A 60,948-nucleotide genomic window follows, 5' to 3' on the forward strand; every position below is an offset into this window, starting at 1 on the left:
CATTGCCAGTTCTCAGTATAGATGTGATCCGGGATTTAACAAAGACTTCCATGGAGACTTCCAATGCCTGATGGGCCAAAGTTTCTCCTTGTATAATACGGAAAACCAAACTGTTTTCCCTTCTATACTCACATCATTCTCAGTGCTTCACTTCTGACACCAGCTGTGTGGGTTTTTTCCTACACCAAGCAATTCTCATACTCTAGGTGGGTGTCCTGTAATTCAATTTAATTATGACACTAACTATGTGGAGTTAGTTCAGATCCCACAGGTTAAAGGCTTAGTCTCACAAGACTGCCTCTCACTTTAGACACCAATCACAAGAGGTGGGCCCTTGGGTTACCCACGACTTCTGCCTGACTTGGCCGCAAATCATTGCTTCCCACTACCCCATCGTCATGCTCAATCACTTGCTAGAATGGCTCACAGAACTCAGGAAAACACTTACCTTTACTGGTTTATTATAAAGGGTATTACAAATAATGCAGACACACAGCCAGAAGAAAAGGTACATAAGGTAAGGGGTGCAGAGGTTGTAAGCCATTTTCCCCAGTTCAGTAAGCCAGAAGCTCTCTGAACCCTGTAACTCGGAGATTTTTATGGAGGCTTCATGACATAGGCATGATCTGTTATTATATTAACTCAATATCCAACCCCTCTCTCCTTCCCAGAAATTAGGGAGTGGGGCTGAAAGTTTCAAGCTTTTAATCATGGTCTGGCCTTTCTGATGACCAGTCCCCATCCAGGAGCCCACCAAGAATTGCCTTGTTAGAACAGAAGATACTCTCATCACCTAGGAAATTCCAAGGGATTAGGAGTTCTGTGTCAGGAACTGAGCTCAGAGACCAAATACAGAACAAAAGATGCACCTAGAGCCCTTACTGCCCAGGAAATTACAAGAGATTTACAAGTTCTATGGACCCAGTGTAATGGCTCATGCCTATAATTCCAGCATTTTGGGAAGCCAAGGCAGAAGGCTAGCTTTAGCCCAGGAGTTCAAGACTAGCCTGAGCAACATGGGGAGACCTCATTGCTACAAATAATAATAATAAATAATGTAAATAGTGGGGCATGGTGGCGCACCTGTAGTCCTAGCTACTGGGAGGGCTAAAGAGGGAGGTTCACTTGAACCCAGGCATTTGAGCTTGCAGTGAACTATGATTGCACCACTGCACTCCAGCCTAGGCAACAGAGTGAGACCCTGTCTCAAATAAATAAATAAAAGAGTTCTGTGTGCGGAACCAGGGGCAGGGACCAGATATATATATATCTTTATATATACCAGATAGATAAAGTATTTTTTTTATGTGTGTGTGTGTGTGTGTGTGTGTGTGTGTGTGTGTGTGTGTATATATATATAAAATAAGTTCTAAGGCACATGTGCACAACGTGCAGGTTCATTACATATGTATACATGTGCCATGTTGGTGTGCTGCACCCATTAACTTGTCATTAGGTATATCTCCTGTCATTAGGTATATACCTAACTTTACATTAGGTATATCTCCTAATGTTATCCCTCCCCTAGCCCCTCACCCCACGACAGGCCCCGGTGTGTGATGTTCCCCTTCCTGTGTCCAAGTGTTCTCATTGTTCAATTCCCACCTATGAGTGAGAAAATGTGGTGTTTGGTTTTCTGTTCTTGTGATAGTTTGCTCAGAATGATGGTTTCCAGCTGCATCCATGTCCCTAAATGACATGAACTCATCCTTTTTATGGCTGCATAGTATTCCATGGTGTATATGTGCCACATTTTCTTAATCCAGTGTGTCATTGATGTACATTTGTGTTGATTCCAAGTCTTTGCTATTGTGAATAGTGCCGCAATAAACATACATGTGCATATGTCTTTATAGCAGCATGATTTATAATTCTTTGGGTATATACCTAGTAATGGGATGGCTGGGTCAAATGGTATTTCTAGTTTTAGATCCTTGAGGAATCACCACACTGTCTTCCACAATGGTTGAACTAGTTTACAGTCCCACCAGCAGTGTAAAAGTGTTCCTGTTTCTCCACATCCTCTCCAGCACCTGTTGTTTCCTGACTTTTTAATGATCGCCATTCTAACTGGTGTGAGATGATATCTCATTGTGGTTTTGATTTGCATTTCTCTGATGGCGAGTGATAATGAGCATTTTTTCATGTGTCTGTTGGCTGTATGACTGTCTTCTTTTGAGAAGTGTCTGTTCATATCCTTTGCCCATTTTGGATGGGGTTGTTTGTTTTTTTCTTATAAATTTGTTTGAGTTCTTTGTAGGTTCTGGATATTAGCCCTTTGTCAGATAAATATATTGCAAAAATTTTCTCCCATTCTGTAGGTTGCCTGTTCACTCTGATGGTAGTTTCTTTTGCTGTGCAGAAGCTTTTTAGTTTAATGAGATCCCATTTGTCAATTTTGGTTTTTGTTGCCATTGCTTTTGGTGTTTTAGACATGAAGTCCTTGTCATGCCTATGTCCTGAATGGTATTGCCTAGGTTTTCTTCTAGGGTTTTTATGGTTTTAGGTCTAACATTTAAGTCTCTAACTCATCTTGAATTAATTTTTATATAAGGAGTAAGGAAGGGATCCAGTTTCAGCTTTCTATTTATGGCTAGTCAACTTTCCCAGCACCATTTATTAAATAGGGAATCCTTTCCCCATTTTTTATTTTTGTTAGGTTTGTCAAAGATCAGATGGTTGTAGATGTGTGGTACTATTTCTGAGGGCTCTGTTCTGTTCCATTGGTCTATATCTCTGTTTTGGTACCAGTACCATGCTGTTTTGGTTACTGTAGCCTTGTAGTATAGTTTGAAGTCAGGTAGCGTGATGCCTCCAGCTTTGTTCTTTTGGCTTAGGATTGTCTTGGCAATGCGGGCTCTTTTTTGGTTCCATATGAACTTTAAAGTGGTTTTTTCCAATTCTGTGAAGAGAGTCATTGGTAGCTTAATGGGGATGACATTGAATCTATAAATTACCTTGGGTAGTATGACCATTTTCACGATATTGATTCTTCCTATCCATGAGCATGGAATGTTCTTCCATTTCTTTGTGTCCTCTTTTATTTCACGGAACAGTGGTTTGTAGTTCTCCTTGAAGAGTTCCTTCACATCCCTTATAAGTTGGATTCCTGGGTATTTTATTCTATTTGAAGCAATTGTGAATGAGAGTTCACTCATGATTTGGCTCTCTGTCTGTTATTGGTGTATAAGAATGCTTGTGATTTGTGCACATTGATTTTGTATCCTGAGACTTTGCTGAAGTTGCTTATCAGCTTAAGGAGATTTGGGGCTGAAACGATGGGGTTTTCTAAATATACAATCATGTCATCTGCAAAGAGGGACAATTTGACTTCCTCTTTTCCTAATTGAATACCCTTTATTTCTTTCTTCTGACTGATTGCCCTGGCCAGAACTTCCAACACTATGTTGAATAGGAGTGGTGAGAGAGGGCATCCCTGTCTTGTGCCAGTTTTCAAAGGGAATTTTTCCAGTTTTTGCCCATTCAGTATGATATTGGCTGTGGGTTTGTCATAAATAGCTCTTATCATTTTGAGATACGTTCCATCAATACCAAATTTATTGAGAGTTTTTAGCATGAAGGGCTATTGAATTTTGTCAAAGGCCTTTTCTGCATCTATTGAGATAATCATGTGGTTTTTGTCTTTGGTTCAGATATATATTTTTATGATGTCACACTCGCCTGTGAACTACTTTCCCAAATATTACTGTCACCTTCCTCACTCAGGCCTACCCAGCTTTGTTCCCCTGAATTTTAAACATGACAACTTTGGCTCATGTTTGGGAGTCTTAAGAAGTATTAACTTCCGTTTTGGAAAAAAAAATATGTACAAACTATGCATCCAACAAAGAACTAATATCCAGGATTTATAAGTGACTTAAACAAAACAACAAGAAAAAAACAAAACCCCATTTAAAAGTGGGCAAAGGACATAGACACTTCTCAAAACACATACAAGCAGCCAAAAAACATTTTTAAAATGCTGAACATCACCACTATCAGAGAGAGGCAAATCAAAACCACAATAAGATACCCTCTCATACCAGTCCAAATGGCTATGATTAAAAAGCCAAAAAACAACAGACGCTGGCAAGGCTGCAGAAAAAAGGGAATGCTTATACACTGCTGGTGGGAATGTAAATAAGTTAAGCCAGTGTGGAAAGCAGTTTGGAGATTTCTCAAAGAACTAAAAGCAGAACTACCAATCGACCCAGAAATTTCATTACTGGGTGTATACCCAAAGGAAGATAAATCATTCTACTAAAAGGGCACATGCACTCACACATTTATCACAGCACTATTCACAATAGCAAAGATATGGAATCAGTGCTGGATTGGTGGATTAGATAAAGAAAATATGCTACATATACAGCATGGAATATGGAATACTGTGTAGCCATTTAAAAAAGAATGAATTAATGTCCTTTATAGCAATGTAGATGCAGCTGCAGGCCATTATACTAAGTTAATTAACACAAACAGAAAAACACATACCATATGTTATCACTTATGAGTGGGGGCTAAACATTGGGACAAATGGACATAAAGATGACAACAATAGACACTGGGGACTACTAGGGGGCGGAGGGAAGTAAGGGGGAAATAGTTGATCAATAAAAGCCCAAACCACAACATCATACAATATGTCCATGTAACAAACCTGCACATCTACCCGCAAATCTAAAATAAAATAATTTCTAAATAGAAGTGTAACTCCCATTTTGAGAATTCATTTTATGATGACTTACTTTAACCAAATAGGTTTTTGTTGTTGTTGTTTATTTGTTAGCACTCTACAAGCTGTTTTTGAGTACACGTTTAAGCAGCAAACTGCCCCTTGCCCCTAGGAAAAGTTTACATGGAATTCCAATCTATGATAAAGATCAAAGCCCCCTAACCCCGGGAAAAACCTCATGTGGAATTCCGATATATGAAATCGATCAAAGCTACTTTGGTTGAAACCAGGCAGGGATTTTTTTCCCCTAAAACTTTACTCATCCCTATTCCCAAGCCAAGTGACCCTCAAGTCTTTTCAGAGAACCCCTAAGCTTAAAAGTCATAGGTCTATACCAAACCAGAATCCAGTTTGCTGAAAAGGGAACTGGGAACAATCATCAAAGTATCCAAGTGTGTAGTGAAGCACTCCCAGGCAACTTAACTTTAAAAAAAAAAAAAAAAAAAAAGTCTTTAAAAGTTCAATTTGGCCGGGTGCAGTGACTCATGCCTTTAATCCCAGCTCTTCGGGAGGCCAAGGCAGACAGATTTCTTGAGCTCAGGAGTTCGAGACCAGCCTGGCCAACATGGTGCAACCCCATCTCTACTAAAAATACAAAAATTAGCCAGCTGTGGTGACGCATGCCTGCGGTCCCAGCTACTCAGGAGGCTTAGGTGGGAGGATGGCTTGAGCCCAGTAGGTGCAGGCTGTAGCGAACCAAGATCATGCCACTGCACTCCAGCTCGGGTGACAGAATGAGACCCCCATCTCAAAAAAAAAAAAAAAAAAAGAAAGAAAAAGTTCAGTTTGTTCCATTTTTATAGTTGAAGCTCAAGATGAAGCCAACAGCATGGTTATGTTGCAACAGACTCATTTCATCAAGCACTTTCTATGTGCCAATTAGCAGGGCTTATCTTGTTCTATGTGTCTGATAATAATTCTGCTCATGTTCCATTGGCATGAGTCAGTCAGTCTATCACAGCTTTACTTGGAATACAGGGAAATGGTGAAATAAACGTATTTATTTTAAATAAATCTTTAAGTTGTGGTGGGCCAGAATTCAGACAGACATAGATTATACTGAAAGATAACACATTATTTACCAAGTGCTCAATGGCTTATAGGGTCACCTACATTGTTCTATACTTCTAGAAAAAAATGCAGCAAGTTCTCCCAGGCCTGGAATCATTCATTCCTGTTCATTAATATTGTCCTAACCACGCAGTGATTTTCAGGCATCATACTGTGATACATTATGCTCTTGTGTTTGTCAAGTTATTTGTATAGTTTGTATAGTTATTAACATAGAATATGCATTATAAGTCAATTCAATTATACTTTAGAACTTAGAGCCAAACCACAAAATATGGAAGCACAGTTTAATATACAAACTAAGATTAGACTATAATGCTCTGGGATTTTTCCTTGGGTGTTAGGATAGAAAGTCACTGTTTAATTTGCATGGTGTTTCTGATTATGCCAGAGAATTCTGAAGCCATCATCTCCTAATTCTTAGATATCCTGAATGTGCATATGAGAAATGAAGACTATAGAAGCCCTCGAGTCTATGCAATTCAAACCTATGCTGTCTTAGACAGCAGACATATAGCTGTCACAACAGGATGAAAGATTCATTAACAGAGTAATTTCAGCAGATCCAGTGAGCATGTGAAGTATTTTTTTAGCTTTTAAGTTCTGGAGTACATGTGCAGGTTTGTTACACAGGTAAATGTGTGTTATGGGGGCTTGCTGTACAGATTATTTCATCACCCAGGTACTAAACCTAGCACTCATTAGTTATGTTTCCTGATCCTCTTCCTCCTCCCACCTTCCATCCTCCAATAGGCCCCAGTGTGTGTTGTTCCCCTCTATGTGTCCGTGTGTTCTCATCGTTTAGCTCCCACTTATGTGTGAGAGCATGTGGTATTTGGTTTTCTGTTTCTGCAATCGTTTGCTAAAGATAATGGTCTCCAGCTCCATCCATGTCCCTGTAAAGGACATAATCTTGTAAAGTATTTCTAATGGCAAAACATACAAAAATGTGTCATTACACATTGCAGGAGACAAGGTAGCCTGCTCCCAAATAAAGGCACAGATTCCCAGATTCCCACAGGGTAATCACCAGCACTGAGTGAGGATTCTACCAGACATGAAAGGTTTCCCTTGCCTTTCTTATAGAAGGTTCTGCAAGACCCTGCTGACCCCCAACTCCTAACACACTTTTCGACCTACTTCCAGCTGGTCTGAACACTACCTGCTCACCAGGTGCGAGGAACTGATACAAAACAACCCTAGCACATTGCTGAATGTTTACTGTGAAACAAAGGAAATGGGAGGCCAGTTTGCCAGGCACGACATCCCCTGGCAGGCCCACTTGCAGTCCAGTCTGGCAACATGATCATGCAGACAGAGTGAAAGGGCTTAAAGTCAAGAAATGGTACCAGGCAGTGTAGAAGACAAGGATAGTGAAACTTCTTGTCCTGTAGTTTCTGTAAGTTAAGGCCTAGCCAGCTGGCTTAGGCATGGTTCATCATTCATTCATTCACTCATCTATGAATGACATACTTTTTAGCCCTTTCTGCAGTATATAATGAACAGCAGAACCAAGTTCACATAGCCTGCCCTGTGCTTGTTTCGGGATGTCTGTATAAAAGCAAGACTTCATTAGGACTGCATAAATGGGAGAAGGATCATTTGAAGTTTTAAATAATTGTATATAATTTACCTTTAACCAGATATTTAAAGGCAAGATTGGAAACTAAGAAAAAAAATCACATTATTTCTTAGATTTAAAGGACAAATTTTAAAACTATATATTTTTTAAATTTAGTATGGACTATGGTGAGACTCAGTATTAATTAGCAGGCAGAAATCGAATGTGGCACACAAAAGCACCATACGGGAAGACTTGTTAGAAGGCAGTGTCAGGTAAAGGCAAACCTCAAATAAACAGGTCCCTAGAACACTCTGTAACACATAAGTATTTGCTTCTTTGCCCAGCTGGTTCTTGTATTACCAAAATCCTGTGCTGCTCTGAACATGCACTGGGCAGCATATAGAGATTAATGGTTTCTAACTTTTTTGGAGACAGCAAAGTCTGCATCTAACCAGATTTTCCTGGAATCCACTTCATTTGTGGGATGTTGACAACCTCAAGATGATTCAAATCAAAACTTTCATAGTAACAAATAATTCTAGCAATATAACATTTTCTCTCCTTACTCTTCTTCCCTGAGCAAATGAAGTGTGTTTGTATTTCAGGTCTCCAAATACTATTCACAAAATTTAATTTATTTCTGTACTCTCTGACTCACATTGTTTTCAGTTAATGTCATCTGTTCTTCTGTTTTATTTTTATTATTATCTAGTTCAATTTTTTTCTTTTTTTGAGACAGGGTCTCATTGCGTCATCCAGGCTGGAGTGCAGTGGTGTAATCATAGCTCACTGCAGCCTTGACCTATTGGACTCAAGTGATCCTTATGCCACCATGCCTGGCTATTTATAAAATTTTTTGTAAAGATGGATGTGGGGGCTGGGAGTCTGGCCATGTTGCCCAGGCTGGTCTCAAACTCCTGGCCTCAAGCAATGCTCCTGCCTCAGCCTCCCAAAGCACTGGGATTACAGGCATGAGCCAACATGCCTCGCCTAATTCAATTTTCAAAAATTAGTTCTCAGTTATTAGCATAGTAAACGTCAGTGATTGCTTTTGGCTGAAGTAAGGGCAGCATCTGTGGGAAATCTACAAAGACGATGAAATTATCCTGCCACCCGGCAAAAACAGGAGAGCAATAAGATCTCCAGAGAAAAACTAGCAGTATTTTATGCCAGAAAAAAAAATGGCACATTCCAGGATGTCTGGCATTTCTACTGCATTTATCTACTGCTTCAGTCCTATCGTAAGGGCCACCCAGAACACTGTAATTCCATTTTTGTTCCCCCTAAATCTCAAGTGTATGGGTAACTTGAGAAAACAAAACTCTGGAAAGTGAACCCCTTCCGATCAAAGATCACTTCATAGAGGAAAATTTAAAACACCTGATGGGATAACACTCTAGAAAAATGGGGAGTCCGTGAATTCTCTAATGTGGCGTACTCTACACATAACCAAAGGAAGTTCACAAACCCCAAATGTGGCCAGAAAATATCACTTATTTTAAAAAGACAGAATGAAATTGACATAGAATAATTATCCTTGTCATTCTTCCAGCATAGCAGAGTCCTTTCATCTACCGTGTCACTGACTGGAGGATGCAGTTTATGCTGGGTGAGCTTCCCAGAAGGAGGAAAAGAAACAACTCATTTTTGTGCACATAGCCTCAGACAATTGATTCTTTTTGGATGGAAAATTAATCCTAGCTTTATATCACTAGTAGGAAGCTTTCTGTAACATAAAATGCAGGCACAAAGAAAAAGAGTATTTTTATTCTATAGTTCCTGCTCTCCCTTTTTTTTAAACAAAATACTGCATGCCAACTTGCAAGTGAAGCTGTGCAAGCCCTAATTTTCCTCTTTGAAGCCTCGCTTGCCACGGGTGGCATTGGCAAGGATAGATTCTATTTTGCATACATGCCCAGTCAAGCTTTCTCTCAATCTTAGTAACATCTGGTGTCCCTCTAGCCTATCTGAGATCCATAATTACTTCTTAACTATGTTAATGACTGTAAATATCTCTTCCCCACTACCGTGCTTCTTTCAGACTTTTCTCTTTACTGTTGACACATCATTGTAAGAAAAATAAGACAATTTCTAATTCCCTGGTTGAGATCTTTGCCTCACAAAATGATAACCATCACCAGGAAGAATCGTTCATAAGTAATGGTCTGAACCAAGTGATTCTAATACCATATGTAAGATCATAGCTCTTCTCAGAAACCGTCAATCCATTGTTCTGGCTTTACTAGTCCATGTAGATCCAAGACTCCTCTCTCCAGGGACATATTTGGCTTTCAAGACTGTGGGGAAAATTTTTTGAAAATGCCAATAATTTGGAAAAAGACCACCCACTATTATGTTGCTTTACTTCCATATTATCCTTTTGTTGGCAAGGAAGACAGATGTTCAAAGCAACATCTCACTTAAGCCTGGGAATATATTTAGCCATAATGGACCTGCCAACCCCTGACTCCTGGGTATGTTTGTTTCTTTAACCAACTGGGAACTCTCAAGCTGTAGCAGGGAAGACACTCCTTATGCATGGAGAGTCAGCTGCTACATGAGCACCTCCGAAGTCGCCAACAGCCTTTGTACAAAGTCATACAGAGATTCACACTTCAACTCTTCTAAGGTCAAAGGAAATATACCAAAAGTCAATATTTGCATACATATATCTTTAGCAATGATAATAATAAAATACAAATTTTAAGACGGAAAAATCTGAGATCTCACTGGGCCTGCAACTGGGGCTTTATAGGATCCTGCCTGACATCTGTGGACCATCTTTTACATACTGTGCCCAGATATTCTGATATATTATGGGGAGTTTGTGAAGTAGCATTTTTCCTTGAGGGGTGTTTTGAGAGCTGCATCGGCATAAGTATTCTGTGACTCTTCCCCTCCTGTGATCTACGGTTAGACTGGGGACAAGAGCCTGGCACACATTATAGAACAGGAACTATAATTGCATACCCCTCCACACCCAAGAATATGAACACTGTGAGAACAAGGTCCTTGTCTATATGTGGACTGTATTCTCCCCAGTGCCTAGAACAGAGCCTGGCATTTACAGCAGGAGTTCAATAAGTATTTGTTGAGTGAACAAATGAGAGAAGACTTGAGGACAATCCGTCACAAAATGCTTCTCTGTGGGGGCGATATATAAATGTGGGAGGACTTCTAAGAATGAAGAGAATGCATTGCATAGACTGGAGTGCATGGAACAGACATTAGCAGAGATAGCCAGGGAAGGGAGAGTAAGATTTCAATAAGTGGAGGGCTCTGCACTGAATGGGAGTGGGCTTGGGAATAGCAGCCAAGGCCCCCCACCAGGCCAGGGCCAGGTGATCTGCATGGAGATTCCCCTTTTTATCTTCTCCACAACCTGCGCTCACCTCTACTTATAGCCACTACCCTGAACCGCTTCTTGGAAAGCCAGATATCAGTTCCTTTGCAACTCTGCCCGCAGATAGGGCAGAAAGGAATGTGCTGCACCCCCCGCCCTCCATCCCTTCCCAATTCCCAAGAATCTCTCCACTCTCCCTTCTTACTCTCGATAACTTTTTCTTTTCTATTTCTCTGGAAGCACAGCATCATCTTAATGGGCTTGAACTTTTGTGAAAGAAGAGAAAAAGCTTCTGGTGCTTGTGATTTCCCCACAACACAGATTCTTGGGCTGGGTGTCATGGCTCACACCTGTAATCCCAGCACTTTGGATGGCTGATATGGGCAGATCACGTGAGGCCAGGAGTTTGAGACCAGCCTGGGCAACATGGCAAAATCCCGAATCTACTAAGAAATACAAAAAATTAGCTGGGCGTGGTGGTGTGTACCTGTAGTCCCAGCTACTCAGGAGGCTGAGGTGGGAGGATCACTTGAACCTGAGAGGCAGAAGTTGTAGCGAGCCGAGATCCAAAAAATAAAAATAAAAAATAAAGGATTCTTGCAGGGGGCCTCCAATAGTGCCAGCAAATGTTAGCAAATCAGGGAGAAAATATCAGGAAAAATATAGGGAGAAAGTATAGGGGGAAATATAGGGAGAAAATGAAAACCTCAATAAATATTTCAAAAAAGTAAGCTTCTAAAATTTCTGTCAGTGGCTACAGGACCTCTTTGTGCTTTCTTAGAGCGCAGTAGGTAAAATAATAATGTGAAATTTGTCAAAATAAAAAGAGTTAGAAAGCAACCCCAAATCCTGAGATCAAGCCTGATGTGTATCCTCTGGGGAACTTACAATCTAACAAAAAACGCTGCCGCACATCCAGGACCTTTCTCGTCAATGGCCTTGTTAATTAAATATTACCGCAGGGGCCGGTCTGGAAGTAGGACTGCATGCAACTGAGATAATTAAATTGAGGAAAATACAAACTGAACTGAAGCAAAGAGATTTGATTTCATGCATGAGTCATCTCAAGAACGTGACGATTTGCCGATTTGAGAGATGAAATTAAATAACTCATAAATTTGTGACACATCGAGCTTCAACCCTACCGATTTTCTCTTTGCATCCGTTCTTTAGTCTCTTGAGGGTTTCCATGTCCTAGAAATGAAAAAGTCGTGCATGTGCTGCAACCGTGCATAATATTTGTTTTTGGGTGTACAATAAAACCACAGATAGCTGAAGCTCTCAGAGAACAGTCTCAGGGTTGCCTGAGGGTTAGCTAGAGGATGCTTTATAACATGGTTTAGACTCAGTGAACCCACGTTTCTGTCTCAGTAAGCTGAAAATGATGAACAGAATTAAATTCCTTTTTAAAATGACAATTATAAAACTTTCCCTGTCTCTGGGTTGTGTTTAAGAGCACAGGTAACTAATCTGGTCCTCCTGCTTCCATTCTCCACCAGCAAAGCCCAGAATCTTCCCAGGAGAAGAGTGCTGATGACGAGGATTCATGTCACCCAACCCAGCACACAGGAATGATGTCGCACAGTTAACTACTAATCACACCAACCAGTTTTTACTTATCCTGGAAATGTTTATTTAATGCCCCAATCCATATATCAGTAGTTCGTCTGTGGTTTTTTTTTTTGTTTGTTTTGTTTTTTTGGAGGGGGTGGTTGGGAGGAACCTACAGAAAATATTATCTATTTTAGTGAGAGCTCTAATTACTTGAGCTCCAGTTAATTGGGGTTTTTCCAAGCTTTTCTGTTCTCTCCATATGGCAGCACTTTGTAGAAGAAGATAAAAGGGGAAGCTTTTCCAAATTATAGCCAGAAGGAAGTACCAGGAGGGGCGCGTGTATAAATTTTAGTAAAGAAGAATTATTAATACTTTGATTCTGAAATCAGTCAATCACCATCTGTTACCATATTTGCCACTTGGTATTCTAGGAACTTCTACTCTATGTTAAAATATACATTGGAATCATTTTAATTTCTATATTATGTCCTCATGGTTACTGGGGTGTGGGTGTGTGGGTGTGTGTGCCTAATCTGAGCACCTTGAACAGTCCTGAGGTCAGCAGTGGAGAAGGGGGTGGGAGACTGCTGCTGGAAGACAGAACAGAGTGGCCAACCATCTGCCTCTGGAGTGAGTGGGCATGAATGCATGGTGTTCTTCTGGGTGTTTTGAAGCTGCAAAGTCAACCTTCCACAGAGGTGGAGATAAAGTGGAGGTGATGGATGATGGCTTCCCGTCTTCTCAGGAAGCAACATTTCCTCCATGTGGTGAGGCCCCATCTCTTGGTTTCTTTAGGATGGTTCCTCCCTTGGGGCCGTCATTCCTAAACACTGCCTCCCAGTCCCCTCAGGCACTCCCATGCCCCCACCATTCAAAATGCACCTCCATCTACCCCTATCTCTTAAGAGCCTGCTCTCAACTAGTTATCTATGAGATGTGATTTGCTAAAGCAAATTTGTGCTAGGGTTTTAGAGATTTTTAACAACTTACATGTAACTTCTCCTGAATAACAAATTCAAATATAAACCCAAACTGTATTTAAACCTTCCTTCAACTTCTTCCATCTAAGCATCTGATGGTGAACTTTTAAAAATCTCAAAAGAAATAAGAAAGAAGTCTTTTTCTTTTCTTTTCTTTTCTTTTCTCTTTTCTTTTCTTTTCTCTTTTCTTTTTCCCTTCCCCTTCCCCTTCCCCTTCCCCTTCCCCTTCCCCTTCCCCTTCCCCTTCCCCTTCCCCTTCCCCTTCCCCTTCCCCTCCCCTCCCCCTCCCCTCCCCTCCCCTCCCCTCCCCTTCCCTTCCCTTCCCTTCCCTTTCCTTTCCTTTCCGAGACAGAGTCTCCCCCATTTCCCAGGCTGGAGTGCAGTGGCACATCTTGGCTCATTGCAGCCTCTGCCTCCAAGGTTCAAGCGATTCTCTTGCCTCAGCCTCCCGAGTAGCTGAGACTACAGGTGGGCACCACCACACCTGGCTAATTTTTGTATTTTTAGTAGAGATGGGGTTTCACCATGTTGGCCAGGCTGGTCTCCAACTCCTGACCTCAGGTGATCTGCCCACCTCGGCCTCCCAAAGTGCTGGGATTACAGGCGTGACCCACTGCGCCTCAATAAGAAAGCTTAAAGGGAAATGAGAACTTTCCTGAGCTCTCTGTTGTCACCATGAAAGTGCCAGCCTATTTCTGTGAGTAAAGCAGGGCCTGTGCAGCCTTCCCCAGTATTCAGGGGTAACTGTCGTTGTTGTAGGATTTATCATCCATTTAACTGTTGCTTTAATCCTCCTGTTACAGTCTCAGGAGAGCAAAGATGTCAGCTTAACAGAGTACCATTAAGAAAGGAGGTGGCCAGAAAGCTATGACCAAACACTCACCTTCCATTTGTTTCTCACTTATTTGCAGCCTGTTTTTCATTGTGATTGCTGCAGTTGGTTAGGAGCACCGAAGTGGGTCACCAGAAATACAATCCATGCCTCAGCTGATCTGGGCAGAGTTAGAGTAACATGGAATCTGTTTATTTTAATTTATTTTAAAATGATTAAAGCCCTGTTTACTTTCTCTAGTTATGTTGCTTAGAAACCTCATAATTCTGACTTGAATCCAAGTTATAAATGGAACATTTGGAAAACTATGGAAAAGTGTTCTTGGAACCCTGTCATCATTTAAGGAAATTTTTCTCCATGTTAATTCTGCATACTCTCACACATATGTACAACTGCATAAATCTAATTTAAAACTATTTATTTTGAGTTGCTTGCCTGTGTATCATAAAGGAGGAAGTATTTTTCTCTTTTCTCTAAGTTATTGTCTCAGAAGATAAAAGAGATACTTCCATTAAGTTGGTATTGATGGAAAGAGACTTTTTTTCCTTCTTTCCTCCTTTCATTCATTCTTCCTAGGGAGGAAAAGCAATTAAACCTATGAGCAGCCCCTTCCTCTATCAAGCAGGGGACAATGTGTCAGCAACTAATGCCCATATGTGGTCTCTTTTATTATTTTTGGCCTTCTCTCTCTAAAGAGATGGTCCTCCTGCAGCTACCCATGCCCACCTCTCCACCCCGCTGTTAGCATGTTGGGGAAGGGCTTGCCCCTGCAGGGTTAAAGCCAGTACTTGTCCAGCTGCTTTGCCAAGACTAAGTTTGTAAATGCAATTCAGGGCACAAGAACTAAGAAGTATCTTTTGGACCCTGGGCAAGCTGCATTCTGCATTCCAGCTTTACCAGTAATGAAGCTATTATTTTGGTTTCATATTCTTATGTTTATTTGCCAATCAGCCAAAAACTTGAGAGAAGGAGTGTGTTTCACTCAAACCCCAACAGGTGGATGTAATAAAGTCATGGACTAGTAGCATCTCTCTACTGGGAAGCAGGCTTAGCTGAGCAGTTCCCTCATAGTCTATGAGCAAATTAAGACCAGGGGCATTTAGAAACTTGCCCAAAGTCATGCTGATAGTTAGTGACCAAGATGGGACAAAAACTCGGCTCTCTGGACCTTGGATTCAGTGATCTTTGCATTATTGTTATGTTACTCAGGGTCAACCTTGGTGACACGCTCTTGAAATCTTTGTATCTGTCTCCTGCCATCACCTTTGGGAACTTCAGCATCCAAAGCTGCCCCTTTAGCAACCAGATTGCCTCAGTTTTGACTTTCAAGAATCATCAGATTCTTGAACTCTTCACACACCTGTCAGACAAATATCTTTGCTATGATGGAGGACACTTACTGATATAATGGAATCAGTTAGACAGAATGTCAACTCAATTTGTCTCTTCCCTCTACCTCAGAATCTTTAGACTTCCTCTAGGGTCAGTCCTGGTTATTTTTCTCTTCCTAATTTTTATCCATCCCCATGTCTCCAGTGTTGACCCTTTATGTGTTGACCATCAAAATTATGTTTTTAGACCAGACCTTGTCTCTAAAGTCTAGACATATATATGCAAGTCATGATGGAATCTGTCAGATAGAATGTCAAAGCATACTGATCCAGCAATGTGGTACATTGTAATATTCAAAAGCTTGTTGCCTCACTCATATAAAGCCTCTCCCTCTATAGTAGATTATTTCAATAAGATTTTGAGTATGCTAAAGTTTCTACCATCTTCAAAGCAAGCATATAAACAAGCAAACAAAAGGCTCCCTCCACCACACATTATTCCTTATTACCGTAGCTTCTCAAAAAGCTGTTACACTCTCTAACTCCATTATGTTACCTCCCTTTGCTCCCTACGAGGCTCCCCATCCTACTACACTCACCAGCTAATGTTCCCTTTCTCTTTTCATCTTGCTTGGTCTCTCAGCAGTGTGTGTCCCAGCAGACCACCCCTTCCATCCTGAAACACAAAGCATTGCGCTCTCCTCATTTTCTTCTCGAGTCACAAGCCATCTCCCACTCTGCTCTACTGCTTGATTCTAGTGGGCATTGTGATTACCTCCTCAGAAACCAAGCAGGCTTAGATTGCAGGGCATTTCATTTAAGTCATTCTTCTTAATTATTCCTCAAATCCTATTGACTTTCTCTCCTTTCATTAGATCCTAACAAATCTGACTATTCAGCTTCCTCATTCCTTAACATGGGCAGTTAAATATGCCTGAAGAAAATCACACACCAGTATTGTCCAGGTATTGAGGTCTTGGGTTTCAGTGTCACGGTCAACGAACGGAGGGGAACTTGACTCCATTCTCGATATTTGCGTGAGTTGTATGTGCTTCTCATTCATCAGCCTAACCCCATTCTGAGGTTTAGCAAATTTTGTTTCAGGGCGGAGCATGTGACCCAATTCTGGTCAACAAAAACAAAGGCTTTACTAGGGGCTTCCAAGAGAAAAGCCGCCTTCTTCCTCTGAGACATCAACAATCAGACTCTCCTTTCTCAGAGTGGAAAAGGGAATATTAGCCTTGGAAATTGTAGACAGCCGCCATCTCACAACTAGGTAAAGGAGTCAGCCTTAGGAGGAAGCTAATAACACATAAGGCAGTGCCCAGAAATGGGAAGAAATTGGAAAATTTATGGCATCATTAAACTGCTGAATCGAATCAACTCTGAAGTCCATGTTGCCACTGGGCTTTTTCATTACATAACCTTTTACTATTCAAGCCAGTCTGAATTAGTATGATTATCTGCATCCAAATTCACTGTTTCTGATTCACTAACTGGCCTTTAATCTTTATACTTCCTCTAGGGTCAGTCCTGGCCATTTTTCTCTTCCCATTTTTTGTCCACTCACATGTCTCCAGCGTTGATCATTTATGTATTGACAGCCAAAATTATATTTCTAGACCAGACCTCGCCTCTAAAGTCTAGACATATGTATGCGACTGCTGACTCAGCATTTCCCCTAGATCAGCAGTCCCTAACTTTTTGGCACCAAGGACTGGTTTTTGTGGAAGACAATTCTTCCACAGGCTGGGTCTAGGGGATGGTTTGGGGATGATTCAAGCACATTACATTTATTGTGCACTTTATGTCTATTACTACTACATTGTAATATATAATGAAATAATTATACAACTCATCATAAGGTAGAATCTATAGGAGCCCTGAGCTTGTTTTCCTATAATTAGGAGTATCTATCTGGAGGTGATGGGACACAGTGACCGATCATCAGGCATGAAATTCTCATAAGGAGCATGCAACCTAGATCTCTAGCATACGCAGTTCACAACAGGGTTTGCACTCCTATGAGAAGCTAATGCTGCCGCTGAGCTGACAGGAGGTGGAGCTCAGGTGATAATGCAAGTGATGGGGAGCAGCTTAAATACAGATAAAGCTTCCCTTGCTCACCTGCTGTGCAGCCTCGTTCCTAACAGTCCATGATCCGGTACTGGTCCATGGCCCAGGGATTGTGGACCCCTGCCCTAGATGGCTCACAGGTAACTCAAAATTATCTTGTTTAAAACAAAAGTTATCTACTCCACCCACTAATCTCCCCAGGTACTCACACACAGCCTATTTCCCCTACCAGGTTCCCTGGCTTAATAAATGCACCAAGACTGAAATTTAAGAGTCATCTTTGTCTTTTCCCTCTATCTCACCCCCTACCCCATATTCAATTACCAAACTGTGTCAATTCTACCTCCCAAGTAACTCTAATCCATCTATTTCCCTACATCTTTATCATCTCTACCTTAGTCCAAACCTGCAACATCTTTGCCTGAAATATTCGATAGCTCCTTCTGTCCAATCTCCCTGCCTCTTTACTTGCCCCCTCTAATGCATTTCTCGCTTTGCAGCCTGAAGGAACTTTGTAAAATGGAAATCTGATCATGATACCTCTCTGCTTAACCTTTCAGAAAGTCTAGAATCATTATAGTTAATATCATCTCACATTAATTCTGCTCCAAAATAATAATGACAGTAGCAACTGTAATAGTCATAGCTTTTTGTTTCATTTATTTGGTTCATTTATTGAGCTCCTATGGTACTAAGTTATTTGCAGTACTTCATTTAATCTTCCCAACAATACCATGAAAAAGGTACTACACCAGCATCCTTTTACGTGAGAGGAAACTGAGCTTTAGAGAGAAGATTAAGTAGCATTCCAGAGTCACCCAGCTGGAAATAGTAGAACTGGGACTTAAGCCCAGGTTTGCTTGATTCCAGAGATTGTGTTCATAATTGATACTCAATATGACCTGCAAGCCCCTGTATGATTTGGTTTCTCCTCACCTCTTCATCTTTATCTCAGGAAACTCTTCCCCAAGGTAATAATCCAGCCACACCAGTCTCATGTTCCTCAAACATGTGAGCCTTCCTCACTAGTTCTCTCTGTCTGGAACATTCTTCCTCTCCCTGCTTCTCTGAGACAGGTCAGGCATCAGAATTTGCAGATGCAGTGCCTCATAAACATCATCCAAGACCCAGCTCTTTTACATTCTCTGTTGTGCCATCCACAGCCTCCGTTTCATCCTAAACTAAGTTCTTCTTACAGGCATGAGATGGCTGCTGGCAGAGTGTGGCAACATGCTTCCCTGTTCATGTCTGGTTGAAGAGAGAGTGGGTGTCTTTTCCCCAGTCACGAAACAACATTTCTTCTCCTCAATTTGACTGGGCCAATTTAAGTCATGGGGTCTCTGTTGCTCAACAAATAACTGTCACCAGAAGTATGCCATATGTGACAAGAGGCGTGGAATTACTAGTGTGACTTAGACTAATATGCATGTATCCTGAAAGCAGAGGCCAACTCCCCAAACTGTACTGCTGTGACATAATGGCTAAGAGGGTGTAATAAATGTTGAAAATATTATGCTCCCAGCATAATATTCTCAACATCAACCCTCTGCCAAGTTAGGTCCCATTAATTCTTCATAGCACACTTTAAAATTACTAATTGATTCAATACATATTTCTTAGATGCCAGACACTAAATGAAGCAATAGGTTTGCAATGGTGAACCAAAGAGACAGGATCCCTGCTCTTTTGGAGTTTACAGTTTCGTGGAAGGGACAAAGATAACACTGGCAGACATGTAATTGCAATGTGTGATGGATGCTCTATGGGAAAGCAGGTTACTAGGAGAGACAATAACAGGGATTGAAATTAAGATTTGGTATTTGAAATGGCCATACTGAAGAAATGCATTCAGCTCAGACGTGAAAGGTGAATAGAAAAAACCAGCAAGTAGTGGCAAGTAGAAGAAACAGCAAGTAACACAGCCCAAAGCCACTGACAATCTAATCCCTTTTCACCTTCACCATTTGCCTCTTTGTTTTCTTCCCTTCCAAATGATATAAGCATCTGTGGAAAATTAGAATGTAAATTTGTAAGACCTACATATCAGGGGTCCCCAGCCACCTGACCATGGGCCAGTACCAGTAGGTGGCCTGTCAGGAGCCAGGCCACACCGCAGGAGGTAAATGGCCCGTGAGCAAGCTTTACCACCGGAGCTCTGCCTCCCGTCAGATCAGTGCGTCATTAGACTCTCATAGGAGCACAAGCCTATCATGGACTGTTTATGTGAGGGACATAGGCTGCATACTCCTTGTGAGAAGCTAACTAATGCCTGATGCTCTGAGGTGGTACAGTTTCGTCCTGAACCATATCCCCACTGTCATCTGTGGAAAAATTGTCTTTCACAAAACCAGTCCCTGGTGCCAAAAAGGTTGGGGACCACTGCTGTATGTTATAAGTATAAAGTTATTACTAATAGAAGGTAAGAGGGGGAACTAAGGGGGAATGGTTGAGAGGGGGTCAGGTAGCTGATGTTCCATCTTACACAGAGAAGATCTGAAATACTAAACTAATGGGACTAAAAATAAAGGCATAAATACATTATTTTTTTTAAAAAAAGATAAACTTCTGGTTTAAGATGGCAAACAACACAAGCTTTCTTTCACCTTCTGTCCCTTCAAAATCTCAGCGAAGTAAAAATATAAAAGTACTAAGATGAAGAAAATAACAAAAATAGCAGGGAACAAAAGAGTGGAGGGAAAGGGCTGGGCTCAGTGGCTTGTAATCCCAGCACTTTGGGAGACCGAGGTGGGCAGATCACAAGGTCAGGAGACAGAGACCATCCTGGCTAACATGGTGAAACCCTGTCTCTACTAAAAACTACAAAAAATTGGCCGGGCATGGTGGCAGGCACCTGTAGTCCCAGCTACTCGGGAGGCTGAGGCAGGAGAATGGCGTGAACCCGGGAGGCAGAGCTTGCAGTGAGCTGAGATCACACCACTGCACTCTAGCCCGGGCGACAGAGCGAGACTCCATGTAAAAAAAAAAGAAAAAAAAAAAAGTGGGAAGGAAAGACTCTGTCCCAGGACTTCAAGACCATTTGATGTCGTGGTTAACATGCTTTAGTTATTACTAATAGAACATTTTATATGCACTAGTAATAGAAGTGTCTCTCCTTTCTGTCAAGTAAAAGTAACTAAGTGAACAGTATCCTTCTTAATTATTCCTCTTTTTCTCCAAAGCAACAAATGCTAGACCCAAATCCAGATGAGAAAAACCTAGCCACATGCTCCTTCTAATACTTCTTGTGTTGCATCCTCACAATAGACTATTGCTCATCTCTAAAGTATAAGAAACCAGAAGTATTTCTTATAAAGATTTAAGAAATGCTTGAATATTTTGCTAACTTCATTTGAAATCAGATGCTGTGGTCTACAGTATTTAGCAAAGAAAAAATGTTTTTAAAATGATATCTTTTGTCTAGGCACAGTGGCTCACACCTGTAATCCCAGCACTTTGGGAAGCCAAGGCAGGTGGATCACCTGAGGTCAGGAGTTCAAGACCAGCCTGACTAACATGGTGAAACCCTATCTCTACTAAAAATACAAAAATTAGCCGAGTGTGGTGGCAGGCACCTGTAATCCCAGCTACTCAGGAGGCTGAGGCAAGAGAATCACTTGGACCCAGGAGGCAGAGGTTGCAGTGAACAGAAATTATACCATTACACTCCAGCCTGGGTGACAGAGTGAGATTCAGACTCAAAAAAAAAAAAAGATATCTTTTAAGAAGTGGTAGCAGAAATTCAGTGAGCCAATGGAACCTGATCATTTAAATATTGTTTTGGAGAAAACTTGAGAAATTCTTCACATTTGGAGTTGGGCTTGCTCCCTACCTATCTGCAAAAGAATTCAAGAAGTACAAGATGAACCACACACTTGACATAGCTATGAGGTACATCACGTCTTTGGTTAGGAAATATGGAAGTGGCATCCATGGAAAATCTGAGAAAAACAATACTTTGCAGCAGGAAAGCCTGGTTCTCTAAAGCTTTCTGCTATCCCTGGTGTGGTCTCAGTTTCAAGTCCCTGCCATTTTCAGTTTACACTGAGCGTAGTGCCGTTGCTTTCAGAATTGTTATCAAACAGAGTCAAAAGACATTAGACTTATAGCCAAGCAGAACATGGCAAAGTCTATTTTAAACAGTTAATATTACCAGATATTTCACACATCAAAATATCCAAATGGCAATCCAGCAAAACAGGTCTAAGTTTTGTGTATATGGACGTTATCCAACTTGAATCCTGGGAAAGCTTAGATTTGAGCTCTGACAGCCCAGCTCTGAAAATGTTTCAGTTCCAATCATATAAATTGAGATAATGCCTATTTCATAGAATTGGTTCGAGTTAAGATAATGTGAACATTTTATACTGTGGTACAATTTGCAGTATTCTTCTCCATCTCTACTTACCTGTTTTTGGATTATATCCCTTCCACCACTTCTAGGTTTTCGTTCTGTAAAAATTTCTCAACACACAAATGGGAGAACATCATGTGAAGATGGAGGCACAGATTGGAGTGATGCATCTGCAAGTCAAGAAATGACAAATATTGGCTGGGTGCGGGGTTCATGCCTGTAATCCCAGCACTTTGGGAGGCCGAGGCGGGTGGACCACAAGGTCAGGAGATTGAGACCATCCTGGCCAACATGATGAAACCTCGTCTCTACTAAAAAAAAATACAAAAAATTAACAGGGCATGGTGGCGGGAGCCTGTAGTCCCAGCTACTCGGGAGGCTGAGGCAGGAGAATGGCATGAACCCAGGAGGCAGGGTTGCAGTGAGCCGAGATCGCTCCACTGCACCACTCCAGCCTGGGCGACAGAGTGAAACTCCACCTCAAAAAAAAAAAAAAAAAAAAAAAAAAGAAATGACAAAGATTGCTTGCAAGCCCCAGAATCTGGGAGAGAAGCATGGAACAGATGTTTCCCTGAGATTCTCCAGAAAGAACCAACCCTGCCAACACCTTGATTTCAGACTTCTGGCTTCCAAAACTGTGAGAGAATAAATTTCTGTTGTTTTAGGTCACTAAGTTTGTGGTCATTTGTGAAGGCAGCCCTAGAAAACCAATACATCTTTTCATCTGAAAGCTGAATATTCAAATTCAAATTCCATAACACTGAGCAACCTCATTCCTAGGAAGATGTTCAAAGAGATTTTTGCACATCAACAATACCTCATTAATAAAATGATGCACTTTGTTCACAAATGGCACAACTTAATCCAGCATTGACTGGATACTATGATGTAGTCACGAAGTGAAACATTAATACAGCAATGAAAATGAATGAACTACAGGTGCATGCAACATGGAAAAATTCTAGAAACCTAATGTTGGGTCATAAAGTAAGTCCCAGAAGACTATGAATGGTTTAGTTCTATTTTTATATAGCACAGATACTAGCAAGTTTAAGCAAAATATTGTTAATGTATGCATATCTGTGATAAAACCATTCCTTACAAAACTGAACATGTGCTTACCATATGATTCAGCAATTGAACTCTTAGGCATTTATTCCAGAGAACGTAAAATATATGTTCACACCAAATCTGTACATGAGTGTTTATAGCAGCTTTATTCATAATAGCCAAAAAATAAGAAAAACAAATGCCTCTAACTGGTGAATAGTTAAACAAACTGTGGTATATCCATACCATGGAATACTACTCAGCAATAAAAAGAAAAAAATAACAATAAGCATAACAACTTGGATAGGTTTCAGGAGAATTGTGTATGAAAAAATCCAATCTCAATACGTTATACTTTATCATTTCATTAACATAGCATTCTGGAAATGAAAAAATAATAGAGGTGGATTGCACACTGAAAACCATAAAATGTTGCTGAAATAAAGATGCAAATAAAGGGAAACACACCCTGTGTTCATGGATTGGAAGGTTTCATATTGTTAAGATGTCAGTATGACCCAAAGTAATCTACAGATTTAATGCAATCTCTGTCAAAATCCCAAAGACATTTTTTTGTGAAATAAAAATCCATCTTAAAATTCATATGACATCTCAAGGAATACTGAATAGCCAAAAACAATCTTGAAAAAGGACATAGTTGGTTGTCTTACACTTCGTGATTTAAAAATACATTACAAAGTGACAATAATGAAAACAGATTGGAAGTGGCATAAAGACAGACATATAGACTAATGGAACAGATTAGAGAGCATAGAATAAACTCATGAATATACAGCCAACTGATCTTTGACAAGAATGCACAATGGGAAAAAAATGATCTCTTCAACAAATGGTATTAAGAAAACTGGGTATCTACACACACAAAAAGAGAAAAAACAGGAATTGGACCCCTTCCTTACACCATACATAAGAATCAACTCAAAATGTATTAAAGGCTTAAATATAAGAGTGAAACTGTAAAATTTGTAGAAGAAAACATAGGGGAAAAGTTCTTGACATTAATCTTAGCAATGATTTTTTTGATATGATATCAAAAGTATAAGCAACAAAAGTAAAAAGAGATAAATGGAATGACATCAAACTAAAAAGATGTTACATAGCAAAGGAAATAACAGAATGAAAAGGAAGCTTACAGAATGGGAGAAAATAGTTGCAAACCATCTGTCTGATAAAGGAGTTAATTTCCCAAATACATAAGGAACTTCTACAACTCAATAGCAAAAAATAAAATAAGTAACTTGATTTTTTAAATGTGTGAAACATTTGAACAGACATTTCTCCAAAGAAGACATGGAAATGGTCAATAAGTATATGAAATGATTATCAACATCATTATCAAAGAAAGGGAAATCAAAATTACAATGAAATATCACCTCACATCTGTTAGGATGGCTACTATAAAAAAAAGATAACAAATGTTGGCAAAGATGTAGAGAAACTGAAAACTTTGTACATCACTGGTGGGAATGGTGTAACAGCTATGAAAAACTGTACGGAGATTTCACAAAAGATTACAAACAAAATTACCACATGATCCAGCAATATGCTTCTGGATATATATCCAAAATAACTGAAATCAGAATTTCAAACAGATATCTGCACTCTCATGTTCATTGTGAGATTATGCACAATAGGCAAGATATGGAAACAACTCAAGTGTTCATTGACAAAGGAATGGATTAAGAATATATGGTACATATATAATAGAATATTAGTCAGCCTTAAAAAGAAAATGAGCAAATCCTGTCATGTGGGACATGGATGAACCTGGAAGACATTAAATAAGATAGTCACAGAGGGACAAATCCTGCATGATTCCACTTACATGATGTAACTATACCAGTCAAACTCACAGAAGCAAAGAATACAATAGTGGTTGCCAGAAGTTGAGGGGAGGAGAAAACAGGGACTTGTTTAATGGATATAAAGTTTCAGTTATGCTGTATTAATAAGTTCTAAGTTCTAGAGAGCGACATACTGCCTATGGTTAATGATACAGTATTGTACACTTCAAAATTTGTTAAGAAGGTAATTTTGTGTTAAGTGTTCTAACCATAAAAAATAAAAATAAAAAACAGAGGGACACAAGAAAATTTTGGGAGGTGTTAGATACGTCTGTTACCTTGATTGTGATGTTACCATGGGTGTTCACATGTATCCAAACCAATCAAATTACACACATTAAATATATGCAGTTATTTGTATGTCAATTATACCTCAATAAGCTTGGTTTTTAAAAATAGAGATGGAGAAGAGACTAGTGATTACTAATGATTAGAGAAGGGGAAGGTAAGGAGAGAGATGACTATGGCTATGAAAGGCCAGCATGAGGAATCCTTGTGATGGAACTGTGTATTGTGACTGTGGCAATGGTCACACAAATCTATATATATAGTAAATTTTCACAGAACTACAACACATAAACACACACAAGAATAAGCACATGTAAAATTAGTGACAGTGTGAATAAAACTGATAGATCATATTCATGTTAAAATTAATAATAAATTCCTTCTTTCTCCTGTAACTTCAGACTCACCATTCATTCACTGATTCATTTGTCCATTTAACACATATTTGCTGAGTATATTGTATACCAGCCACTATGCCATGGGCTAAGTATGCAACAGTGAACGAGTTCCACTTGTTGAGAGTACAGTTCCAGTCCTTGTGGAGCTTACAGTGTAGCATGGATGGGACAGGACAAAATTAGGTAATTTTATAAGTAATCCATCAAAGTTGTGAGATGAACATCCAATGTTTTGACAACATAAAACAGGGAGACCTCACCTTGTCATTTGAGTCAGTGAAGGCTTTCCTAAGAGAGCACTGCTTAAGCTCAAACTTAATGAGTAAGCAGAAGCTAAATAAATAGCTGGAATCTTGGTGTTGGGAGGAGGGATTGTTTGAAGCAAAGATAACATGTGTTCCCTCAAATGTTCCTTGAGCTGGGGAATAACATGACTTATAGGAAGTGAAAAGTGTTCAATAAAACTGGAGCAAAGACAGTGAAGGGGATAGAGCTGCCATATACAGACAAAGAGGTAGTCAAAAACTAATTCATCCAAGTAGACTATTGTAAGCAAGAAAATGACCTTAGGAGAGAGTGGCTGAGGAGCAGTGAATAAGATCATTGGATATGATATGTCAAGGAACTAAGACATCATGAAGTTGTATTGGATTGGAGGGATCATGGCAGATGGGAGGCAGGACTAGATTGCAACTCTGACTCGAATGGACAGTGCAGCGTGTGGAAGCTCGCATAGTGAATTTTGGCTCCAGAATGACTGCAGGAATAAATCAAGAAACCTGAGAGGACCCACAGACCCCATGAAGGAAGCAGACTGCTCCTGCAGGACCCGGGAGACACTCCAAATACTGTGAGTGCCCAAACATTGGAAGTAGGAAAGGGAGATCATCTGCCCCCAAACACACACCCTCACTGGGGAAACTGAAGGCCTAGATTATGGGAGAAGATTTTAACCTTACTTGGAGCTGAGTCAATATAGAGAGCTGAACAAAATACAAGGGTAGAGGAAGCAGCAGGAAAACTTTGGGAGCTCGCTGGGTCTCCTAGCAACCCATTTCTGCCTGGCCTCCCAGGGGTCCTCCAGGAGGGCAGCCAGACATGCTGGGCAAAAGGCCACAGGGAGAAGGAAATCTCTAGCTGAATTTTGTAACAATTTAAACTGATTGGGAAGCCTCCTGGCCAGAACTCCAGGGAGGCTGTGAATCCAATGTGCAGACTCCACAAGCTGGGGAAGAAGGAAAGCCATATTTGCTTTCGCAGCTGTGAGGTGGGTGGCCTGGGACAAGTTCTCAGCCCTTCTCACCCACTGCCTGGAAACTTGGTTGGTGCTGTTGGGTTGGGAGGGCCACAGTGGGAGTGAGATCAGCCCTTCAGATTGTGTGGGAGCTGGGTGAGGCCTTGACTGTTGGCTTTCGCCCACTTCCCTGATAACCTGCACGACACAGCAGAGGTAGCCATAATCCTTCTAGGAACATAACTCCATTGACCTAGGAACCTCACTTCCATCCCTCACAGCAGCCACAGCAAGACCCACCCAAGGAGAGTCTGAGCTCAGACATGCCTAACCCTGCCCCCATGCAATGGTCCTTTCCTACCAACCCTGGTAACTGAAGACGAAGGGCATATACTCTTGGGAGTTCTTGGGCCCCACCCAACACCTGTTCCTCCCCATACCACAGCTGATGCTCTCTGGAAAGCGCCACCTCCTGGCAGGAGGCCAACCAGCACAAAAATAGTGCATTAAACCACCAAAGCTAAGAACCCTCATAGCGTCCATTTCCACTCCCCTGCCATCTCCACCGGAGCAGGTGCTGACGTCCATGGCTGAGAGACCCAAAGATGGTTCACATCACAGGACTCTGTGCAGACAACCCCCAATACTTGCCTGGAGCCTGATAGACTTGCTGGGTGGCCAGATCCAAAAGAGAGACAACAATCACTACAGCTTGGCTCCCAGGAAGCCACATCCATAGGAAAAGAGGGGAGAGTGTTACATCAAGGGAACAGCCCACGAGACAAAAGAATCTAAACAACAACCTTCAGCCCTAGACCTTCCCTCAGACAGAGCCTACCCAAATGAGAAGGAACCAGAAAACCGACTCTGGTAATATGATGAAACAAGGTTCTTTAACACCCCTCCAAAAAAAATCACACTAGCTTACCAGCAATGGTCCCAAACCAAGAAGAAATCCCAGGTTTAACTGAAAAGGAATTCAGGAGGTTAGTTATTAAGCTAATCAGGGAGGCACCAGAGAAAAGTGAAGCCCAATTTAAGAAAATCCAAAAAATGATACAAGAAGTGAAGAGAGAAATATTCAAGGAAATACACAGCATAAATAAAACACAATAAAAACTTCAGGAAATAGGCCAGGCGCAGTGGCTCATGCCTGTAATCCGAGCACGCTGGGAGGCCGAGGTGGGTGGATCATGAGGTCAGGAGATGGAGACCAGCCTAGCTAACACAGTGAAACCTCATCTCTACTAAAAATACAAAAAATTAGCCAGGTGTGGTGGCACACACCTGTAGTCCCAACTACTCGGGAGGCTGAGGCAGGAGAATCACTTGAACCCAGGAGGTGGAGGTTGCAGTGAGCTGAAATCATGCCATTGCACTCCAGCCTGGGCAACAGAGTGAGACTCCTTCTCAAAAAAACAAAACAAAACAAAAAAACTTCAGGAAACAAGGGAAACACTTATAGAAATGCAAAATGATCTGGAAAGTCTCAGCAATAGAATTGAACAAGTAAAAGAAAGAAATTCAGAGCTCAAAGACAAGGTCTTTGAATTAACCCAATCCAACAAAAACAAAGAAAAAAGAAGAAAATATGAACAAAGCCTCCAAGATGTCTGGGATTATGTTAAATGACCAAACCTAAGACTAATCAGTGTTCCTGAGGAAGAAGAGAAATCTAAAAGTTTGGAAAATATATTTGGGGGAATAATTGAGGAAAACTCCCCCAGCCTTGCTAGAGACCTAGCCATCCAAACACAAGAAGCACAAAGAACACCCAGGAAATTCATTGCAAAAAGATCATTGCCTGGGCACATTGTCATCAGGTTATCTAAAGTTAAGACAAAAGAATCCTAAAAGCTGTGAGATAAAAGGACTAGGTAACCTATAAAGGAAACCTGTCAGATTCACAGCAGGTTTCTCAGTAGAAACCCTACAAGTTAGAAGGAATTGGGGCCCTATCTTCAGCCTCCTCAAACAAAACAATTATTTATTAGCCAAGAATTTTGTATCCAGTGAAACTAAGCTTCATATATGAAGGAAAAATACAGTCTTTCAGACAAACAAGTCCTGAAAGAATTCGCCACTACCAAGTCACCACTACCAATTCACCACTACAAGAAATGCTAAAAGGAGCTCTAAATCTTGAAACAAATCCTGGAAACACATCAAAACAGAACCTCTTTAAAGCATAAATCTCACAGGACCTATAAAACAAAAATACAATTAAAAAACAAAAACAAAAAACCAAGGTATACGGGCAACAAGTAGCGCAATGAATGGAATGGTACCTTACATCTCAATACTAACATTGAATGTAAATTACCTAAATGCTCCACTTAAAAGATACAGATTGCAGAATGGATAAGAATTCACCAACCAACTATCAGCTGCCTTCAAGAGACTCACCTAACACATAAGGACTTGCACAAACTTAAGGCAAAGGGGTGGAAAAAGATATTTCATGCAAATGGACACCAAAAGTGAGCAGGAGTAGCTATTCTTATATCAGACAAAACAAACTTTAAAGCAATAACAGTTTAAAAAGACAAAGAGGGATATTATATAATGATAAAGGGCCTTGTCTAACAGGAAAATATCACAATCATAAACATATATGCACCTAACACTGGAGCATCCAAATGTATAAAACAATTACTATTAGACTTAATAAATGAGATAGACAGCAATACAATAATAGTGGGGGACTTCAGTATTCCACTGACAGCACTAGAGAGGTCATCAAGAAAGAAAGGTAACAAAGAAGCAATGGATTTCAACTATACCCTGGAACAAATGGACTTAACACATATATACAAAACATATCATTCAACAACCTCAGAATACACTTTCTATTCAACAGCACATGGAACTTTCTCCAAGATAGACTATATGATAGGCCACAAAGCAAGCCTCAATAAATTTAAGAGAATTGAAATTATATCAAGTACTCTCTCAGACCACAGTGGAATAAAACTGGAAATCAACTCCAAAAGGAACCTCCAAAATCATGCAAATACATGGAAATCAAATAACCTGCTCCTGAATGGTCATTGGGTCAAAAATCAAATCAAGATGGAAATTTAAAAATTCTTTGAACTGAACGACAATAGTGACATGACCTACCAAAACCTCTGGGACACAGCAAAGGCAGTGCTAAGAGGAAAGTTCATAGCCCCAAATGCCTACATAAAAAAGTCTGAAAGAGCACAAACAGACAAGCTAAGGTCACACCTCAAGGAACTAGAGAAACAACAACAAACCAAACCAAACCCAGCAGAAGAAAGGAAATAACCAAGATCAGAGCAGAACTAAATGAAATTGAAACAAACAAAATACAAAAGATAAAACACAAAGCTTGGTTCTTTGAAAAGATAAATAAAATTGATAGACCATTAGCAAGATTAACCAAGAAAAGAAGAGAGAATATCCAAATAAGCTCAGTAAGAAATGAAATGGGAGATATTGCAACTGACATCATAGAAATACAAAAGATCATTCAAGCCTACTATGAACACTTTTATGCGCATAAACTAGAAAACCTACAAGAGATAGATAAATTCTAGGAAAGATACAACCCTCCTAGCTTAGGAAGAATTAGATACCCTGAACAGATCAATAGCAAGCAGCAAGATTGAAATGGTAATTTAAAAATAACCAACAACAAAAAAGTCCAGGATCAGATGGATTCACAGCAGAACTCTACAAGACATTCAAAGAAGAATTGGTACCAATCCTATTGACACTATTCTCAAGATAGAGAAAGACAGAACCCTCCCTAAACTATTCTATGAAGCCAGTATCACCCTAATACCAAAACCAGGAAAGGACATAACCAAAAAAGAAAACTACATACCAATATCCCTGATGAACATAGATTTCCTTAACAAATCCTTAACAAAATAGTAGCTAACCGAATCCAATAACATATCAAAAAGATAATTCACCATGATTAAGTGGATTTCATATCAGGGATGCAGGGATGATTTAACATATGCAAGCCAATAAATGTGATACACCACATAAACAGAAATCAAAACAAAAATCACATGATCATCTCAATAGATGCAGAAAAAGCGTTAGAAAAAAATCCAGCATCCCCTTATGATTAAAACTCTCAGCAAAATTGGCATGCAAGGGACCTACCTCAACATAATAAAAGCCATCTATGACAAACCCGCCACCAACATAATACTGAATGCGGAAAAGTTGAAAGCATTCCCTCTGAGAACTGGAACAAAACAAGGAGGCCCACTCTTACCACTCCTCTTCAACATGGTATTGGAAGTCCTAGCCAGACCAATCAGACAAGTGAAAGAAATAAAGGGCATCAAATCAGTAAGGAGGAGGTCAAACTCTCACTGTTTGCTGATGATATGATTGTTTACCTAGAAAACCCTAAAGACTTCTCCAGAAAGCTCCTAGAACAGATAAAAGAATTCCACAAAGTTTCCAGACACAAAATTAATATACACAAATCAGTAGCTCTTCTATACATCAACAGTGACCACACTGAGAATCAAATGAAGGACCCAACCCCTTCTAAAATAGCTGCAAAAAAAACAAACTTAGGAATACACTTAACCAAGGAGGTGAAAGACCTCTACAAGGAAAACTACGAAACACTGCTGAAAGAAATCATAGACGACACAAACAAATGGAAACACATCCCATACTCATGGATAGATAGAATCAATATTGTAAAAATGACCATACTGCCAAAGGCAATCTATAAATTCAATGCAATTCCCATCAAAATACCACCATCATTCTTTACAGAATTAGAGAAAACTGTTCTAAAATTAATATGGAACCGAAAAAGAGCCTGCACAGCCAACACAAGACTATGCAAAAAGAACAAATCTGGAGGCATCGCATTACCTGATTTCAAACTATACTATAAGGCCATAGTCACTAAAACAACATGGTACTGGTATAAAAACAGGTATATAGACCAATGGAACAGAATAGAGCACCCAGAAATAAACCCAAATACTTAAAACAGCCAACTGATCTTTGACAAAGCAATCAAAAACATAAAGTGGGGAAAGGACACTGTTTTCAACAAATAGTGCTGGGGTAATTGGCTAGCCACATGTAGGAGAATGAAACTGGATCCTTATCTCCACCTTACACAAAAATCAACTCAAGATGGATTAAGGACTTAAATCTAAGACTTGAAGCTATAAAAATTCTAGAAGATAACATTGGAAAAACCCTTCTGTACATTGGCTTAGGCAAGGATTTCATGACCAAGAACCCAAAAGCAAATGCAATAAATACAAAGATAAATTGCTAGGACTTAATTAAACTAAAGAGCTTTTTCACAGCAAAAAAGAACAAACAGCAGAGTAAACAGACAACCCCCATCATCATAATCTTTAGTTCTCATCCCATAATCTTCATTAACTCCCCAAAGCCACCCAACTAATAATAGTAGTAGTGATAAAATTACTGATATGGGCAAGAGATCAGTTGCTGTGTGAAGGCATCTTAATTAGTAATTAAGCTAGTAGCTTGGGTTGATTCCTGGGCTAGGCACTCAACCCTTTTGATAGGACTCTCCTCCATCTCAGGTTCTCCCTCTCTACTGGATTCTTCCAGATTCCAGCTAAGTTCAAGTATTCCTTATTGTAATATTCTTCCTTAACCTTGTATCCACTCTGGCAACTGCTGACTCTTCACAGCTAAAGTAAGTGAAAAGCTGATAGCAGTGGAAGAGTGGTATCAGAGTTGCCTCTGGGGTCAAGAGAAGGACTTTCACTACAGAGTCCTATTGAAGATCCCTGTGAGTCACCTACCTGAGGTCCTCCCTAACACCCTTTCAACTCCCACTCCCACACAAGGTTGTGGGAGTCTACTGAAATTATACATTTTTTCTCTTTAAGTTTGGCTTATGAAGAGAGAAGAAAAGCTGGGAAAAAACAAAGAGAAACTTCTATTCATTAAAAAAGCAGAGGAGAAACTTCCTGAAGGCATGAAGTTGGTCAGCTTTATCTATCTAGTTACAAAGAGGCAGCCACAGAGGACTGCCATTTATCCAAGTGAGGTGAAATAGAAAAATATAGCAAAAAAGATTAAAACCCAAGCGGAACATAAATAAGGCTAGAGCCACCTGATAGCAGATTTGAACCTTCTGCAAATGACATTAATGACTGAGGGCTGTTTCACTCACAGCACAATCTTGAATGGAGAAAATCACCTGCCAGAAATTCAGGTGCCAAGGAAAGAAAGTGCATGATCGTTTTTATATTAGAAAAAGACAAATTCAGGAGAGCCATGTGTTGGATGCAAAGCCCCAGAAGATTGCAAAGCAATAAAATAGAAAAACAGGCAACCAAAGTTGCAGGTCTAAAAAGGACGTGGCATTCCTTGTCATAGTGAAGGAGGAAAGAAAGCAAGCAAACAACTAAAAGCTAAAAAGTTCGAAGTTGAATAATATCTGAAAGAAAAGAAGCTGATTATAGATGGTGACTCCATAGCAAGACCAGAGTCATAGGAACCCTCCTGCAATTAGACACAGGCACAACCTCCTTCATTAGATGAAAGTCTGCAGGAAAAACACAAAAAACAAAGATTGTCAAAGGTTAATCTTCTTCCCACATATATTCCATTTCCAGAACTTTCTGATGATATTCAGCAGAAAATTATAAAAATTTTAAGAGGCCAGGTGCTAGGCTTACACCTGTAATCCCAGCACTTTGGGAGGTTAAGATGGGAAGATCACTTGAGGTCAGGAGTTCAAGACCAGCCCGGCCAACATGCCAAAACCCCATCTCTACCAAAAATACAAAAATTCATTGGATGTGATGGCACACGCCTGTGATCCCAGCTACTCAGGAGGCTGAAGCATAAGAATTGCTTGAACCCTGGAAACAAAGTTTGCAGTAAGCCGAGATCACACCATTGCACTCCAGCTTGAGTGACAGAGTGAGACTCTGTCTCAAAAACAAACAAACGAATTTAAAAAGAGAGCCAAAGGAGGAGTGAGGATTCAGATAGCACGGCAAAAAATGAAGAGAAGTTGGAGGACTAACACTACCCAACTTCAAGTATTTCTCTAAAGCTATGGTAATCAAGAAAGTGTGGTATTGGTGAACTAATAGACAAATAGATTAATGGAACAGAATAGAGAGCCCAGAAATAGACCAACATAAATATTGCCCACTGATCCTTGACAAAGAAGCAAAAGCAATAAAATGAAGCAAAGAGTATTCTCAACAAATAGTGCTGGAACAGCTGTAAATCAATATGCAAAAAAGAATCTAGACACAAACTTTACATCCTTCACAAAAATTAACTCAAAATACATTATAGACATAAATGTAAAATGCAAAACTATGAAACTCCTAGAAGATAATATAGGAGAAAACCTAGATGACTTTGGGAATGGCAATGACTTTGAGTATGGCAGTGACTTTTTAGATATGACACAAATGGCATGATCTGTGAAAGAAAGTATTGATAGACTAGACTTCATTAATATAAATTTTTGCTCTGCAAAAGCAATGTTAAGAGAATGAAAAGAAAAGCCACGGAATGGGAGAAAATGAGTGCAAAAGACACATCTGACAAAGAACTGTTATCAAAAATATACAAAAAGCTCTTCAAACTCAACAATAAAAAACCCAATTAAAAATGAGTCAATGACTTCAACAGCTACCTTATCAAAGAAGATACACAGATGGCAAATAATCACATGAAAAGATGTTCCACATCATATGTCATCAGGAAAATGCAAATTAAAACAATGAGATACCGCTACATACTTAGTGAAATGACCAAATCCAGAACACTGAAAGCATCAAATGCTTGGGGGATGAGGATCAACAGGAACTCTCATTCATTGCTGAGAATAGGCAAAATGGCACAGCCTCTTTGGAAGACAATTTTGAGGTATCTCACAAAACTAACCATACCCTAACCATATAATCCTGCCATCATGCTCCTTGGTATTTACTCAAAGGAGTTGAAAATGTCCACACAAAAACCTGCACATATATGTTTATAGTAGCTTTATTCATAATTGCCAAAACTTGGAAGCAACCGAGATGTTCTGTAAGTGAGTGGATAAATTCGCTGTGGAACATTAGACAATAGAATATCATTCAGCACTAAAAATAAATGAGCTATTAAACCTTGAAAAGATATAGAGGAAACATAAATGCATGTTACTGAGTGAAAGAAGCCAATCTGAAAGGCTACATACTGTATGATTTCAACTCTATGGTATCCTGTAAAAGATAAAACTATGGAGGCAGTAAAAAGATCAACAGTTGCCAGGGGCTAGTGGGGAGGGATAGATGAGTAGGAGAAGCACAGAGTATGTTTAAGGCAGTTAAACTACACCATGATAGTATAACAGTGGATATGTGTCATTACGTAACTGTCCAAACCTGTATATAGAACACCAAAATTCAGTCCTAATATAAACTGTGGACTTTGAGTGACTATGACATGTCAATATAGGTTCATCAATTGTAACAAATGTACCACTCTGGAAGGGGATGTTGATAATGAGGAAAGTTATGCATGTGTGAGGCAGGGGGTATTAGGAAGTCTCTCTACCTTTCTCTTCCTTTTGCTTTGAATGTTAACTATTCTAAAAAAAAAAAAAAAAAAGCCTAAAAAATTGATGAGCATGCATATTAATCTGAGCATATTGAATCTTTAATGTTTGTTTCATTTGTTTATAGAAAATATTATGCATCTCCTTTCAATGACCAAAGCTTTATCCTTTGGTTTGCAGTTATATATAAATGGAAGTCCGTAATTCAATTTTGGGGAATCAATAAGATCAGCATATGCTGTGATAAATTATTAAATATCATCCACCCCTTCTGACTATGCTTTTTCAGTAGATGACAATATGACTTTTCCTTCTATCTCTGTTATAAAACCATTGGTACATTCTCAGCAAACTATCGCAAGAACAGAAAACCAAACACCACATGTTCTCACTCATGGGTGGGAACTGAACAATGAGATCACTTGGACTCGGGAAGGGGAACATCACATTTACCTGATGTAAATGACGAGTTGATGGGTGCTGACGAGTTGATGGGTGCAGCACACCAACATGGCACAAGTATACATATGTAACAAACCTGCACATTATGCACATGTACCCTAGAACTTAAAGTATAATAAAATAAATAAATAAATAAATAATAAATAAATAAATAAATAAAAATAAAACCATTGGTAGATCCAACAGGCATTTTTAGTCCTTGCTATTTTAAGTTCTCTACAGCACTTGGTCCTTTTGACCACTCCTTCTTATGATATTCTCATATCCATCTCTTTCCGGATGCCACTCCATTTGGTTCCCCGTGTACGGCTACTGTAATTCCTTCTTCTAAAACTGCTCTTTGTACTTATTCTCCCTCCTTAGTTCAACCTTCAAAACATTTTAGGGTTCCATGCTTAATTCAACTCAATAAGCACTTTTGAGCATCAAATAATGTGCAAGGCATGATGGTCAGTACTGTAGGTACCAAAATGAATAAGTCATGCAAATCGTGGGAGAAGCATACAAATAAAGAAGTATAATCGAAACTCTAAGTGCTACAATAAAAATATGACTCATCCACGGGGTCACAGAGGGTAAAGCAGTGAACTCTGTCCCGTTCTCTCTTTTCCTAGGTGTTTTAATTGGGCCTCTTCAGTTGTAAGAGAGGTTCACAGAGATGATTCCAATAAGGAAGAGTCTGTTGTAATGACACACATGGGCAATAAAGAACAAAGGTGTCTCACAGGAACGAAACAACAGGGGTGTGCTCTGTCTTCCTGTGCCACATCACTTATGCTGCATGATGCTTTCTACTTTCTCACAACTTCAGTTTGCACACAGTCCATAATGGTTCTTTCTCTATCTTGCAGCATCTTGTCAGTTTCAGCAACCTCTACCAATTGCCACATTTACTCAGTGTTTATTAGTGTAAACTCCTGATGGGGAGAAAAAAAAAAAAAGTCTTGATTGGTCCAGATAATCTTTTTGCACTAGGCTTTGTCAGAAATCACCAGCTAGCCTAAGGATTGAAAACGAAAAATAAAATCCTAAGCCCCCCAACCCACTGAATGGACCCCCTGTTGGCCAAGGGGACCCCAGAGAAGCCTTAAAAACTGAGTTCCTGGCCATGATGGGTCAGGAGGTCAGACAAGCCTCATCATACCCTCTCCCTTTTGAAGTTTAGACATAACTTGCCAGCATTAATATCAAAATAAGGCTGACAGAATGGACTCTTTATGGCAATAAGATACCAAATTCTAAATAGGACCTAAGGCCACACCAGGCAAGGGTTAAGTCATGCACTCCTACACTTAAAGAATAAACTAAGTTCTAACTGCCACAAGGTTTTTCCTTACTCTGAAGCTAAACAAGCACTGACCTCAAGATAAGCAATATTGAAATAACTGCAGCTCACCCACCATCAGACGCTGACTGACTCCCTGTTTCACAAGCCACAACTACAGTTTTGATTGAACAAGAGACTGATTTCTGTAACTTTCTCCTGATTAGAGACCACCAGCCATGGACTGACTCTGGCAGGTTTTACAGCCTGTGTACTTGAGTGCCTTCCTGTCTCTGCTTCACCTTTTGACATATCTGGCCTAACTGTAATGCATTTAAATGTTAAGTCTCCACCTCAGGGTGAACAGGGGTGGTATGTAACATACATGTTTATTCAACCTGAATGTGCATGATGACCCTCATCATGAATATTCATAGCTTCTCTGTAAACCATTGAATATGTATACTTGGCCAACCTGTTCAGTATAAATTCCTGTCTCATCTTTCCCTTGAGGTGCCTGTTTCTGGGCTTTGGCCAGAGGCTATGCTTCCCAGTCTTTCAGAATGGCCACCTTGCAGGCTGTAACCCTTTATAAGAAATGAAGTCTGCTTTCTAAATTTATACATTGAGTAGCTGCTTTTCTGTTAACAGAATGGAATCCACTTCCAATCCAGCTCTCTGTGGTCAGAAGTGGAGATGAACATGTGATAAAGCCCATTTCAACACTGTCCTTTTTGCAAATCCTCAGAGACTTAGAAAGAACTCTATTCTCATCAGCATGGCCTACAAGGCCCCAAATGATCTGACCCTGGCCCACCTCTCAAGCTTCATTTCATGATGACGTTCCTAGACCATGTCAGGTTCTTTCTGCTTGAGGCCCACGGCATATGTTGTTCCTGCCACCTGTATCATGAACTAGAACGTGAGCTCCAGGAAGCAGGGACCTTGTCTGTCTCCGTCACCACACAATCACTCATGCGTGGCACAATAGGCACTCAAAACGCATTTGTCAAGTGAATGTTGAAATAATGGTTTCATTATGAACAAAGTTCATAACAAAGTGAAATAATGAACAAAGTTGTCTAAGGCTCACCTCTACAGCAAAGGCTGTGGTTAGGAAGACATAATTCCTGATGCCTAGCTCATTGGCTGAGCAGACATCCTCCTATGTTTTCCACTGCTAATGTTTTCCCCACCTATATATTGTCAACCGAAGTTCTAGTCTCAATTTCAGACCTGCATTTCCAACTTCCTCTGATCTTCAACTAGACACTCCATGGTGATGTCAGGCCTATTTGTCCCTCAAGCCTGTACCTCTTTCCATATTTCTTCCTTTTTATGCTTTCCCCATTTGGCCACTCACCAAAATCAGAAACCCGATGATCTTTCCCACCTGACCCTCACTCACCACTTAAACCAATTCTCTTATAAAAATCTTCTTATTTGCCCTCCTGAAGTAGCTTTCAAACCTGTCCTTCCCTCCCTGATCTCATTTCCATTGTCTTAGTTAAGGCTTCACTGTCTCTCAACTAAAGGGCTGGAATTCTCTCCCTGCTATTGCCCAGACGATTCCCTCTTTGTGCCTCATCTTAGTCACAACATTGCCGTCACAGCAATCTTTTAAAAACACAAATCTGATCCTAACAATCCTCATCTTAGAAACCTATGTTGATGTCATGGTCGAAATAGTTTACAAGGTTTTTCATAACTGGTCCCTGCCTCCCTTTCTGGCCCTATTTCCCCACCTTTTGCTCAACCCCTTGTGTACTGTTCCTCGATATTACTGAATGCCTTGCTTTTTAAAAAATTCCTTATGTGTATGTGCATCCTGTTTCTTCTACTTGGAACGCCTTTCCCACCCATCTCCCCTTAATCTAAACTCCCAGGAGAACAAGTCAATCTTTAAACACTTACATGGACAAACTGTGGAAAAAATTGATGAAGGAAGTTGAAGAGAAATAACAAATAAATAAGGTTCTTGCTATGCTTTTAAAGTCCCTAGGAAAAATAAAAGAATTTTGAGGAAGTGAATTCCAAGTGCCTGGGCATTTTACCCAGAGGACGCTCCCAAAAGCAAAGGGGAAGATTATCTAAGAAAATACTCACCACTATCACAAAGAATCGAAATCAGCATAAATTCCTGTCTCCTCTTTCTCTCCCTTGAAGTGCCTGTGTCTGGGCTTTGGCCAGAGGCTATGCTTCCCAGCCTTTCAGAATGGCCACCTTGCAGGCTGTAACCCTTTATAAGAAATAAAGTCTCCTTTATAAATTTATACGTTAAGTAATTGCTTTTCTGTTAACAGAATGGAATCCACTTCCAATCCAACCTTCTGTGGTTAGAAGTGGAGAGTGTACATGAGATTACACTGACTAAAATGGAAAAAAAAAAAAAAGCTAGCAACTTTTATGTTTCTGTGGAACCCAAATGAACATTCATCATCAAGATTAGAGGTACCTGTGATGTGAGACTTTAGTTCCAAAAGATATTGTAGGATCTTCACAGTCCCCAAGTTTCAGTGGCTCACCTGTTAAGCTCAATTCGAACCCGTGCTCAGTAAATAAACTGGTCTTCAGCATAGTTATGCCAAAGAAGTGAATTGCCTTGATAAATAACTCATATTGTACAATCATTCAGAAATTGTGTAATCATATGCATAAGGTATTTATTAAATCTGTACAGTTGAAAAACATTTCAAATAGGCAAAAAACTTACTACATACTTTAAATTATTTCCTCCATGAAGTGAAATGAAGAAAGAGACTATCCACTTTTTTAAGAGGGTTATGCTATTAACAGGGAAGACTAGGTCTCCCCTGTTAATAGGAAGGACCTTCATTTTAGGTCGTGTTAAAAGAAGGAAACAAAGGTTCTACTAGTGGCTCATATTAAATAGGGAAAACAAGAAAATCAACATAAGATGTCCCCTGTTTTGTGAAGCTTTTCTTTACTCTTTACTACAAGATAGAATTAATGCTCCTTATGATCTACTTCTGCAACTTATTAATACTTTTGTTATTGCACATATCTCACTCTACTGTGATTATGTACTTATATATCTGTTCCCTTTACTGATCTGTAAGCTATTGAAGGACAGAGATACTTTGCACCATTTGTACTCTCCATGTCTGTTCAGTCTGGAACCTCTGGATGCCTGATGAACTAAGTATACTAAACTAAAGAAGGACTCTCCTTGTCCTTCAGAGAATGTTACTGGCACAGGAATATCTCAGCTTAAGTAAAGAATATGCATTTATTTTATTGACTGGAACTCTAAGACCTACATAGAGGCAATGTCTAAAACGCAGCCAAGTTCCCTGACAGGTCTTTAAATCAAGCATTCTCTGTTTTCAAAACTCTATCCCAACCTCTTGCTGCCGTGGTCTGCAAACTCTTGGTGATTGCTTAATGATCTCCAGCTGTTTTCACTTTCAAGATTTTAACTTTTTCTTTTGTGGACCAAAATGCACTGAACAGCTTATAAGGAAATGGTATTTTGAGTGAAATTATTTCTTATACTTACCTCCTAATTTTAAGTGGCCCTAAGCACCATCCACCCCAAACATAACCTGTCCTTTCTCCCACCATCCATCCACTAAGTACCTGTGAATTCCATCACCACTGATTCCAATGGAACCCAGAATTCCTTTCTTATGTACTAGCTTAGCACATCCATTTATCCCAAGGCTTGTTGGCAATGTTGGTAACTCTGCTTTTCATCATATGACTTTGGTGCTGTATATCATTGGGCAATTCATGAACTTGAATTTTCTATGAAAACACCACCGAAGAAGCACAGTCCATCAATTGTTAGCAAAAGTCCATGAAAAAGTTAGCAAAAGAATTAGCCAAGGATGGCTTTGCCCGAGTCCCAATAGCTCAATAGAAAACATTCTTTTTCCATGATAGAATGTCTACCTATCCTGATAAACTCATATTCTCTCTGCATATTCTTTGCCTTGGATGTTTAGCCAAGTGTCAATGCCTGAAGAAAAGAGCAGAAAGCTAAAAGCATGAGTCCAGGGGTTAGACTCAGCTTAGAACTTGCTCTGTAATCTGAGTCAAGTCACCTCCTTCTTCAGTTGTCATTGTGGATTTCACCAGACAAGTACTTAGGCTAGGAAACAAAAAATAAAAAAAAGTATCAAACCTGTGCTAAAGGTACTTTTACACAGTGTCAAGGACTATGAATGGGTCTGAGATTTTACCCAACTTGAAATCTAACAAGCTGGTCAGCCACAATGTCATGGATGCTGACAAAAACAAGATTCCTGGGTCAGAGGCAAGCAGAGCAAGCAGCATGAGAGTTGGCATATTTGAATCAGCACCTCTTGCTCCTGTGCTGTATGGGAGTGACACATATGCACCAGAAGGAAGCCTGAACACGGTTGCATTTCAGGATAGGAATTCTTGAGTTTGGGGAACCTGAATCTTTTACAATGGGCAATAAGCATGCCTGCTCTAGGGGAAGGCACTCTATGTGCCAAGGCTGTTTGCTATACAAACATCCTTGAAGAGACAGTTCAGAACAAATGGCAACCAATACCTTACTCACAAAACATGCTGCAATGTGAGAGATCCTTTAAGAATTATCTCCCAACATTTGGCAACCTGTATATATATATAAAAGAAGCAAATTATATATCACTTTACTGGGAAAACTGTTTCCAGAAGATATACTTAATTATGGTCTTTCTTTAGAATTCAAATTTAATGCAAATGATAACATGCTTTCCCAATAAACATCTCACTTTATAAATGGAGCTTTAGTCTCTCAAATGCCAAGCAACAGAATTGTATCTATTTAATGGGATATCATGCTTATTAGAACCTATCATTATTTGAGACTCCAATATGGACCAGATACTGTGCTAGTTTTGTGGTAAACCTATATTATTACATTTTATCTTCAACATTTACTGTAAATTAGACATTATTTTACAGTGTTGGAAACTGAAGCTAAATAAATGATCAACATCTAGGTATATTTGCTTCTTAAAGACATGCTTTTTCTACTAACCTGTGTGGTTGGCATGGTAGCCAACAAATAACACATGGAAAGTGAAGTGGCCTGAAACCTAAGTCGTAGTCATTGACAACTAAGGTTTACTGAGTGCTGCCTGAACTCAGTCATTCTCATTTTCTAAGCCAGTGCATCAATCTCATGTGTATGAGAGATACCTGAGGAGTATGTGAAGATGTGGATTCTTAAGCTTCAGCCCAGAAGATTCTAGTTCAAATGATCTTTGTTGAGGCCCAATAATTTCTATTTTAAACAAACTCTTCAAAATATTTTAAATGCTGGTGGTCCTTAAAACTCATTTGAAGAACACTAGGAAAGAATAAAAGCTATAAAAAGAATGACATAAGAGCAGTGACAAGGTGGCCACTCTAGAGCAGGCTTATAGTTTTACAAAATGTAGGGGTGCCAGTTAATTTGAAGAGCTACTATAGAAGCTAATCAGAAAGAGAAATTTAAACGACGACAAAAATAGAAGCACACATTATTATCAACCAAATGTGGGACTGGATTATGAAAAATACAGGGGAAGATAATATCCAAAATAGATAGATATAGAAGTGACCTGGTTTGTTATTTTATTATTTAAGAATTCCAGATACCAATCTTTTCACAAAGATTTATTTCTTACTTCCCAAAGATTTTATGAGAAATAGAGCAGACCGGCATGCAGTGAAATGCCGTGAAATTTGCAACCTCTGTGAGCCTCAGAAAAATGGGGATAATAAAGTTGGCTTTGTAGGGTTCTTATAAAGATTAAAATCGTTTTTCAAGTATCTGATATAGTATCTAGCACACTGCAGGCACTCATTAAATGTACTGCAGGTATGTGCTTTTCTTTTGTTTTTCCACCAAAGTCACAAATGAGTGAGAAAGCAACAACTGGTAAGTCAATCCTGAGTCAAGCTTGGCACCAAGGCTGATTGTGAAAGGTTCTTGTCCTGCTTCCAGCGCCTGACTTGAGATCTGAAGCAGGAAGGGGATGCTGAGAGCAGTCTTGCATTCTAAAGATGAAGGGTTTCTGCCAGAAGGTAGAACTTTGCTTTTCGTGGATACTATGACATTATGTACTAAAGTTCAGTGTATTCTTCAGGTTTGTCTCTAATAGATGTGAATACAAATCAGTGATATTTAATGATTTCATATGTATTTTGTTCAATAGCTTAGGAAATCTAATTCTCAAGGGTTAAGTAATTTTAAATGAAGGGTATAAGATATGACATAAGAAAAAAGAAAAGTTGCAATATATATTGGGTTGATATCTAAAGATTATTTGTCAGTCCGTGTCTGAAAGCTGCAATGTATAATCTATTTGGTTTTTCATTTCCTCTATTCAAATTCTATCTTCAATATAGTGAGCCCAAACAAAACCAATTCCTTTCATGCCCTCTACTGGATATTTGAAGTTAAACATCAATAACACTGCAAAGTAACCAAAATAATGATACACATAATATCCAGAATGTTCTTTTATAGCCTCTTTAAATAAAAATTCAGATACATTGGTTCGCTGATATCAGAATTCCTTTTTCTGCCTAAAAATGCAAATTTCAGAGTCACTTCTTCATGTTATATGGAAATTATTTGTTGAGGGAAAAGGAGTGAATAAATGTAGTTTGTGTAACTGTCACCTTTGAGGTGTCTCAAAGGAACAGTGGTGTCACTGGCTGCTGTGATACTTAAGCTTCCTTTTTGTTTCTGTCCTGGTTCAATAGTAAAATCTACCAGCAGTTGAAATCTGTATTAGAAGGGTGGGATGGTAGAGCCCACAGCTGAAAAAATTCTCCATATTAGCTGTTCCCATCAGACAAAACCCATCAGAAGGAAGGCAAAGAAGTTCTTTGCTTGGTGACCTGGCTGTCTGTGACCATCTTGGCATCCGCTTTAAGGGTGTCTGGAAAGATGTCCCCTTACGCCCAATTCAGCTCACCTACCCTCTCCCAGGGCTTTGTTTTACTCAGCAGTGCCATACCAATTATTAAATTTGTAAAATTTCTATAGCAGTTGTTACGTGGCCACTGCCCTTAGCTACCATCTGCCACTCACCACACCTTCCTTGGCTTTCTCATAATCAAGAAATTGAAAGGTCAAATCCGGGTCTACTCACTCCAGGAAATTTCCAGATCCGATCCACCCAGACCCCTACATCCTTCAGGCCCTACACAGGCCTAAATGGGTGTAGTCCTGTCTATGTCAACCGGGCCTTAAACATTAGCACCAGAGGTGTTACCACAGAGCTACACGTCAGCAGGACCAAGGAAGAAAGGAGGTCCTATGTTTTTCTTTCTATGTAGCAATAATAGGTAAGATTTATGGAGAACATATTACATACCAGGTACAATACACATTGTTTCATTCACTCTGTAACAGCTCTGTTTTACAGATGAGTAAACAGAAACATCTGATAACTTCTACCTAGTGCATGGAGAGCTAGAATTTGAAGCAGGTCTGACCAATACCAAAGCCCGATGTCTAGTGAATTTCACACCATGCTGCAAATCTGAAGACTCTGCAGCAGATTTTGAAGGTACTTCCAGCAGAGGAGTTTCAGAAATGGTTTGCACAAACACAGGATCACCAAGTGATCACATGGGAAGACCACGTGGGAAGGTGGGTAGTCTCAGTCACTCTCAGTTGCACCCTCTACTTCAGGGAGGGGAAGGGAACAAAACTTCGGATTACCAATGATGCAACTCCCATAAAAACCAAATAAGAAAAGCCCCACAGACTCCTCCTTCAGCCTGTTATTTAATATTGGGTGCTGCAGGATCTTTGGGGATGGGAGGAGGAACAATCATGATTCTCGTGCAAATATAAAACATGCTTATGTCAAACTTTCATTTAACTCATTAATGAAACGAGGTAGCAGATAAAATACTAGTAGAAGCTAATAACTCAACATGAAATCCCATAGCTCAATTGCTTGGTGATTGAGAGAACAAGGCTTCATTAACAACAGGTTCAGAGGAAGTCAAAAAGCAGAGACATTTATAGATCAGGAAGAGTGAAATGGATTTGCAAATGGAAACAAAATTGGTGCTTTTTTGTGTGTGGACAGGGGGAGAAGTCTATTAACTTTCCACTGGACAGAATTTATTTATATGTCTATGGACATATTTGCATTGCTATCAGTTTTGTGCAAGTTAACTTTGATCTCTACAAAATTGTAAAATAGCCTAGTCAAAGACAAAGGTGCATATTCTGATAGGAACATAATCCCCAGCAGTGGTTCTAGCATTACCTTTAACATTACCTTGAAAAGACATTAATCCTGATTAATCTTGTTTGTTTATGTATTCCAGTGTCTTTTTTTTTTGGAGACTGAGTCTCCCTCTGTCGCCCAAGCAATTGTTCATGCAGTGGCAAGATCTCAGCTCACTGCAACCTCAGTCTCCGGAGTTCTAAATGATTCTCCTGTCTCAGCCTCCGAGTAGCTGGGATTACAAGTGTGTGCCACTACACACAGCTAATGTTGTTTCCTAACATGGATCAAGTGGTGAAAAAATTAATAGAACTGATTCTTTAGCACTGGCCTACCTTTATGAGCAGTTGCCATAGGGTTTGGATTGGGGAATGAGTAAGAAAGATTAGGAAAATAAAAATTTACCTTCTCCAGCCTCATTCTCAGCACAGTATTTCAGAGATGAAATATAAAAGCAAAGATCTGTAATCCCAGCACTTGGGAGGCCGAGATGGGCAGATCACCTGAGGTCAGGAGTTGACCAGCCTGGCCAACATGGTGAAACCCTGTCTCTACTAAAAATACAAAAAATATAGCCAGGTGTAGTGGCATGCACCTGTAATCCCAGCAACTCTGGAGGCTGAGGCAGGAGAATCGCTTGATCCCACAAGGTGGAGGTTACAGTGAGCCGAGATCGTGCCACTGCACTCCAGCCTGGGTGACACAGTGAGATTACATCTCAAAAAAAATAAAATAAAAAAAATTTAAAAAGCAAAGATATGTTCTCATTTATTAATTAATGTAACTAGTTCTTATTGACACCTACTGTATGCCCCACTCTAGAAGACTATGGGTCTACATGGGTTTCCAGTGAACTAGTCAAGTAACCATGACTACACACATTTAACACCAAACAAGATAAACTACCAATCCAAAAATACAGCGTAGAAAATTCTGTTCACCTGTTCATCACTTAGGCAGTTTACGCACCTTTCATGGCTGATACAACTTGTCTGAATTTTTCCCCATACTCTTGCTCCGCCTACTCCCATCATCCCCAGCTCTAAGGCTGGAGCATTCTTGCTCATTAGAAGGTCTATTAGAACACCCCAGTAAAGTAGTAAGTCTTAAACACAATATCACATCACAGTAGAAATGAGATAAGATTTTCTTTGATAGCAAAATCATAATCCTTTCCAAAAAAAATGTACAAGCTGGAGGCCTTCTTTCCGTGCCTTTGATCTTCGGCCTTATTATCTAAGATTTTATTTAGACTTGATTTAAAGTTTGCAAAATTTCAAATCAAATTAGGTCTGTATTGATGTAAACATGGGTGAGCCAGGGTGCCATTGGTGGGCAGAGAGAAAGATGACATATATCTACCAGAAGGTGGCAGTGTTGTTTCTCCAAACATCTCACAGGGCAGACAGGCTTTAGAATGTCAGGATTAAAAACTAGGTGAGGTTATTTCTTGACCCATTCTAGTTAATTCTCACATGCCATATACAATAAACAATATGGTCTCAATCTACTGCAAGATTCATATCAAATAATTCCCAAAATATACACAGAGGCAAAACATCATCAAAATATTTTTCTTTTAAAGTATAATATGAGTTGACAGAAATGTATTGATCCATCACTTTGTGCAAGTCGTCCTGCTGAAGTTCTATGTGGAAGACAAATGGAAATAAAGGATCTTTATAAGGTTCTTTAAATTCCTTTATGGAATTCGGGATATACCTGGGAAGAAAAACTATATTCATAAAATCATCAGAATGTCTCTCATTTAAAATTCCTGGCCCCAATCTAATTAGATGCTTCTAGATCTTTCCTCCTCTTAGACACTAAACTAGTCAATTCTCATCTAACTCTTAGGTCTCTCTTCATCCTTAGCCTATCACGGCCATGCTTTATTTAACCCTTTCACTTCTTTGACTTGAAGTATCTCAGCACTTTACATTTCTGGTGCTGGAAGGCAAAGAAAACAAGTCTCGAGGCAGCCCTTTCCAGTGGAAATCAAGGGGACATTTCTCAACCCTTCTTCCCTGACAGCCAAATAGTTCTGAACTCTGAGATCTTAGGAGGATGCCTGACTTGAGCCTTGCAATTTTCCCAAGGCTTACTAGTCAATGTGACATTTCCCACAGAAACCCCAGCAGCCTATCTACATGGAACAAAATTTAGTAGCCAACAATAAAAAATAAAAAGGCTTATATTGCTTATATTCCCCACAACTTTAATCATTTCACAACTACATGTTAGTATGTTTACTAATATGTTATAAAAAAGAATGGTTAGTATTCTTTACATTCTCCTCAGCTTGCCTCAACAACAACAACAACAACAATAATAACAGTAATCAGTAGTCTATTGTAGGGTCTTTTTCTCTATCATGCAAGAGTTCTTGTTTGGTTGTGATTAAATGAAAGTCACCATATGAACACCACATCTATATTACTACCATGGCTCAGAAAGCTCATTAATTGAGTATCTCTGACACAGTTTTACATAACTCTGGAAATGATATAGTGGGGATAGAAGGAGTGGTTAGTTGTGCATTAGTCTATTTTACCACGCTTACAGACAAAACAAATACTAAAATCAGCTAACGTCTACTGCTCTCTCTTCTCTCCACCATCTCTCAGATTTGAGGTTGTTTTATTAAAGTTCATTGCTGAGAACACAAAGGCTGATGCTACAGAGGGGAAAACACCAGATCCACCACCAAACATCTAAAGCCATGTGCGCCTGCTCCATGAATGCCCATTTTTCATCTTTAGTGGGCTTCAAAGTTAAATAGGACAGACAACACAAAGGAAAATACGACTGCAGCAAAAGACAGAAACTATACTGTGGCTACAATTAAATCTTCATACCAATCATGCATTTTTAATGTGAACGTTTATGGAAATTGTCTCTTAATGTTTAGGTGGTGTTTTTCTTCATTGGTTATTTATGATGCTTTGATCCTGGAAACACAAGCTAAATGAGAAAGCCAGAGAAAGGGATTTACTTAACAACAGATAACCTTGTCCTATTATAAATTACAAGAAGAAAGCCAATCATCTTTCGAGCTGCATCATCATAAACAAACTTAAAAAGAAGAAGCTATCAGGATTCATGGCATCTTTTTTCCTTCCCAACCTGGAATTCCCCAGTGTGCACTGTCTGACTGGTTTCTGTTCTCTAGTAGGGATAGGTCCTTTGCCATGTTGGTTAGCTTAATTGTGCCATTTTAATATTTGGAATGTGAACATAGAAAAAAATTTTCAATAAAATCGAAGAATTAATAGTTAAATGCCTTCAGCCAAGTAGAAATAGTTTCAGGGAGAGGGCGGTGATGGATATTAACATAAACTTAGGTCTGAGAGTAGAAAAGAAGAAAGGGCCTGAGAACCCCAGGAGTGAAACTGACTCTGAGTCTGTTCAGTTCTTCAGTGTTGATTCAGGTCTCTCAAAGTTAGACCTCCAGAGGGGTCTTTATTCTGAAATGTGAGTGTGAGATTCTAGGAGAATATTATAAATCTGCAGTGGACATTGTCCTGAGATTAAGCTTCTTCAAACACATTCACCAATGTGAAAGTCACTGAACCCACATGCTAAGCCTCAAAGCAAGAACACTATTTATTTGATTGTACCTCTCTCAAATTACGTGTCCGGCCAGACGCGGTGGCTCACGCCTGTAGTCCCAACACTTTGGGAGGCCGAGGCAGGCAGATCATGAGGTCAGGAGATCAAGACCATCCTGGCTAACACGGTGAAACCCCGTTTCTACTAAAAATACAAGAAATTAGCCGGGCATGGTGGCGGGCGTCTGTAGTCCCAGCTACTCGGGAAGCTGAAGCAGGAGAATGGCATGAACCTGGGAGGCAGAGTTTGCAGTGAGCTGAGATCACGCCACTGCACTCCAGCCTGGGTGACAGAGTGAGATTCCATCTCAAAGAAAAAAAAAATTATGTATCCTTGGATGATTGCTTAGCACACACATTGATGTCAATATGCCTAGGACACATATCATCCAAGAAATTCTGCCATTTTCAGAAAAGCTAATTGATGTTTGGCTCTGTCTCCTGAAAAAAAAATGGATTAATCCCCACTTCACACTAGGGATAAGCTCTAGAAATATTATAAACATATTGAAGATGCCTGGAGTAAACAGAAAAGCTAGGAACTTGTGAGGCAGCTTATTTCCGTATCAGGAGGAGATCCCACGAGTTACTCATGACCATTCACATGTCTAAAGGAAACTTTCCAAGTTTTGCTTTTACAAAGCTGAGAAATTTTGCCCCCCATGGTAAATAAAATGCAGCAAACAAGGTAAAAAAAAAACTGTCTTAGGTAGTCTCATCAACCAGTTACCCACCAGGGATGACAGCTCCCGGCTACCCTCCAGCCTGTGAACAAAGCCAGACCTCCCAGATCCCGGGGCCTGCTGATGTCTACCTTTCCTTAAATCCATTCTTTAAGCAGCATCTTCCTGCCTATCAGGCTTGGGCACCCTCTGAGGTAATGCAGACAGCCGGAAGAGAACTCTACAAAAAGGGGTGAAATCATTCATGGAATCTAAAGGAATTGGCATATTGTCTGAAATGGTTCCATGCATGACTTTGTCACACATATTAGCTGGCCTGGCCCAAAGGGCAGGATCGTTATCAAGACTGAGATATTCAGTTTACTGCAGAGGATGAGGACTCTAATAATAACAGTTAAAACCATTTCTGGAAGGGTTCTATAACAGCACCCTTAGACCTGGTGCTAACCACCTTTCAATCCACATACATAACATAAATAAGTGGAGTTTTTAAAAAATGAAATAAAGTCGCAGTTATTTCTTATTCTGAGTTGTGTTCCATGACCCTGTTCACCTTGTGGAAAAGTCACCAAGCTCTCCACTTAAAAGTGTGTGCATTTCCATATATGTCAGTAAAATGTTTCCTTTAACAAAAAGGCAGAGGATTGTTTTAGATATGGTATCATCAAATTCTGATCTGTAGGGCAAATCCTGCCACCTACTGCTTTTGATGACCTGTGATCTACAAATGGTTTGTATATTTTTTAATGGCTGGAAAAAATTAGAAAAATGTTTCATGGCACTTGAAAATTATATGAATTTATTGAAACACAATTACATTCATTCCTTTACATATTGTCTATGACTGCTTTTGTGCTACAACACCATAGTTAAGCAGTTGCAACAGAGACAGTATGGGCTGCAAAACTTAAAATATTTATATTATTATATGCTATTTATAATAGATATAAATATTTGTATTCATATCTTTCACTTTACAGAAAATATTTGCTCACTCTTTTTCTAAATTAAAGGGCAAAAGATACAGGACAACAAAATACAGTGCATGATTCTTGATGGTTCTAGATCAGAAAAAAAAAAAAAAAATCCTATAAGGAACATTTTGGAAACAATTTGGGAAATGCAAATATGTTTTGTATAAAAGACAGTAAATTTATAACAATGTTAAATGTCCTGGTGTGGTAACAGTATTGTGGCTATGTGAGAGGATGTCCTTGCTCTAAAGAGATATATACTCAAGTATGTAGAACAGGAAGAGTCTAATATTTGTAACTTACTTACAAATGATTGGGGGAATATGTACAAAGAGTGCACAAATGTATCACAAATGTGATAAAATGTTAACAATCAGTAAATGTAGATAAAGGATATAAGGGTTTTTATCCTCCTATTCTTTCAACATTTCTGGAGGTTTGCAAGTTTCCAAAATAAAAAGTTGAGGACAATAAATACAACCATAAAAACAATCATTTTAAAAGAACTCACCAGTCAGGAGGTAAATGATTGATCAGTGCCACATGCTGAGGGTCAATTAGTTAAAACAAGTGGTTTGAGGTTTGCATCTAAACCTCTTCAGCAGTTGTATTTTGGGGGTTGTCATCTATCAGCCCACAGTTCTCATCCTTGTGGCTTTTCTGAATTCTCCTTTCTGTTTTTTCTGAGCTGATTCCAGACTGCGAGGGGTTTAGCAAAGATTTACTTGTCATTTGATCTCCACATTTGCAGCAAATATGATAGTCAGTGTTTATCCTGTCTTTCAAGAAACTTTTTTTTAATTACCCACATACAATGTGGTTTTCTGTTTTTCCTAGTGGGTCACAGAAATCCATCACTAAGTGTCATTTTGCCTTTAAGAATTATTTAATTCCTTGAAGATTTATTATCTCTTTAATCAGAGCAGACTCTTAACACACCCGTAATGACCAGTAACGTACCAGTAATTACACACCATTTTCAACCTATATTTCATCTGTGTATTTTTGTGGGAGTTTCTTTTCTAAATTATGCTTTTGTCTATGGGCAGTAGTTTTGAGGTTTAGGAACCAGCTGATGTACAGTTTATCTTGAAAGACTACATATGGATCTGCAAGGGCTTTGAAATTCCATTCAGAAGCACTTGCAGGCAGGGACCATAATGCATTGCTGATTCTGGAATGTAGTAAATGTAATTGTCACTCTTTGGGACCAGTCCCTTGACTTTCATGTCAGGTTGGCTCATTTTAATATAAAATCCATTTTATCACATTTATTTTGTCTCAGATTGTCAAGCAGAGGCTGTGCACGTTGTGGCTTCTCAAGGAAAAGAAAACAGCATTTGTTTTATTAATAGAGTCGATGGTTTCTTCAAAGCAAAAATGTAGATCAGAAACAAATTATTCTTTGCCCACTGGCTGAGATTTAAAATATCTCTCCAACTGTCACAGAAAAGAACTAGACTTAATTCAATGTAAAATGCATGAACCAGTTTCTAAAAATAAAATTGGAAGCACTTTAGTTGCTATAAACTTAATTCCAGGAAAGTGAGTTATATGAGTATTTTATATTGTTTTATGGGACTTGGAGATTAAAATGATTTTTGGTTGACATCGTGTCGGCTTCCTATTTGAATCAGTCCAGAATGAAGCTGAATAGAATTACAGGGGAAAAAATGAATGACCATTACTGGCAGTAAAACAACCAGGCTTTGCCAATAACATTTTAAACACATATACATACACTTTACACCCCCTCCACATTTTTTATTGCTTGTGTCCACATAGACTGAAAGTTCTACACCAGTGGTTCCTCTCGAAGCTCACTCTTGGTGACTGAAACTGTTTTATGGCATGGTCAGCTCCACAGTTTGGAGGAAGGGGGCAGTAATCATCTCTCTGTGACCCTCATATCCCCAAACTCCCATTCAAAGTCAGCAATAGGTAGTATTACCTTCTTCCTCTGAAAAGATTAAGCTCTGATGGAAATGAAATATTTGGTGGGCCCTGAATAGGGCTTTTGCAAAAGGAAGTGCAAAAGTTAAACAATCAGACACAGGTAGTGGAATAATAGTTTATATCTTTTTTCTTCTTGGTAATTTCTTTTTATTGTCCAGTACTTCTATCATTTCTACTGAACCTTAATGCTAGGGCTTATTATCCCAGTGAAGAAGGAACACTAAAAACCCCAGCATGAATGAAAGAATCAAATAATGGGCTCGAAAGCCTATGTTGAGTTCCAAAAATAGGTTTTAGGCCTATGGCAAAGACAGATTTGAAGGAGATTGGGGGAAGGTTTCTTAAGTTCCAGAAGGAAAAGTACATGAAGCTCTCAGAACATAGTGTTTTATGACAAAGTCTAATCTCTAATTGCAAAAGTACTTGTCCCAAAATATAGAGAGATGATAAGACTTGAGGGAGGGAGCTGGAGAGAACATGGGGAGTCAGTCAGCTAAAGGGAGTTCGTGATGTGGTCTCTGTAAGAGGGTTCCACATGCTGCTCCCTCTGGGTCCAAAACGCTGGGAAAGAAGGGACGATGGAAACCTTTAGAAAGATGCAGGAAGACTCTGTGTCTGAACTGCTGGGAGGAAGCCGCCTTTCAGGGCACCCCATGCCAACATGGAGTAGCTGCAGTAAAATGGAAAGAATGAGGCAGGTTCAAGGAGAAAGGAGATGAGACCCCACCTCATACTCAGATGCCACATTGAAGGAGCCCCTGCAAGTGATCAGGGACTTGAATGAGCACAGAGGGAACTAAAATATCAACTTGCAGAAGAGGAAGAGAGACTCCCACAGTAGAGGCTGTGGGATGGGCAGCCACAGTCAGAGATGAGATGGGAAAATGTTGCTGAGTTTCAGAAGCTAGAGAGCCACCGGCCAATGTTGAGGCAGAAACTACGGGAAAGCAACAGGGGAGACGCAAACCAGCAGAGCAATTGTCCTGCAGTGAGCCTGTTGCGAGAAGAGGCTTTGAGTGACAGCAACAGTGGATGCCAGTGGAGAAGTAATTGCAGATCAAAGATTTCTCTGCCAATGTCAAGGTTATGTGTAAGTCTTCCAGAGCCTCTGATCACCCCCAGGGAGATGGGAAGGAAAAGGAAGGTGAGGTGAAACAAAATGACTAGGTACCCCCAAAGAGACTGAGTTTAAATGCAGTGGTTCTCAGCCAAGGACAATTTTATACCTCCAGGGACATTTGATATGATCTGGAGACATTTTGTGGTTGGCACAACTAGGAAGGGCAGGAGGCTCCTGGCGTCTTGTGAGTGGAGGCCAGGGATGCTGCTAAACATCCCAAAACATGTAGGACAACCTTCACAACAAAGAATTATCCTGTCCAAAATGTGAAGAGTATTGATGTTGAGAAACCCTGAGCCAAAGTAACTGAGTTATCAGCAGAAATGAGAACATGAGAAATGTTTAAAAAGGAAATGTACACTTTTGCACACCCAAATTCCTATAACTGAACACACACACACAATAACACAAAGATGGAGGTTTGAAGAACATGGGGGAGTGGAAGTTAAAATGGTAGTAGACAGCCCTGAGAAATATCAAAAAATTTTTAAGCTCACAACAGCACTTTTTTTTTTAGGCACAAAGAAGTCTTGCCGAAAAGTTACAAGCAGTCAAAATGTGACTATTAGTGACACTATTTTGACCTTGTAGTTTTTGCTTCTCCTTGGTCAACAAAAGGGTATGCAAGCTACACTTTCCCCAGCTGGGTGAAGAAAAAAGAAAAAAAAGGGGCAGAGAAAACTGGAATAGACTTCTACTCCACTGACACTGCTCCTCAGACCCAACATCAAGCTAGACAAGCAAGCCCTGGCTGGTCAGTCTAGAGGTTGTTGTTCCACCACTGAGTGACACAGGCCATGCTACATTTGCAAGAAAAAAATGAGCAGGAAAAACAAGTGCAGGTCACTGGGGTTGAGCAGGCATCCACCCCTTCAAAACTCTGCATGGAAGAGGTAATCCTTATAAGAGGCACAGCTTACCAAGGCACAGACCCTACAGTTCTTGTTGTAGCTGAATAAGATGGTAATATCCTGGCTGCTCATTTCAAAGTCTGTGACTCAGCAATGTATTCTGGTATCACAGACCTGGGGATCACCATCAAGTTCCTCTACCTGAGAACCGGATCCCAACCTGGATCGCCTGGCTATGATCGCCTTGATCTTGGGATCCTCCAGGAGGGAAGGGTTCTCAGCCTTGGCCCAGGGGCTGTCAGGAGAGCCAAGGGGACTACAGGCAGTCACCACAATGCCTTTAGAGTGGCAGTACTGGATTAACTTCTCCTGAGTGAGGCACAGGTGGCACTCCATTTGGTTAACTGCTGGCTTATAGTTTAACCCAGGTTTGTTTAATATCCCCTCAACCTGGAGATGGTTGAAGGTGGAGATGCCAGTAGCTTTCACCAGCCCTTCATCCACCAGCTCTTTATGGCCATCCATGTGTCCACAATGTCAGCGTCACTGGGAACCACGTGCCTGACTCATCCAATGGGAAGGATTCCTTCCCAGGCTTACAGCTGGCTGGCCAGAGAACAAGGTAGTAGTCCAGGTAGCCCTGCTTAGGGTCACTGAGCATCTTCTGACAGGCTCCTTTCACCAGGCCCTTCCCATGGTACGTGCACCAGAGTTTGCTGATGATGAAGAGCTCCTCATGCTTCACCATCTGTCCCCTGAACTTCTCCTGAATGGCCACCCCTATCTCATTCTCATTCTGGTACCTGGGCTCAGTCGATGTGGCAGTACCTGATATCAGTCGCCACCTTCACAGCCTTGGCCACCTGGCCTGGAGAGGACATTCAGGTGCCCAGCCCCAGGATGGCCATCTTCGTGCCATTGTTGAGCACGAGGTGGCTGGCCATGGATGCAGTGCTTCCCAGACCACTTCCCAGAAACATGCACAGAAACTTCAATATTTAAAGGTTAGGTAGGAAATACCAGTAAAGAAAGACTTGGAAGAAGCCGAGAGCTGTGGCTCACGCCAGTAATTCCAGCACTTTAGGAGGCCGAGGCAGGTGGATCACGAGGTCAGGAGATCGAGACCATCCTGGCTAACATGGTGAAACCCTGTCTCTACTAAAAACACAAAAAAATTAGCCGGGCGTGGTGGTGGGCACCTGTAGTCCCAGCTACTCGGGAGGCTGAGGCAGGAGAATGGCGTGAATTCGGGAGGTGGAGCTTGCAGTGAGCCGGAATCGCACCACTGCACTCCACTCTGGACGACAGTGAGACTCCGTCTCAAAAAAAAAAAAAAAAAAAAAGACAGACTTGGAAGAGGGACAGCAAGGTACTAAAGACACCAAGAGAGTGTATATTATCACAACAACTAATGAAAAAGGACAGAGGAGCTTAAGAAGGACAGAGTAAACTGTGTAAAATGCCCTAAGAAATCAAGGTGATAAGCTAAATGTGCAGATGAGTTGAATTCTGCTTCTTGTCTATTAGGGGAGGTGGGGAGGAATGGGATCCAGAGAACACATGAAAGGATTCACTTTAAATGAAAGAGATTCCTCCTCCACTGGAACAGGAGAGAAGAGAATAGGTGCTAATACAAGTAGGTTTATAAATCGTATTGCAATAAGTTGTGAATTTCCCACTTAGGAAGCAAAAAATCATCTGCAGAAATTGAGAAGAAGAGAAGAGAAGCCAGAGAGTGTGGAAGATTTGAAATGGCAATTACAGAGAGTGGTAGGCCAGTCAATTAAATCAATTTGGTAGGATGCACGGGCAGCATGGAGTGCCCAGTTGAGGCTGGTGACTATGAAACTGTAGTGACAATGGGCAGCCTATATGTGATAACTCCCCAGCACTTCTCAGCTGCCTGATACAATCACAGAGATGACAAAATAGCTAGTGTAGCCAACAGAGGGTTTGGTTAGGATCAGTGGTTATTTAACTGGGATTTGTGTCAGAATCACACTGGGAATTTTTTGAGAACACTCACACACATGCATGGACTATGTCTCTGAGATTCCAGGCTTCATAAACCTGATGGTTGGCCAGGACATTTGTGTTCTGAGGAAGTTTCCCAGTGATGTGCAACAGCAGTTATGAACCACTCATCAGTTCTGGTGCAACTAAAGAAGACTGACAAGGGAGTGAGCAAGAGTGATATTGGAACAATGGGCAGTAAAATCTAAGCCAAATTCAAGAGAAAAGTAAAGACACAGCGTCTCACAGGTAGGGATAATACAGAGATCAATAGGTAGGAGATCCCATAAACTCAAATAACAGGACCTATATAGAAAGAGTGCTTACACCAAGTCCTAGAAAGGGCGAATTTAGGCTGGGCACAGTGGCTCACGCCTGTAATCCCTGCACTTTGGGAGGCCAAGGTGGGTGGATCACCTGAGGTCAGGAGTCCGAGACCAGCTTGGCCAGCATGCTGAAACCCCATCTCTACTAAAAATACAAAAATTAGCTCGGCATGGTGGCAGGTGTCTGTAATCCTAGTTACACAGGAGGCTGAGGCAGGAGAATCCCTTGGACCTGGGAGGTGGAGGTTGCAATGAGCTGAAATTGTGCTACTGCACTCCAGCCTGGGCGACAAGAACAAAACTCCATCTCAAAAAAAAAAAAAGAAGAAAGAAAGAAAAGAAAGGGCAAATTTAGGGGACATTTTTATTCTCATCATAACTTTTTATGGAGAAGAAAACAATAACCTATAATCTCCCATAAAGCAGTGTTTTCAGGCTGGGCATGGTGGCTCACATCTGTAATCCCAGCACTTTGGGAGGCCAAGGTGGGCAGATCATGAGGTCAGGAGATCGAGACCATCCTGGTTAACATGGTGAAACCCCATCTCTACTAAAAATACAAAAAAAAAATTAGCCTGGGCTTGGTGGCGGGAGCCTGTAGTCCCAGCTACTGGGGAGGCTGAGGAAGGAGAATGGCATGAACCGGGGAGGTGGAGCTTGCAGTGAGCCGAGATCGTGTCACTGCACTCCAGCCTGGATGACAGAGCAAGACTCTGTCTCAAAAAAAAACAAAACAAAACAAAACAAAAAGCAGCGTTTTCTTGTAAATGATGGCCCAGAAATGCTTGTTATTTCTTTAATACTAATTAAAAACTGAAATTTCCACAGATTGATTAGGTCATAGAATGTTGCCCATAGCGGCTATAAGCATGGGCTCCATTATTCACAGATGTCTGCCCACAGTGGACAAAAAACAAAAAGAAGAACACACTTTAAGTATGGAAAGAGAAAATCCATGATGAGAAGGGCTATCACTACACTGACAGCTGGAGCTCCTGGGGAAGCTTTAATCACTTTACCATAAGCCATGGTTTTTTTGTCATCCAAACTGCAAGAGAGTAACACTAAGTAAGAGACAGAGGTTGTAACATTCTTAAACAATTCATACTTTGCCATTTTCCTGTACATTTACTTTTATAATTCTCCTTACAGTAAATAAAGTTATCTCTATAAAAGAACATTATTTTAGGATGGAGGCAATAAGAAGACTTTGAATAATGAGAGCCTTAGAAAACAAATTCGAAGAATTTTCACCTCGGGATAATAAATTATTTAGATAGATCATGTTTTTAAGACCAATGAATCTTTAAAGTTGTCTGCTTCTAATTTCAAGAATATTAGCTATGATCTATGATATTCTCATCCCCCAGCAGCCCTTCTGCCCAAAACTACCAACAAGGAAGATTGCTTGTGCATTGGGTTCAGTGTCTTAACTCCACTGGCATAGTGGAGACTGAGCCTGTGCACTGGCCTGAGGGGCTGAACAGAGTCCGTGAAGAGAAGAGAACACCCTCTGAAAATTGGCCTCCTAGCCTGGCCTAAGGGTGACTTCACCTGTCACACTCTATGGGGTTGGCCAATGGTGAAGGAGTAGTCTCTCCTTGTAGCATTCCCTCAGGGACAAGTTTCTATATTAAAATCTAGCGGCTTCCAGAGTTGAGTTTTGTTTTGATTTTTCTTCCCAGGATTGGGTCCAAACTCAATGGCAGAGAAGACTCTTCAGGGTCCAGCCACTGGTTCCATCTCTAGCCTCTCTTCTATCACTTTTCTCTCTCTCTCTTTGAAACCTGCACACCAGCCACGCCAAGTGATAGTATTTGTGGGTGATAACATGCTCTCATGACTGTCTCTTGTACATATGTCTTATACACAATCCCCTAAACCTCCTGGTTGGGAGACAGAGCACAGATTCTATTCCCAGCTTTACCATCAACTATACAGGTGACCTCAGTTTCTCTGTCTATAGAATAAGGGGGTTAGAGGCTTAATCATTGCTAAGTTGTGGCCTATGGTTCAAATCTGGCCCCATATAAGCTTAGACATGCATTGTGTGTATGTATGTGTGTGTATCACTCTCCAGTCCAGCCCAGCCCAGTCCCCCACTTTCTCTCATCTATACCCAGCAGTGTTACACATTTACATCAGTTTCTGGCCCTTAAAGGTACATTAATAGGCCACCAAGAGGCCAGATGAGCTCTAAGGTTTCTTCCATGTGAAATAAATTAACTCCAAAAACACAGGCTCAAGCAGATGGTAAATGTGCAAGAAATGCATAAAAGACCTCAGCATCAGGTACTAGAGACCCTATCAAATAGTCCAGGACTGACACCAAGACCTTTATAAAACAATCAGATTCTCTTGACTGATCCCATATGGCTAACGACTTTGCTTTCTTTTACCACGTGGTTTAGCAGGTATTAGCACCATTGCTCCCGGGATGGTCTGCTTTTCCACACAAAATCAAACTGATTTCTCCACAGAACACCTGCTCCTTTTGAAGCTGTAACCCAATGATCAATAATCTTTATTTTCCTTCCTGAAAAATAATTTACTCGAGAGAAAACCGAGGTCCTACTATTTCTCATTTTAACATGGACTAGTATCTGCAAGTTTCTGTTGTAACAGAGGAAATCTGGAGCCCATTTCTCTCAACCACTTGATTTTGACAGGATCATGAACCACTGGAATTCCAGTCCACCCTGGGGAAACATGTTGCTCAGACCTGTGATATATGCTCATCTACTCCCAACATCCATTTCCTTTGACATAAAGTATATGGCCTTTCCTCTGACCAAAGCCCACTTCTTCTTAAACTAGTTTGAACCTTTTTTGCACTAAACTGTATGCTGATCAGGTGTGGCAGAAACAAATAAATCATCCAATTTTCCCAAAGAGAAAAGGCTATGACGACTGCTAAAAGGCAGAGGACTGGATCAGAGGGTCTGGTAAGACCCCTTCTAGCTCATCTGTTTTGTACTCTAAGTTCATTAAAAGATTGTGCCAGTCCGGGTGCGGTGGCTCGCGCCTGTAATCTCAGCACTTTGGGAGGCTGAGGCAGGCGGAGCACGAGGTCAGGAGATGGAGACCATCCTGGCTAACATGGTGAAACCCCGTCTCTACTAAAAAATACAAAAAACTAGCCGGGCGAGGTGGCGGGCACCTGTAGTACCAGCTACTCAGGAGGCTGAGGCAGGAGAATAGTGTGAACCCAGGAGGCGGAGTTTGCAGTGAGCCAAGATCACGCCACGGCACTCCAGACTGGGCGATAGAGCTAGACTCCATTTAAAAAAAAAAAAAGATTGTGCCAAAACAGTGAATGCCTCATAATAATTCATGAATAGAAATTATTGTTGAAAAAGAAATGTAGGCCGAGTGCGGTGGCTCATGCCTATAATCCAAGCACTTTGGGAGGCTAAGGCAGGCGGATCATGAGGTCAAGAGATCGAGACCATCCTGGCCAACATGGTGAAACCCCATCCCTAACAAAAATACAAAAAATTAGCTGGGCGTGGTGGCACATGCCTGTAGTCCCAGCTACTCAGGAGACTGAGGCAGGAGAGTCAGTTGAAGCCAGGAGGTGGAGCTTGCAGTAAGCAGAGATTGAACCACTGCACTCCAGCCTGGTGACAGAGCTCCATCTCAAAAAGAAAGAGAGAAAGAGAAAGAGAGAGAGAGAGAAAGAAAAGAAAGAAAAGAAAGAAAGAGAGGGCCGAAGCGCGGTGGCTCACGCCTGTAATCCCAGCATTTTTGGAGGCCAAGGCAGGCGGATCACCTGAGGTCGGGAGTCCAAGACCAGCCTGACCAACATGGAGAAACTCCATCTCTACTAAAAATACAAAAATTAGCTGGGCGTGGTGGCGTGTGCCTATAATCCCAGCTACTCAGAAGGCTGAGGCAGGAGAATTGCTTGAACCCGGGAGGCGGAAGTTGCAGTGAGCCAAGATCGCACCACTGTACCCCAGCCAGAGTGACAGACGCAGAAAAAAGAGGAAAGAAAGAATGAACGAACGAACGAAAGAGAGAAATGTAATTGTCTATAAATACACAATACACCTTCCTCTCCAAAAATGAAAACAGAAAATCATTGAGGATGTTCACATGAAGACAATAAATTCTGGACATCAAAGGAAAGGTCAAAGTAACATGGGGCTAGAATACGCAGAGCGGCGCCCAGAGATTTAAGAATTATGTTCAGGTGATGATCTACAGCTCTGGAGACTCCAGACCTGAG

At 40.3% G+C, this 60,948-nt stretch overlaps 1 pseudogene; it reads right to left on the minus strand.

Annotated features, from left to right (window-relative positions):
- Positions 1-54,399: 54,399 nt before the first annotated feature.
- On the minus strand, positions 54,400-55,322 carry LOC103229091 (aldo-keto reductase family 1 member B1 pseudogene; annotated as a pseudogene).
- Positions 55,323-60,948: the final 5,626 nt, after the last annotated feature.

This window comes from Chlorocebus sabaeus, chromosome 24, assembly GCF_047675955.1.
Source record: "Chlorocebus sabaeus isolate Y175 chromosome 24, mChlSab1.0.hap1, whole genome shotgun sequence".
In the NCBI taxonomy this organism is placed as follows: Eukaryota; Metazoa; Chordata; class Mammalia; order Primates; family Cercopithecidae; genus Chlorocebus; species Chlorocebus sabaeus.